The 72,089-nt window shown below is 35.4% G+C and overlaps 4 protein-coding genes across 4 annotated transcripts in view; 1 reads left to right on the forward strand and 3 right to left on the reverse strand.

Moving 5' to 3' along the window:
• Nucleotides 1-291: 291 nt before the first annotated feature.
• Nucleotides 292-22,247, reverse strand: LOC100373203 (prostaglandin E synthase 3-like). Its single transcript, XM_002732625.4, has 6 exons — nucleotides 22,150-22,247; nucleotides 20,604-20,793; nucleotides 14,389-14,487; nucleotides 7,677-7,760; nucleotides 4,361-4,463; nucleotides 292-3,642 (listed from the first exon to the last, which is right to left on the reverse strand). The coding sequence occupies exons 1-6, from the start codon at nucleotides 22,161-22,163 to the stop codon at nucleotides 3,623-3,625; spliced, it is 510 nt and encodes a 169-aa protein (XP_002732671.1). The 5' UTR covers nucleotides 22,164-22,247; the 3' UTR covers nucleotides 292-3,622.
• Nucleotides 22,248-24,050: 1,803 nt separating this feature from the next.
• Nucleotides 24,051-48,775, forward strand: LOC102808703 (nostrin-like). Its single transcript, XM_006813898.2, has 14 exons — nucleotides 24,051-24,210; nucleotides 32,953-33,038; nucleotides 34,485-34,565; nucleotides 37,513-37,575; nucleotides 37,915-37,996; nucleotides 39,243-39,305; nucleotides 41,359-41,472; nucleotides 41,569-41,793; nucleotides 42,769-42,997; nucleotides 43,506-43,594; nucleotides 44,355-44,483; nucleotides 45,078-45,210; nucleotides 45,385-45,468; nucleotides 45,990-48,775. Exons 1-14 carry the CDS (start codon nucleotides 24,184-24,186, stop codon nucleotides 46,091-46,093), a joined length of 1,509 nt encoding a protein of 502 aa, XP_006813961.1. The 5' UTR covers nucleotides 24,051-24,183; the 3' UTR covers nucleotides 46,094-48,775.
• Nucleotides 48,776-54,987: 6,212 nt separating this feature from the next.
• LOC100375313 (catenin delta-2-like) lies at nucleotides 54,988-62,940 on the reverse strand. Its single transcript, XM_002732639.3, has 7 exons — nucleotides 62,817-62,940; nucleotides 62,106-62,232; nucleotides 60,623-60,783; nucleotides 59,954-60,131; nucleotides 58,867-59,017; nucleotides 57,814-58,043; nucleotides 54,988-57,382 (listed from the first exon to the last, which is right to left on the reverse strand). The coding sequence occupies exons 1-7, from the start codon at nucleotides 62,936-62,938 to the stop codon at nucleotides 56,792-56,794; spliced, it is 1,560 nt and encodes a 519-aa protein (XP_002732685.3). The 5' UTR covers nucleotides 62,939-62,940; the 3' UTR covers nucleotides 54,988-56,791.
• A 4,309-nt stretch (nucleotides 62,941-67,249) lies between these two features.
• LOC146740570 (catenin delta-2-like) overlaps nucleotides 67,250-72,089 on the reverse strand; it is a 9,875-nt gene continuing 5,035 nt past the window's right edge. The window contains exon 3 of the mRNA XM_085501839.1: nucleotides 67,250-67,514. Coding sequence (XP_085357965.1) covers nucleotides 67,250-67,514 — 265 coding nt within the window. The remainder of the gene's footprint in view (nucleotides 67,515-72,089) is intronic.

Here is a 72,089-nt window from a genome sequence, read left to right on the forward strand (position 1 = left end):
CAGTATGGATAAAAGGAATTTTATATTCAACAAAATTAAACACTTAATTTGCCTTGGACTGATTGGAAAAACTGAACTTGAAGACTGACCACTCGACTTTGAGCCCAGATAGTGTATACATGTATTACGAGAAACTGATGTTAATCGAGCATGCAAGATGGGTCCCAATCATCAGCCCACATTTCGACAAGCATGCAAGCTCAACCATCAATACACTAGCCATTGAATCCAACACCATAAGATCTTTCGAACCACGAGTAGAATATTGAGTTGAGTATATCAGTCAATGAATTACAGTTGTCGTTATTGATTTTATTCCGACTCAACAATTACATATACGTCAATATTTCAAAATCAGTCGAGACATGTTAAAGGAGGAAGTCGAGCTACAATAGTGCCCAGATCCAACCATCACTGTAGAATACTTTATTTCCGCTTGGAATTTATTTTCGCTGAAAGGATGCTTCAGTGAAAATAAAATCCAGCGAATATACTTTTTTTTTTCTACGTCTCGCATTCAACTAATCAAAAATCAGCGAAAATAATTTGCATACAAAACACCCAAAAAGCTTTTTCAGCGAAAATTAATTCCAGCTAAAACAAAGTATTTCACAGTAGTTCTATACTAAACAGTGTTGGTCGTCGCACCATGCATTTGTGAGATTAGTGTTAAGATTTACCTACAACATGCCAGTAGCAAGCATGAACGAGTTTTGATCTGACAGTAACGTGCACTAAAAATGCCGACTTTGATTTCATGTCGTCCACTCATCCCAGGATTAACCAAGTTATGGCACCCATATCTTATGCATGCGCAGCACGACGACCAACGATCTTCAACATATTGCAGCACTGACTTTTGAGTTGATAAATGTACACGTACAGATCTAAAAAAAATGATCTGAAGTACGTAGGTCACATGGTAAAGATATTTTCATAGTTATGGCAACATTGTTTTATTTGTGAGTGAACTTAAAGGAAAAAAAATGTCAAGATCTCGACACATTTTAGTTTGAACAAAGTGTCATTCGTGCATATCTAAATCGCAGTTTAACTAAAGGTGAATATCCATGATCGACAACACTTGTTTCGAGATATGGTAGACATCATTTGTGGCAGTTTTCAAAACCAGAGCTTGAAGTATAGTGCACAATACAACAGTATGTCAGCAGAAACCATGGCTTTGTGTTAACTCAAGAACTATTGAAATGCACTTAATTACAGGAATTCCAAACTGAGTGCCCTCTGAGCCCATCACTGCCACACAAATGGCGAAACCAGTTGCACTTTAGCTCATGTAGTGATCTTTAATAACTTCTTATAGTTTTGGAATTTGTAATATAATAAAGGGTGAAAATCAAGGAATTGACATGTATCAGGTTCTTCCTACAACAATTATCTTTTCTTGAATAGCTCTCCCTAGTAGGCATCAAGATAACTTGATTTTTGAAATCCCATTACTATTCAAGATCCCTACATTAGAGAGCACACAATGATGCAAAAAGATAAATGTAACTACCAAACACTTTGATAATTACCATGTACAAACCTTGCCAGGGAATAAATTTGCCTCTGCCTACCTCCGACTGAAGATAATCGCTATTTATTGCATATTCGTTATTTTCTCCAATATCATGCTTTGTTTTTTTGTGATGTGAAAAACATTTCTAATTGAAATGAAATGAATCCCTCTTGAGAGCATGTACAGCTGCATACAGTCCTTAACAGACAAGAATGATCTAATATGTTGAATTGTCATTTTGCTGCAGTGCACACAGTGAAGAGCATTGTGTGCCTGGTTAAACATTGGGGCATGCATGTGTGTGTGTGTGTGTGTGTCAGTCAGGCTGCGTGTATGTGTGGTACAGGCTGGATAATATGCACTAGTCAGTCAGGTTGAATGTAATACAGGTAAGGAATCGGTCAGCCAGGCTGAATCTATACAGGTACGCCACCGGTCAGCCAGGCTGAATGTATACAGGTACAGCACCGGCCAGCCAGGCTGAATGTAATACAGGTAAGGAATCGGTCAGCCAGACTGAATCTATACAGGTACGCCACCGGTCAGCCAGGCTGAATGTATACAGGTACGGCGCCAGCCATCCAGAATGTATACAGGTACGGCACCGGCCATCCAGGCTGAATGTATACAGATACAGCACCGGCCAGCCAGGCTGAATGTAATACAGGTACAGCATCGGTCAGCCAGGCTGCAGGTGAAGGACTAGTCAGCTCGGATGTTTCTAGGTATGGCATTGCTCAGCTCAGCTGTAATATGTATGCATGCATGTACGGCACAGGTCAGCTGGAGGAGTGTATAAATGATTGGTGTAAGTCATCCAGGTTGAATATTGAAAGGCCGATACCAAGGCTAACGTGCATAATATGAGCAGAGAAGAGCCACCAATAATGCTATATACAGGTGGGGTGGGGTTGGGTTGGGTTGGGTGCGGTGGGTTGGGGATCACTTGATTATTAAGTTGTAGAAGGGTATTGTAAATGCCAAATTTGAAAAAAAAAATGAATCCTTCCTCAAAAATGTTCAGAGTGGGGCATGTAAACTAATAGCTTCAAAATTAAAAACTGCAGGTAAATTGTCGCATCAAATTATTATACACCTTTCAATATTCATGGTTGAAATCAACATAGCTTTGGGTTTATTAGTCATTGTTGCCAGGACAACAATGCCAGGTCTGCTAAGTATAGTCTAATTAGATTCCAACAAAAATCCCGACCATATTTTTTTGCTTTTTTTGGAAAACCTAAGCTGACTGGCTATTACTAACAGCAACAACATCAATGAGTCTCGACATAGCTCAAAAAAGGTTTTGTTGTATATACACTATATCATTTACAACAGTTAATTTTGTAAAGGTCACATAAAAATCATTGCCCAGGAACTTTATACACTGGGAAAAGTGTATACACATTTCATCTGATTATAGAGTTAATAACTACAGTAATCTAAAAGAAACTTTCAAGAAACATTTTTCAAAATAACAAAAAATTACATTTTTAATATTTTCCCCCCCTATACTACTACATGTACTTACAAAATAAAACATTCTAGCATGAAAGCGCCTTGTTGTGAAACGTGCATAAAACTAATGATTATGAGGATTGAAAAAGGCAAGGGAGCTGTCTTTTAAAGATTTCCCAAGATAGCAACAATTATTAGAAACAATGTATTTATTTATTTTAACCATGTTCAGGAGACATGATTATTAATTAACCCACTCAATGCCATATACATGTATTGTAATTACTTCCACACTTCCGGGGGGAAAAAAATGCAAGTAAAAGTTTTTGAGCAAATACATTTGCCAATGGCTAAAGATCTCAATTGAAATATACGGTACAGGACAATAACAAGAGTGGCAGTGAGAGGGTTAAAACACAAATTACAAAACAACCTACTGAAAATAATAACTGAAAATACACATGGTCAAAGTCTGGTAGTCTTTCAACTGTACATCTTTAATTTAGGAAAAAAAAATTTAAAAAAAGACAAACAAAAAGAGGCTTTCATACTAAAACCCAAATGATTGCAGAAACACCAGAGATAGGGATGGGCCAGTGAAAACTGCACATGTATCAAATTATTGTATATACATTAGAAGGGCTACTCCAAATCTGGTAATTCTGGAAATAAACAAAAAGACAGAAAATTAATAAATATAGGATGCATGTTAGGCCATTTGAATTTTGTTCATTTTAGCTTCCAAGAAAAGACAAATTGGAACCTGAAGTGTTCTCCAGAACTGTGTAACAGTCCCACCACCATGTACACACAGAAAATTGATTTTTTTTATATTAAAATACTGTAAAATACACAGTATTTTCACTTGGAATAAATTATCGCTATTTTCACTGAAGGAATGATGAAACAGTGAAAATAAAATCCAGCGAATATACCTTTTTTCCTATATTTTACATTCAACTCATCAAAAATCAGTGAAAATAAATTCCATACAAAACAGCCAAAATGTATTTTGAGTGAAAATTAATTCCAGCTAAAATAAAGTATTTTACAGTATTCATTTTGTGCTTAGATATATAAACTATGATAATATTCACATTTTTGACAGGGATCTAAACAAGCATTTCATAGACACTATCTACCAGGATAAACACATCAGTGTGCCATGTAACAACTTAAACCAGGCATAGTTTTTTTGGATTAATTTTGCCCACCGTGTAGTGTAACCCATAGAATTCATTCATTTTCTCAGCAATCTTATATAAATGTTATATGTTATATAAAGACGCGATATAATCGTAAGAGTGGCTGTCTACAATAAGCCTCCATTTGTGGCCAAACTGCCATGAAGACTAACTTGCAATAAACAAGGTATCCTACCTTCGTCGTCACTATCCGGCCCTGTTTCTTTACCGTTCTCATCCCCGATATCATCCATATCTGGCATATCGCCATCAAAACCGCCTCCCATCTGAGCCATCATCTGAAAAACAAAAACAAACATTGTAAAACATACGAAAATTTCTGCTTACAACTGGCCATTCAAATTCCGTATAGGTAACTCTAACGCATGCTTTTTGGTTCATTTAGCCATGTGTACAGTTGTTCTCCCCGGCACTTAATTTGTGTGCGATGCCGGCACGCTGCTTTCCCAGCACGCCACTGTGGTCTCGAACTGCCACGCTGATTTTCCCAGAGTGTGCCAACATAAGTCTCACACTGGGGAGTGTGAAACACCTCTCCCCTGTCTCTGGTGTGAGATTAAATGTTAATGTAAGTCCTGATTGGTTGCAGCACAGTAGATCGTTGAAAAGTTGTTGCTTGACGTACATTAGTTGAGGCCACGGCAGAACAATGACCTTACAATGAAAGGAGAAGCTCAACAATAAATGAAAAATAAATAAAAGGAGTTTTTCCAAACATCACCAGTATCTTAGAAAATTTCTTGAAAAGCAACACGTCTCATCAGCATAGCGCTAACCTCATGTCATCAATCTCCAGCAGAAGCGAAAGGCCGTACGTAGACTTAGAACAGCCACCAACGAACGAACGAAAGAGAAGGAAGACAGGTTATGACAAGGCTTGGAAAAAAAAATACCCTTGGTATTTTATAAGAATGATATGCAAGTTATGTAATAAATTCAACTTGACAACCACCACCAGTGGATGTGGAACACAGTTCCGTGTACAACAATTAGAAAAGATGTCATCGTTAGACATTCCAAGACAAATGTACACAAGACAACAATGGGAATGGAAAGCCACCCCACTCCTTAGGGTGAAAATGCCCACTACACTTCAGAAAGATCAGTTCAAGAATTATTAATATCCATGTCTTCTGTTATAAGCAATGAAATACAATCTGCCATTACATGCAGCCCAGTCTTCAGTATAATGATGGATCAGACAACAGATGTGTCTATATTAAAACAACTGATTACATATGCAAGATATATTAAAACAACTGATTACATATGCAAGATATATATTCAAATTACTGGAAACTTGTGCGAGGCAAATATAAAAATAATACTGACTGTGTTTTAGAATAGTTTAATTTTTTTCTTGATTCTGAAATGTGGAGTGGTTTATACATGTAATTTTTAGGTACAGATTTTATTAAATTTATTTCTAAACTTTATTTTATTTGTTCTGCTTTCAGGTCAAGACGTCATTTGTAAATATTAATACATTATTGGATGGTACAGCAGATTCAATTATTAAGAGTAGAGATAAAACGTTTAAATGTTTTGTGAGTGATTGTGAAGAGTGTAGTAATTCATTACTGCAATCCTGGGAAAACAGAACATTACGCAAATTAATATGCAAATGATATGCAAATTTTAAGCAAATTACCCCGCCTGGGAGAACACTGCATGTAATAACGTTAATAATCCCTCAATTTTTCACATGTTCCTGAAGGCACTGGCTGTACCCTCTCTGGACACCAACAGAATATTAGTTAAGTAGTACTTAACAAAGGAGCTTATCATTACACACAAAGCAAAGTTTATTGGCTTAAAGTAGGATTTAGATCTTGTTACAATCTAATTCCACCTTGGAAGAATTGTCATACGAGGAATAAATTAAACAGTTTCCCCTCCAAGCAGGTGAATGAATGTCTGAACTGTAAACATTTCAAATAAGGCAATAAGTACAGTCACAAATGTATGTACAGCAACAAAGCCACACAAACACATATTTAATACTGCCACCAAGTGTTGAACATTTACACAAATTGTTACAGCGCCATCTGTGTTCATTAATCTATTGAAGTGCTTTGAACCTTGGCAGAAAAAACTTAACAGGAATCAACGAGTTCAAATATATTGACAAAGAAAATGGATTATATTCTGATAATTATGTTTAGATTTTATTGCAGCATTTGATACAGAAACTATCCCCCTATGCAGCTCTGATGGTTGGCTATTTAGTATCCGTGATGAGATTCACTGTAAATGAAACTTTGCGGTTGGTAGAGCTCGCTGTACAAAGGCAGTGGCAGTTACTAGGTGGATAGGGAAAGTGGAATTTATGACAGTTTAGTAATTGCGGCAATGATCACTGGAAGGGCATGTCCCGCAAGAGGAAACATATTTGTGTATGTAATGCATGGATATGTATAATTGATGATGTGGGTGTACAGAAAATTAAAGCTGGAACAAGAAGTTGTTGTCACTATTACCAGAATATAATTTTGCATTATTTGGTTACTGTACATGTACACTGAATAGAAAATGACTAAGTTAGACAAAATGGCAAAGTGACATGTGATGACCTTGAACTAGAACTTTCCTTGTAAAATCTTGACGAAGGAGTGACCTCCTGACCCCCAATACACAATCAACATGGGGCCTTGAGACGAACCTGACCTGAGACCTTGAAGTTTTTAGGTAGGTGTTTTAGTTCCTCCCCACCTCGCAGTTCTGTAACACTCATAAAAGCAGCAAACGTGTAAACCTTGAAATGACCTTGACCCGAACTTGAGCATTTCTGGAAAACATCCAGTTCAATGTGTACTGAGAAAGCCTAACTTCCAACTGATACAGTTGTCTACCGAAGTCCATGTATTATACATAGCCCATATATAACAGAAAAGTCGAAAATGCCCAAAAATGAGCAAAAAAGATAAAAATCATTTTTATCCATAAATGATAAAAATAATCCCAAAAAATGTTCATGATGTCTTGAAATGAACAAATCTGACAGAGTACCATTCCAGGTAGGTGTGGTATGAATAGAAAGGCAATCCAGCTAATGGTTTTTAGAGAAGAATTTGTGTGCATTGACAATTGTCGCAAACATTAATATTGTTATTAATTTTGGAGTTATTATTGTTATATTCGATGTTACGGTGATACTGCCGATACGGTGATAGTGAAACTCATAAATTATGTTAATTAGGGTCAATCTACATCCACAGATGGTCAGCATTGACCAATCAGGGTTTGTTTAACTTCTGTTCGTGTTCAATTTCTGTTTTCTACCGCATTCCAGTTGGACATTTTCTTACCACTGTATTTTTACTTGAGTTGTTTTGGAATAAATGGTATACAGGCTTTAATTGTATCAGTATCGGAAAACTTAACCGAGTCTGTATTTCTGTGACGCTATTCACAACAATTTTTGGGGCCCTTTTTTGATGTCACTGGACACTAAGTCGGTGTGATAAATGCTGCAATCTACGAGTACCTACATCTTCTAGACTTTTATCATCTGTTTCAACATCTGAATCATCCTCATCCTTCCACCGATGAAAATCTGTTTTTAACCAATGGTACTAGAAAAAGAAAATAGAGAAACATCCATTAGAGATGAAATAACATGTGGCGGGAGGTTAACCCAGCCATCCTCTCAGGGTGCTACAGGATAACCGATCCATCCTATCAGGGTGCTACAGGTTAACCCAGCCATCCTCTCAGGGTGCTACAGGATAACCGATCCATCCTATCAGGGTGCTACAGGTTAACCCAGCCATCCTCTCAGGGTGCTACAGGTTAACCCAGCCATCCTCTCAGGGTGCTACAGGTTAACCCAGCCATCCTCTCAGGGTGCTACAGGTTAACCCAGCCATCGTCTCAGGGTGCTACAGGTTGACCCAGCCATCCTCTCAGGATGCTACAGGTTAACCCAGCCATCGTCTCAGGGTGCTACAGGTTAACCAAGCCATCCTCTCAGGGTGCTACAGGTTAACCCAGCCATCCTCTCAGGGTGCTACAGGTTAACCCAGCCATCGTCTCAGGATGCTACAGGTTAACCCAGCCATCGTCTCAGGGTGCTACAGGTTAACCAAGCCATCGTCTCAGGGTGCTACAGGTTAACCAAGCCATCCTCTCAGGGTGCTACAGGTTAACCCAGCCATCCTCTCAGGGTGCTACAGGTTAACCCAGCCATCGTCTCAGGGTGCTACAGGTTGACCCAGCCATCGTCTCAGGGTGCTACAGGTTGACCCAGCCATCGTCTCAGGGTGCTACAGGTTAACCCAGTCATCGTCTAACCCAGCCATATTCTCAAGGTGCTACAGGTTAACCTAGCCATCGTCCCAGGGTGCTACAGGATAACCGATCCATCCTATCAGGGTGCTACAGGATAACCGATCCATCCTATCAGGGTGCTACAGGATAACCCAGCCATCCTCTCAGGGTGCTACAGGTTAACCCAGCCATCCTATCAGGATGCTACAGGTTAACCCAGCCATCCTATCAGGATGCTACAGGTTAACCCAGCCATCCTCTCAAGGTGCTACAGGTTAACCCAGCCATCCTATCAGGATGCTACAGGTTAACCCAGCCATCCTATCAGGATGCTACAGGTTAACCCAGCCATCCTCTCAGGGTGTTACAGGTTAACCCAGCCATCCTCTCAGGGTGTTTCAGGATAACCGATCCATCCTATCAGGGTGCTACAGGATAACCGATCCATCCTATCAGGGTGCTACAGGTTAACCCAGCCATCCTCTCAGGGTGTTACAGGTTAACCCAGCCATCCTCTCAGGGTGCTACAGGTTAACCCAGCCATCGTCTCAGGGTGCTACAGGTTAACCCAGCCATCGTCTCAGGGTGCTACAGATTAACCCAGTCATTCTCTCAGGGTGCTACAGATTAACCCAGCCATTCTCTCAGGATGCTACAAGTTAACCCAGCCATATTCTCAAGGTGCTACAGGTTAACCAAGCCATCGTCTCAGGGTGCTACAGATTAACCCAGCCATTCTCTCAGGGTGCTACAGATTAACCCAGCCATTCTCTCAGGGTGCTACAGATTAACCCAGCCATTCTCTCAGGATGCTACAAGTTAACCCAGCCATATTCTCAAGGTGCTACAGGTTAACCAAGCCATCGTCTCAGGATGCTACAAGTTAACCCAGCCATCGTCTCAGGATGCTACAGGTTAACCCAGCCATCGTCTCAGGGTGCTACAGGTTAACCAAGCCATCCTCTCAGGGTGCTACAGGTTAACCCAGCCATCCTCTCAGGGTGCTACAGGTTAACCCAGCCATCGTCTCAGGATGCTACAGGTTAACCCAGCCATCGTCTCAGGGTGCTACAGGTTAACCAAGCCATCGTCTCAGGGTGCTACAGGTTAACCAAGCCATCCTCTCAGGGTGCTACAGGTTAACCCAGCCATCCTCTCAGGGTGCTACAGGTTAACCCAGCCATCGTCTCAGGGTGCTACAGGTTGACCCAGCCATCGTCTCAGGGTGCTACAGGTTGACCCAGCCATCGTATCAGGGTGCTACAGGTTAACCCAGTCATCGTCTAACCCAGCCATATTCTCAAGGTGCTACAGGTTAACCTAGCCATCGTCCCAGGGTGCTACAGGATAACCGATCCATCCTATCAGGGTGCTACAGGATAACCGATCCATCCTATCAGGGTGCTACAGGATAACCCAGCCATCCTCTCAGGGTGCTACAGGTTAACCCAGCCATCCTATCAGGATGCTACAGGTTAACCCAGCCATCCTATCAGGATGCTACAGGTTAACCCAGCCATCCTCTCAAGGTGCTACAGGTTAACCCAGCCATCCTATCAGGATGCTACAGGTTAACCCAGCCATCCTATCAGGATGCTACAGGTTAACCCAGCCATCCTCTCAGGGTGTTACAGGTTAACCCAGCCATCCTCTCAGGGTGTTTCAGGATAACCGATCCATCCTATCAGGGTGCTACAGGATAACCGATCCATCCTATCAGGGTGCTACAGGTTAACCCAGCCATCCTCTCAGGGTGTTACAGGTTAACCCAGCCATCCTCTCAGGGTGCTACAGGTTAACCCAGCCATCGTCTCAGGGTGCTACAGGTTAACCCAGCCATCGTCTCAGGGTGCTACAGATTAACCCAGTCATTCTCTCAGGGTGCTACAGATTAACCCAGCCATTCTCTCAGGATGCTACAAGTTAACCCAGCCATATTCTCAAGGTGCTACAGGTTAACCAAGCCATCGTCTCAGGGTGCTACAGATTAACCCAGCCATTCTCTCAGGGTGCTACAGATTAACCCAGCCATTCTCTCAGGGTGCTACAGATTAACCCAGCCATTCTCTCAGGATGCTACAAGTTAACCCAGCCATATTCTCAAGGTGCTACAGGTTAACCAAGCCATCGTCTCAGGATGCTACAAGTTAACCCAGCCATCGTCTCAGGATGCTACAGGTTGACCCAGCCATCGTCTCAGGGTGCTACAGGTTAACCCAGCCATCGTCTCAGGGTGCTACAGGTTGACCCAGCCATCCTCTCAGGATGCTACAGGTTAACCCAGCCATCGTCTCAGGGTGCTACAGGTTAACCAAGCCATCCTCTCAGGGTGCTACAGGTTAACCCAGCCATCCTCTCAGGGTGCTACAGGTTAACCCAGCCATCGTCTCAGGATGCTACAGGTTAACCCAGCCATCGTCTCAGGGTGCTACAGGTTAACCAAGCCATCGTCTCAGGGTGCTACAGGTTAACCAAGCCATCCTCTCAGGGTGCTACAGGTTAACCCAGCCATCCTCTCAGGGTGCTACAGGTTAACCCAGCCATCGTCTCAGGGTGCTACAGGTTGACCCAGCCATCGTCTCAGGGTGCTACAGGTTGACCCAGCCATCGTCTCAGGGTGCTACAGGTTAACCCAGTCATCGTCTAACCCAGCCATATTCTCAAGGTGCTACAGGTTAACCTAGCCATCGTCCCAGGGTGCTACAGGATAACCGATCCATCCTATCAGGGTGCTACAGGATAACCGATCCATCCTATCAGGGTGCTACAGGATAACCCAGCCATCCTCTCAGGGTGCTACAGGTTAACCCAGCCATCCTATCAGGATGCTACAGGTTAACCCAGCCATCCTATCAGGATGCTACAGGTTAACCCAGCCATCCTCTCAAGGTGCTACAGGTTAACCCAGCCATCCTATCAGGATGCTACAGGTTAACCCAGCCATCCTATCAGGATGCTACAGGTTAACCCAGCCATCCTCTCAGGGTGTTACAGGTTAACCCAGCCATCCTCTCAGGGTGTTTCAGGATAACCGATCCATCCTATCAGGGTGCTACAGGATAACCGATCCATCCTATCAGGGTGCTACAGGTTAACCCAGCCATCCTCTCAGGGTGTTACAGGTTAACCCAGCCATCCTCTCAGGGTGCTACAGGTTAACCCAGCCATCGTCTCAGGGTGCTACAGGTTAACCCAGCCATCGTCTCAGGGTGCTACAGATTAACCCAGTCATTCTCTCAGGGTGCTACAGATTAACCCAGCCATTCTCTCAGGATGCTACAAGTTAACCCAGCCATATTCTCAAGGTGCTACAGGTTAACCAAGCCATCGTCTCAGGGTGCTACAGATTAACCCAGCCATTCTCTCAGGGTGCTACAGATTAACCCAGCCATTCTCTCAGGGTGCTACAGATTAACCCAGCCATTCTCTCAGGATGCTACAAGTTAACCCAGCCATATTCTCAAGGTGCTACAGGTTAACCAAGCCATCGTCTCAGGATGCTACAAGTTAACCCAGCCATCGTCTCAGGATGCTACAGGTTAACCCAGCCATCGTCTCAGGGTGCTACAGGTTAACCAAGCCATCCTCTCAGGGTGCTACAGGTTAACCCAGCCATCCTCTCAGGGTGCTACAGGTTAACCCAGCCATCGTCTCAGGATGCTACAGGTTAACCCAGCCATCGTCTCAGGGTGCTACAGGTTAACCAAGCCATCCTCTCAGGGTGCTACAGGTTAACCCAGCCATCCTCTCAGGGTGCTACAGGTTAACCCAGCCATCGTCTCAGGGTGCTACAGGTTGACCCAGCCATCGTCTCAGGGTGCTACAGGTTGACCCAGCCATCGTCTCAGGGTGCTACAGGTTAACCCAGTCATCGTCTAACCCAGCCATATTCTCAAGGTGCTACAGGTTAACCTAGCCATCGTCCCAGGGTGCTACAGGATAACCGATCCATCCTATCAGGGTGCTACAGGATAACCGATCCATCCTATCAGGGTGCTACAGGATAACCCAGCCATCCTCTCAGGGTGCTACAGGTTAACCCAGCCATCCTATCAGGATGCTACAGGTTAACCCAGCCATCCTATCAGGATGCTACAGGTTAACCCAGCCATCCTATCAGGATGCTACAGGTTAACCCAGCCATCCTCTCAAGGTGCTACAGGTTAACCCAGCCATCCTATCAGGATGCTACAGGTTAACCCAGCCATCCTATCAGGATGCTACAGGTTAACCCAGCCATCCTCTCAGGGTGTTACAGGTTAACCCAGCCATCCTCTCAGGGTGTTTCAGGATAACCGATCCATCCTATCAGGGTGCTACAGGATAACCGATCCATCCTATCAGGGTGCTACAGGTTAACCCAGCCATCCTCTCAGGGTGTTACAGGTTAACCCAGCCATCCTCTCAGGGTGCTACAGGTTAACCCAGCCATCGTCTCAGGGTGCTACAGGTTAACCCAGCCATCGTCTCAGGGTGCTACAGATTAACCCAGTCATTCTCTCAGGGTGCTACAGATTAACCCAGCCATTCTCTCAGGATGCTACAAGTTAACCCAGCCATATTCTCAAGGTGCTACAGGTTAACCAAGCCATCGTCTCAGGGTGCTACAGATTAACCCAGCCATTCTCTCAGGGTGCTACAGATTAACCCAGCCATTCTCTCAGGGTGCTACAGATTAACCCAGCCATTCTCTCAGGATGCTACAAGTTAACCCAGCCATATTCTCAAGGTGCTACAGGTTAACCAAGCCATCGTCTCAGGATGCTACAAGTTAACCCAGCCATCGTCTCAGGATGCTACAGGTTGACCCAGCCATCGTCTCAGGGTGCTACAGGTTAACCCAGCCACCCTTTCAGGTGCTACAGGTCAACCCCGGGAGTCTAAGGGTTACGGCTACTTAGCATGCTAGTTTACATACTAATTAACATAATGCAGCCATAATTTGATTTATATATATTTACCCAGTAGGTAATTAAAATGTGATAAGTAACCAAAAATATATTATTTTATATTATTAATTTATTACAGTTATATACAATTTATACTTGCTATGAAATCAATAAGCAATGTATAATTAGCGTGAATATGACCCCATCAACATCCAACAATTTCTGCCTTACAGCTACCTCAACAGCTTCATGCATGTGCCTGTAATTTTCACATCAAATAAAAAACTCTGTTGACATTCATGAACTATCCACCTTATAGGGACAGGTCAGTTTGTGATTAATTTTCCTACTCTAAGTGCAGGTTAATTGTGCAGCTAAACATTCCTACCGTATTTCTGTCCTGATCAGTAATTAAATAAACAGCTGATTATGAAAAGTATCTCCTGAGTTTTGATTTACTGGTAAACTTTGTTGTGTTGTGAAAATGTGTCTCAGTCGTCAACGAATAACTGGTGTCAGCCATGGATGCAATTACCTGACCTTTCTCACACTATTTCTCTGGTACCACATTTACTTTAAAACTAATTTAAAAGTGGTGATAGATTTATTGATACTGATCACATCTTAATTTCATCATTGCCTTCAAGCAGTTTCAGTTGGTTGATTTTGACTTTTAGTGATTTTTGCCAGTAATTTTAGCATTCTAGGTTGTCAAGTTTGGTATCTTGCCTTCAACTTCTGAAGGCAATACACAGCAAGCTCTAAACTTTTCAAACAGCTGTCAAGTGTCAGTTTTTTGTTCGTTTAATAATTTTTAATTAGGTCTTATATGGTCTAGTCAATGAAGAAGTACACAGAGCTGGCAAGAAACACAGGAAACCATAAATAATAACAGGTTGTCAATAAAAGATTAGATCATTCAAAGTGGAATGTCTGAGAGAATTGTGGTTAATAAGTGTACTAACATGAATGACTGCCGACACTACAACAAGTAACCCCCCCCCCCCATCTATCCACTCAGGTACAGCAGGTAACATGTTCTTACCTTATTTTTCAATTTTAATAACCTGTCCCAATATGGTGCACTTTCTTTCTTCTTTATGATAAATTCTATATTTCTATCCCTCACAGCATATCTTGAATCCTGAAAAATCAACAAGGGAGACATTTTATATAATATCCCACCATAAGAGTCAGTCAGGTAATTTGAATATTCTGATTTTGATAAGGCTACGTACAATGATTTGCATAACAAAAGACAATGTTAGAGACATTTTTTTTCAATAACTTAGGCCTATTATCTCTAATAGTGGATATTCCGGGTATATATGGGATCCGAGCATTACGTTCTAATTTCCATGCTGGTGATCAGTTTGTTTTATCCTTTTTTTTCCGTTTATATGATGGATGATGTCAACAAATTCAGTGTTTCAACATCGAATTGTACACCCCTTGCAGCGGCTGGTATCGGTGTCAATGTCTGACTATTGCCTCGGTAATTGACCATTACCATTGTCTAATTATAAAACTTGGTCTTTGATCTTTGCTTAATGAATATACTGGTAATCGGTTTTATATGATACAGCGTGGATATCGACCACCGTGAATACGTTGTGAATGTGTAGACCATGGTAACTGTGCGTAAACTACACTTTGACAGTACTTGTTAATAAAATTGAAATGCGATGACGTTGTTACAGGTCAAACTGTGCAAGAATACATCATGGCGGAATGTGCTCGTCATAGAGAGTTTCACAATAGTGAATTTTAAATGTCATTAGCAGTCTTTTCTGAGGGGGTGCTCGGGTATGCGCCCACCCCTAAAAAAATCATGATTTTCTGAGTGAAGATTTTGGGCCCTAACGTGGTCGAGTACTGTCTTGTGTGATCCAGAGTCTTTCAAAGTCATCAGCACCGATCCACAGAACACATTTCCAAGGTTGAGTTTTTGGTTTCAGGAAACGTGTAAAAACAAGTTTTGTGTAATCCTTTAGATGAAATCGAGAATCACTCTTGCATTCACCGTAAGAGCACTGTTGAACTCCCATTTTTGTATAGTTGATACTGCTGTGTTAACCCTTTTCCGGTCAGGGGAGTTTCAGGCTATCAGGTTAAGTTGGTGAAAAACGGTTATGATTCAATGCACTCCAGTAGCCAGCATCTGTGCATGCTATCCTGCCAGACATTTTTGCAAAAATAGGCCATAGTTAACAGACTGTATCGACCTCAGTTTTCACATTTTTTGCAATCTGTTCGCATACACACTTCATTACCACCATGGAGAACAATTTCTTGTATAAAAAAAATCAATGTTTTATTTCAATACACATTTTTTACTGTCGTTAAGTAACGATGTTTTGCCCTTTGTACAGTCTCAATAAACACGTGTTAAACATTGAAATAAATATTGCTTAATTGAAAACACATTACAAGCAAGTAAAAGGTCACTACATGAATGCAAGTTCGAAGTAAGAAAAACGTGCGAGTATGGGGATTATTGGGACATGTACAGGGGGAAACTTGTTTGACGTACTCGACCTGACAGCGTACATTTCAAATTGCAACGTATATTCAACGACTTGAACTACATGTGTAACATATTACAACGTGCTTTCCAGTGACTTGACTGATGTTATATTCAAGCTCTAACGTATATTAACCGACTTGACTGTACAAGTGAGCCCACACTTACAACGTATATTTAACGACTCAAACTGAAACTAAAACGAACGAGAACTTAACTGCAGCGACTTGATCGGGGTTATCTTCACACGGCAACGTATATTCACCGACATGACCCGATTAACTAACTAAATATTTCAATGTATATTTAACGACTTGAAATAAAACGAACTAGCGAGAACGTAACTGCAGGGACTTGGCGTGTATATATACTCGCGCAGAAACGTATTTCTACCAACTAGACCCGATGAACTATCCTGACATTAAAACGTATAAATACCAAGTGAGCAAGAAACTAAATTAACGATAACGTATTTTCACCACTTCAAACTATTGTAAAGTCCATGACGCTGTAATAAGTCCCAAATTTATTTGTTGTGCGCTTTTCTTAGTCGTCCACCCCGGCGGGCTGCTCCCATGTTGTTATGAATAGCAGCGATAGATTTACTCGCATGAAGGTGAACTTTACAAATTGGGCATCCTTTCGATGTTTCTGATAGTATCGCCGAAAATTTTTTCGAGTACGGGTTTCAGCCACGGGTTGATTTTATACAACGAGTCGGCCTCTGATAGTTGACGACGACGTTCAATGTCAGGAACCCGCCGTGGGTCATTTACTGGATCAGCTAAATGAAAATATCGCATAGGCATTTGAAATCTGGCCCGAGTCATTACTGATGCAATTCCCATATTCTGCAGAAAGGGGTCATTCGACCAATAATCATCGATTGCTGATTTGTGATCAACACCCATACATATCATCACACCAAAGAATGCTTGCATTTCACTGAAATTTGTATTACGCCAGCGGGCATTTAATTTTTTTGCAATGTATTTTTGATGATATTTGGCGTATTTATTAGTCTCGATGGAAGCCAGTTCTATCAGTTCTGGTGGGATCAATTTGTAGAAATATTCCACCTCATGAGCATATGAAGGCAGTTCGAAAGTTGGTCCAGGTTTGGGTTCAAAAACTGGAATAGTAAATATATCGCAGTCTTCCTCCGTCGGCATTCTCCATTCACCAGTGCCGGAGGCAACATAATCGAATGTAGCACCAATTTCTGTGTCTGATTCAATTTCAATGTCGCTATCGAGTACAGGTGGGTAACGTTGCTCTAAAAAATCGTCATTCTCAGCATGATCTTCATCGATTTCTGAATCTGTATCGTCGTCATTTACAACTATGAAGTCATCTGGTATTTTGTGTCGTAGCTCACCCGTTTTTTCGTCCAATACAAGTTCATCATCACGCGTGTCCATTGGCGATGCGTGTGCATACACAACACGTTTTTTAATAGTTTGTTGCGGGGAAACTCTTAAGTGTTGATTGTTCTGTATCGCATACATTTTCTTGTACCATTTCTTTGGTGACATCGACGTTTTGTTACGTACTCGCTGGGTCAATATGTTCAGGCCCCTGCTTTTCTGTGTTACGACTGTTACAAATCGCAAACATTGTCTTGCAAAAATTGTATCACATCTTTGACGGCACATTATATTTCAGCGTGACCAACTCCCGTTTCTTCGACATTTGCTTCGTTGGCAGCTGGCGATTCAACCACTTTACGGTTCGTCTTTGATTTACGTTTGCCTCCTGGTTTGCCCCTGCAGTCCTTCGAACAGCTTTCTTCTGTAATCGCATGTTCATTGACAGAGGAGACAGTCTCCGACTTGCGTTTGTTCTTTTTCTTTTTACGCCTTTTCTTGAGTGAACTATTATCACTGGCGTCCGTGGTACGTGCGGCTTATAACTCACCGACGTCAAATGTTTCCTTTGCTTTGGATTTCTTTCTTTTCCCACGCTTTGCTGGTGAAAAATCTGTCGTGTCAATGTCAAACTTATCACTCCCCGTGCCACTGCACGATTGACGCGTTTTCTTCAGTTTCCTTCTTGCCTTCATAAAACACTTCCTATCTGTATAGGACGGCATATTAACGTACGTGCAGGAAAGGAGGTCTGGGCTTTATCTCACTTTCTTCGGTCATATTTATACTGAATGACCAGATGTCCACAAAGTCTTGTCTGCATCTCCCCACAATTTAAATATTTATTGTTATGTAAATAAATATGTTATTTTTTCGAACACTGATTGGTTACAATTTGCATACACATAGAATTGCATATGCTAGCTCAGACGGTGAAATCACGTGGACTTGAATATTTCCCACCAGCTGTCCCGGTCATTTTACGTTGGTGATTGCCGACATTCCAAGCTCAGCCGTTGGAATCCGTCATGCTATTCATTCTAAGTGCCAGGACTATTTGCCAAGCTGGTCAAAATATGTTACTACTGTTATAATTGTGAATCGTGTCGTTCAAATACGATTGTAATGCTGCAGTTTGCAATGTGGTCAAGGCGTTTCTTTTTTATGTAGTCGCAAACGTTGCGTTGTGACGGTAAAATAGTGAAATGAGCAGACAAGTGTATAGAATTACATTCTTTATTACTTGGTTAATTTATTTGCCTTGGCAGAATCAAAAACAAATTCTCTCCCTCCATAATTTCGCAAGTGTAAAATATCAGGTTCCGTACAACGTATTATAAACGGGTTAAACGGCCAAGGTCTCGCTGATAATAACGTGTCATTTCAATTAATAGTGTGATGTGCGTCATAATTTTCAACAACCCTACCACAGGACCTATTTCAACAAAATGGTGACTTCTCTCAACTCTTAGATTTCACATCGTAGTGAAGTGCAGGATCACTTTGCCCATGCAGTTGTATTTCAGTAAGATTTGGTCATCTTTATGTCGTTATATTTAAACAAAAAATTTTCAAAATCACATCTATTCTGCTTATAAGACCGACTATAAACATTTTTAAACATACTCTATTGTAAGTAGTCATGTTAAATAAAAAATTGCCAAAATTGTCAAACTGTGATTGCAGGAAAGTGCTGCAATATTTCTGCCAGAGTCAAAGGAAAGTGTGTTGACTGTTTCGATGAGTCATTTTTCTGTGACTAAGCATTTTTTCCCTTCAAAACTCAGACACCATTTCTTTTGTTATGCAAGTCAACTAAAATCAGCTTTTGATGCTTGTGTTAGGTGAACAGGAATAATTTTCAGTTATCTCATAAGAATTTTAATTACACTGGTGACATTTCTTTCCACAATATGGTGGGCATAACAAGTACATCTGTCAAGACAATATTCAACCACATATGTACATCTAAGCCACCCTAAAGACAAAAAAACAAACAGCAGTCTGTTTGGTTTAATTTGATGTCCATTTCAGTAACATATTTGCATCATTTGAATGGTTCAGACTAGCTGCAATAATGCATATAGATTTGGAGAAATCTTTTTATACGTTTTAAATGAAAATAAACAGATTTTTTTTATTCCCAAAATTTTAAAAACATTTTTTCTATAACAACGCCTGGAGCCATTGGAAAATGTTTAAGGTAACACTGTTGAGTTGCATTTGATGCAACATATACCATACACAACGTAATATTTCTGTCACATAATGGCTAGAAAAAGCACATTGAATGCCAGATATATACAACCATATATATATAATTGATTTAAACAAGCCTCTTTGTATCTGACATACAACATAGATATGTCAACAAAATTGACATTTTGGCAAACCATCATACATGATTTGATTATAACAGATCAATTCATATATTCCAAAGATAATTTACATGAGGCATAATACAATTAAGTGTGCAGCCACCAATCTATGGAACTCCCAACCCCAAAAATACTGATCAAAAAAAATCCTTCAAAGTTCAGCTGAAAAAAAATCAGGAATTGCGCATGTAAAATCTGATCGAATAGTTTTTCTAATATCTCATTGACATTTAGCTTAATCGTGGATTTCCCGATCACTGTGGGATCTCGCACACAATGTGCTAAATTGTGCTGATCAAATCATCTGCTGCTAAAATCAAATAATTTCGTAATTTCTGAGAATAATATGGCATTTACTATGATGTGTATAGCACATAATTGTTTGTCCTGTTTATACATTCAATTTTATGCATAATGTGGGATCTCACAGTGAATAGATAATTGCCAATTGCTTAACGTCTCTCATAAGATCCTGGCCACAGACTCGTTTATTCAAATTATTTCTGTAGCTCTATCAGCTACATGCAAGTTAAAACTAAGGGTTGAGTTATTGCCTTTTTTGTTGAACTTGGTCATGTGGTGGGAACAGTAAGGAATTACGACGCATGACACACAACATTATAGGACACATAAAATCATCAGTGAGACCCTGGCAAAGAGAGGCTTAATCTCTGAAGATGGCAACATATTGGACATTTCGCTCAGGGTAAGTTGCCATTTTGTGCTACAATAATCCCAAGGTTAGCGTGACAATATTTGATTTCAATAGATGGCGCCCTCTGGTAACCTGGTTGCAACCATGCTGCCATCTTTTTTCATCTAAATTTAATGTACAACGTCGTTATATAGTGTATACACTATGCTTTCAGTGTCCACATTTCAAATTTAAACTGATGGATGATATAAGAAATGTTTTATTAAAAACAAAAATCTGAGAAAAAAACAGATAGCTACAGCTATTGTCACTTTTAAACAATTTACAGTAACCTACCTTTGGGTTTATGTCACCAAAGAATTCTAAATCTGCAAGATACATTTTGTCATCATGACCACACTTTCCTTTCAGGAACAATCTCTTGTCATCTAATTTGATTTCTGGTTTTTGCAAATCGGAAACATCAACTGTAAGAAACACTACATCAGCCCTCTGAGCCCAAAGGATTGGTGGATGCATTGTAACCCTGTAACAAATCAAAAACCAAATTTGAACACCTTGTATACTTCAGTCGACCAATCACGACAGAATAAACATACGTGTAATATCTACTGTCACAAAAGTTGACTGCCCTCTTGCAAAGTGAGAATTTTTTGGAAAGAGTTCCTTAAGGCCCTCTCATCTCCTAACCTGAACCCTAACCCCAATACTCAAGCCCCCCCCCCAATGGAATTCAATATACCCCTCCAAATAAATATAAGTGACCCAAAGAGGGATATATACAATTGAATTGGAAGAGGTACTGGAGGGGCAGGGTTAAATTATTTATGGGTGAAGGGTCTTAATGAACTCTTACTACATTTTTCTTTTCTTCACTGACCTCACAAAAGATCACAAATTTTACATGATGAAACTTCAGGAAGGATTATGACAAACAATCAACGGGAGGGGGGGGGGGGTTGTTTCTTATTATATCAAAATGTATGCTTACAAGTGTTATCTGTAATTGTCAGAATTATACGCCATATATAAAAAAAAAAACATCACATGAGATCTGTCTTTAGTGTTGTTTATGGGTATGCCAGCACAAAATAAAAACATCATTAAGTAAACACATAAAATAAACCTAAAAATGCAACATTTCTACCGCCGCCAAAAATATTGAAATTTAAAATGAGTTTTTTTTAAATACATAAATCAATTATTAAATAGAAAATAATCTGTTATACAGTATTGCAGTATTTGGCTCGCCCTACAAGTCATCGTTGTGTAATCGTGATGAGGGCGGAGATATAGAATTTAGAAATACATGAGCAATTAGCTCATAAAAAAAAATAGTGCAATACAGTGTTCAGGGTACAGAACGTCCCAGTGCCATGCTTAATGAAGTAGTCGAGATACGATCATCCGACTATTCCTAAAACCGCGAACGTAGCGAAACTCCTTTTAGCTCAACCATGAAACATGACCTATGTTTCTAGTAAGTTCCACACGTGGGAACCGCTACACTGGAAACCGGAAACGCAATTGTAGCATCTCCAAGGAAAACAGAAGCTCTGTTCGTACAAAACTGTTTCAGCGCCAATTTACATAGTACAAGGATTTTCACACATAAATGGAATATTGTCTCTGCATATTATGATTGTTTGAAGAATGAACTCTTATTACACGATAGATAACAATGATAGAAAACGGTAAATCCGGTTTATGTCGTTACGAGTGCTACGATTTTAGCCATCACGGGGAATTAGAAAACGGATTCACACACAAATACAATAATGGTTAAGATATAACACTAACAAAATACCAAGAAAAAGTCCAGTTATACAGACAGGTTCACTTTATAAATAAAATGTGACCAAATTAAATGTTGCAAACTCACCCATCAGATGCCATGTTTCTGACCTCAAACACACGTTTGGAAGGTTAGCCGCGCAATCACGAACAACGCGAGAATTCAAGTTGGACGAGAGTTTGGTACGAAATTCTGTTTTTAATATTTTCAGTGAAAGTTCACACTTTTATCATACAGTTCAAGAAATACTGTAGACGTTTGTATTAAATATGATCATTCTAAAATACAAGTATATTAACATTACGTCACAGAATCATTCGATATCGTGAGCTGAAAAATTATATTCTTGAACGAGGACATTAAAGGTTCCAGTATATTAATATAGTTAAGTCAATATTAATATTGAAATAATAAAGAAAGAGAAAATAATATAATGTTAAGTATGAAAGTAAAATGATGTAATGTGTTTAAAATATTAGTTAAAGATTAATAATAATAAAATTCAAAACTATCATCTATCTATTCTTTTTTGAAAGGCTTTGTAAATAAACTGTGAAACAGTTTTTATAATTTCACATTCATCTGCACTGAGCAATCGAATGAATGTATTGTGTGCACCATGTGATAGAAAATTAAATTCAGACAAAAGTTGCTGGTGTAAGCTTCCATATTTTGGACAAATCATGAGAAAGTGGAATTCATTCTCAATCACATTCATGTTGCACTGTTTGCATTTTCTTTTATTTAGTGGTGTTTTGGGGTGTATGTACCTGCCCTTTTCAATTTCAAGCTTGTGTGTGCTTGTTCTTAATTTTAGCAATGCACTTCTGTGATTAATGTTTTGTAATGTCAAATATGTCTCAAAAGAGTATTTAAATTTGATGTTTGCAAATGTTCTAAGTTTAGTATTATCTTTTGAGATGTGTGATTTCCACTGGTTTATTTTTGTTTTATATTTGCTTAAATGTTATTTATAATCTTATGAATGTTTCTTTTGGGAATACCTGTTGTAAAATTTATTAATGATGTGTAATAATTATCTTTTAATATTTTATTTACTGATGATAACCATGTATGTTGCTGTGATTTTCGTTGTTCATAGTATGCTTGTTTTGTAAGGTTATCCTCTGGCATATCTTTTAGTCTTAACCAGTATTTTATTAGCATTAATTTAATTTCTATTAATAGTGGTAGTTTTCCTATATCGCTCCTGCATGCTGCGTTGCTTGTACATATGTATATCGATTTAAACAAAGTGTTCTCTTACAAAATTGTGTTTTTTCATTTCTCCCATTGCCAAAAATAGATAAAACATCTTTTAAAAAATTTTGCAGTGAATCATGTGTAGTGGTTGTGTATGATATAAAAAATCTGTTTGTTTTTTTTAGTAATTCTGGAAGCTTTACAAATTATTGTTGGCTTATTTTTAGTACTAGCAAACTAAAACAGTGAACTTTATTTCAGGAAACAAATATTTAGGCTTATGTGAGAGTTTATACAAATTCTGTACAAAATAACAGATAGTTCAACCGAAGTTAAAACAAATCTGCCGTAGTAGTGTGAAAAAAGTATTTGGTTTCAAATGGGTCACAGTTAACTGTTCTACTCAAAATACTGTTAATTGTGGATTCACTTAGATTATATGATACATAGAGCAAGAGTAGCCATTTATAACTGCATTATATCAAAAAAGTTTGTTATGATTATATTTTCCTAAGGGTATGCACCAATGTAAGAAATATACCTCTTCAGAATTAGGCAGTTTCTTTCTTTATATAAATATTTTATTTTAACATTCAATAACACATCAGGCTCAATATAAAGCAACCTCGCCAAACATTCTCTCCTTTTTAGTCGTATATTGCTGCGTTTTGAATCATAGATCTGCTTTTTCTGACAAGTGTTATAGTTTTTTGTGAAAAACAAATAAACATTAAATTATTAACCCTATTAATCGCATTGGGTTTAAAATACTTTAGCCAATGAGGGCGCTCATTGAGTAGTTTCTGGGTGGACAGAACTTCCTCGGCAGTACAAGACAACAAGTAGTGTTGTAGTGTGTATAGTCTTGCTGACTGCGACCTATGAGTAGTTTTGTGAATATTTCCTGGAGCAGTGACCATGACGGAGTTTCGAGATTCGTTCTTTGTAAGTACTAGTACTTTCGACAATGTTTCAATCATTGAATTCCTATTTCTGACTACTCCGATCAGAGAGAGACATGTCATAGTAATATTTTAACACACGCTTCATGATTACCCTATGTACATGTAATATATATTCTGTTCAGATACATGCACACCATTCATTTAGTTAAATATTAACGCGATTATTGATCATCTACGGGTAAATGTATTGTTTTTCACTATACCTTGTACAGTATATGGATGACCACGCCCGTTATACAACCCTTGCTGAACAGAGTCAGAGATACCATGATGTTCGCCTCTTCCGCGACTAATATACACATCGGCGTTCTAGATTTATTCAGCTACGGTTACTAACAGTAGTTTCTCCGGCTGCAAAGTACATATTATTGCGGGTTGGGCATGATTTACCATATTTCAATTTATAAATATGCATCTTTTGCTAAACTTTTTAAAAAAATACAACAGATTCATAATTAATAAATAATAAAAAAACATTGCAGTAATCTTGTGAATATATTCATTCAATTTACATTAATTATTATATGTAAAGAGCTTTCCGTTCTACAAACCTGAGGGATTCATATTTCTGATTTAATTTCTAAAAATAGTTAAACCATGAACAACAACAATAATTCACAAGATTTTTTTGTTCATTGGCGATGCATTTCCTGCTAGTGTATTTTCATTTTTTTGTGGATGAAATCTGCACACATTGGAATTTATTATCATAATTGTGGCATACAATCACTGCTGTAATATTCATAGTCTTATTTATTTAATTAGGACTATATAATTAGAACTATAATTAAATGAAAATGGTTTGACTGGATCCTGATGGGAGCTGCATGTTGACAACAGCAAGACCAGGAATTCATTCTTTCTAAATTAAATGTCACACTAAGAAATATCATAATAAAGACAAATTACTAAGACCATAATTTTTTTTATGTAAAAAAAAATGTCTCTTGTACAGTAGTACCGTACAATTATGTTTTATTAATTGGACATGTTTTTATTTATCGTGATCACAAATAAAAAGTTAGTGTGTTTCCGATAACTAAATCTTGTCTAGATTTGCATTCCTACCCTGCATGCCAACCTAAATGTTTTATTCACATTCCAAATTCATATTTGTTCCAACGTATTAGTATTAGGTCCCAACATTTGTCCCACATTTTCATTTTAATAAACTTTTGTTCCGATGTAATTTCTTCCCATCATCTTATCGTGTTAAGAGTACAAATCACTGCCTTACCATCCTGTTCAGGGTATTGTCAATTTCAACGTACATGTTCAGGGTGTTGTCAATTTCAATGTACATGTTCAGGGTGTTGTCAATTTCAGTGTATGTGTGCTTGGTGTTGTCAATTTCAACATACATGTTCAGTGTGTTGTCAATTTCAATGTACATGTTCAGTGTGTTGTCAATTTCAACGTACATGTTCAGGGTATTGTCAATTTCAGTGTATGTGTGCTTGGTGTTGTCAATTTCAACATACATGTTGAGTGTGTTGTCAATTTCAATGTACATGTTCAGGGTGTTGTCAATTTCAATGTACATGTTCAGTGTGTTGTCAATTTCAGTGTATGTGTGCTTGGTATTGTCAATTTCAACATACATGTTCAGTGTGTTGTCAATTTCAATGTACATGTTCAGGGTGTTGTCAATTTCAGTGTATGTGTGCTTGGTGTTGTCAATTTCAACATACATGTTCAGTGTGTTTTTCAATTTCAATGTACATGTTCAGGGTGTTGTCAATTTCAATGTACATGTTCAGGGTATTGTCAATTTCAGTGTATGTGTGCTTGGTGTTGTCAATTTCAACATACATGTTCAGTGTGTTGTCAATTTCAGTGTATGTGTGCTTGGTGTTGTCAATTTCAACATACATGTTCAGTGTGTTGTCAATTTCAATGTACATGTTCAGGGTGTTGTCAATTTCAATGTACATGTTCAGGGTGTTGTCAGTTTCAGTGTATGTGTGCTTGGTGTTGTCAATTTCAACATGTTCAGTGTGTTGTCAATTTCAACGTACATGTTCAGGGTGTTGTCAATTTCAACGTACATGTTCAGTGTGTTGTCAATTTCAACATGTTCAGTGTGTTGTCAATTTCAATGTACATGTTCAGGGTGTTGTCAATTTCAACATACATGTTCAGTGTGTTGTCAATTTCAGTGTATGTGTGCTTGGTGTTGTCAATTTCAACATGTTCAGTGTGTTGTCAATTTCAACATACATGTTCAGGGTGTTGTCAATTTTAACGTACATGTTCAGGGTGTTGTCAGTTTCAGTGTATGTGTGCTTGGTGTTGTCAATTTCAACATACATGTTCAGTGTGTTGTCAATTTCAACGTACATGTTCAGGGTATTGTCAATTTCAGTGTATGTGTGCTTGGTGTTGTCAATTTCAACATACATGTTCAGTGTGTTGTCAATTTCAACGTACATGTTCAGTGTGTTGTCAATTTCAACGTACATGTTCAGGGTATTGTCAATTTCAGTGTATGTGTGCTTGGTGTTGTCAATTTCAACATACATGTTGAGTGTGTTGTCAATTTCAATGTACATGTTCAGGGTGTTGTCAATTTCAATGTACATGTTCAGTGTGTTGTCAATTTCAGTGTATGTGTGCTTGGTATTGTCAATTTCAACATACATGTTCAGTGTGTTGTCAATTTCAATGTACATGTTCAGGGTGTTGTCAATTTCAGTGTATGTGTGCTTGGTGTTGTCAATTTCAACATACATGTTCAGTGTGTTTTTCAATTTCAATGTACATGTTCAGGGTGTTGTCAATTTCAATGTACATGTTCAGGGTATTGTCAATTTCAGTGTATGTGTGCTTGGTGTTGTCAATTTCAACATACATGTTCAGTGTGTTGTCAATTTCAGTGTATGTGTGCTTGGTGTTGTCAATTTCAACATACATGTTCAGTGTGTTGTCAATTTCAATGTACATGTTCAGGGTGTTGTCAATTTCAATGTACATGTTCAGGGTGTTGTCAGTTTCAGTGTATGTGTGCTTGGTGTTGTCAATTTCAACATGTTCAGTGTGTTGTCAATTTCAACGTACATGTTCAGGGTGTTGTCAATTTCAACGTACATGTTCAGTGTGTTGTCAATTTCAACATGTTCAGTGTGTTGTCAATTTCAATGTACATGTTCAGGGTGTTGTCAATTTCAACATACATGTTCAGTGTGTTGTCAATTTCAGTGTATGTGTGCTTGGTGTTGTCAATTTCAACATGTTCAGTGTGTTGTCAATTTCAACATACATGTTCAGGGTGTTGTCAATTTTAACGTACATGTTCAGGGTGTTGTCAGTTTCAGTGTATGTGTGCTTGGTGTTGTCAATTTCAACATACATGTTCAGTGTGTTGTCAATTTCAACGTACATGTTCAGGGTATTGTCAATTTCAGTGTATGTGTGCTTGGTGTTGTCAATTTCAACATACATGTTCAGTGTGTTGTCAATTTCAACGTACATGTTCAGGGTTTGTCAGTTTCAGTGTATGTGTGCTTGGTATTGTCAATTTCAACATACATGTTCAGTGTGTTGTCAATTTCAACGTACATGTTCAGGGTGTTGTCAATTTCAACGTACATGTTCAGGGTATTGTCAATTTCAGTGTATGTGTGCTTGGTGTTGTCAATTTCAACATACAAGTTCAGTGTGTTGTCAATTTCAGTGTATGTGTGCTTGGTGTTGTCAATTTCAACATACATGTTCAGTGTGTTGTCAATTTCAATGTACATGTTCAGTGTGTTGTCAATTTCAATGTACATGTTCAGTGTGTTGTCAATTTCAGTGTATGTGTGCTTGGTGTTGTCAATTTCAACATACATGTTCAGTGTGTTGTCAGTTTCAGCGTACATGTTCAGGGTGTTGTCAATTTCAACGTACATGTTCAGGGTATTGTCAGTTTCAACGTACATGTTCAGGGTGTTGTCAGTTTCAGTGTATGTGTGCTTGGTGTTGTCAATTTCAACATACATGTTCAGTGTGTTGTCAATTTCAACGTACATGTTCAGGGTGTTGTCAATTTCAACGTACATGTTCAGGGTATTGTCAATTTCAGTGTATGTGTGCTTGGTGTTGTCAATTTCAACATACATGTTCAGTGTGTTGTCACTTTCAACGTACATGTTCAGGGTGTTGTCAATTTCAATGTACATGTTCAGGGTGTTGTCAATTTCAGTGTATGTGTGCTTGGTGTTAATTTCAACATACATGTTCAGTGTGTTGTCAATTTCAATGTACATGTTCAGGGTGTTGTCAATTTCAATGTACATGTTCAGGGTGTTGTCAGTTTCAGTGTATGTGTGCTTGGTGTTGTCAATTTCAACATGTTCAGTGTGTTGTCAATTTCAACGTACATGTTCAGGGTGTTGTCAATTTCAACGTACGTGTTCAGTGTGTTGTCAATTTCAACATGTTCAGTGTGTTGTCAATTTCAACGTACATGTTCAGGGTGTTGTCAATTTCAACATACATGTTCAGTGTGTTGTCAATTTCAGTGTATGTGTGCTTGGTGTTGTCAATTTCAACATGTTCAGTGTGTTGTCAATTTCAACATACATGTTCAGGGTGTTGTCAATTTCAACGTACATGTTCAGGGTGTTGTCAGTTTCAGTGTATGTGTGCTTGGTGTTGTCAATTTCAACATACATGTTCAGTGTGTTGTCAATTTCAACGTACATGTTCAGGGTATTGTCAATTTCAGTGTATGTGTGCTTGGTGTTGTCAATTTCAACATACATGTTCAGTGTGTTGTCAATTTCAACGTACATGTTCAGGGTATTGTCAATTTCAGTGTATGTGTGCTTGGTGTTGTCAATTTCAACATACATGTTCAGTGTGTTGTCAATTTCAACGTACATGTTCAGGGTATTGTCAATTTCAGTGTATGTGTGCTTGGTGTTGTCAATTTCAACGTACATGTTCAGTGTGTTGTCAATTTCAACGTACATGTTCAGGGTATTGTCAATTTCAGTGTATGTGTGCTTGGTGTTGTCAATTTCAACGTACATGTTCAGTGTGTTGTCAATTTCAACGTACATGTTCAGGGTATTGTCAATTTCAGTGTATGTGTGCTTGGTGTTGTCAATTTCAACGTACATGTTCAGGGTGTTGTCAATTTCAACGTACATGTTCAGGGTATTGTCAATTTCAGTGTATGTGTGCTTGGTGTTGTCAATTTCAACATACATGTTCAGGGTGTTGTCAATTTCAACATACATGTTCAGGGTGTTGTCAATTTCAACGTACATGTTCAGGGTGTTGTCAATTTCAACGTACATGTTCAGTGTGTTGTCAATTTCAACGTACATGTTCAGTGTGTTGTCAATTTCAACGTACATGTTCAGGGTGTTGTCAATTTCAACGTACATGTTCAGTGTGTTGTCAATTTCAACGTACATGTTCAGGGTATTGTCAATTTCAGTGTATGTGTGCTTGGTGTTGTCAATTTCAACATACATGTTCAGGGTGTTGTCAATTTCAACATACATGTTCAGTGTGTTGTCAATTTCAACGTACATGTTCAGGGTGTTGTCAATTTCAACGTACATGTTCAGGGTGTTGTCAATTTCAACGTACATGTTCAGGGTATTGTCAATTTCAACGTACATGTTCAGTGTGTTGTCAATTTCAACGTACATGTTCAGGGTGTTGTCAATTTCAACGTACATGTTCAGGGTGTTGTCAATTTCAACGTACATGTTCAGTGTATTGTCAATTTCAACGTACATGTTCAGTGTGTTGTCAATTTCAACGTACATGTTCAGTGTGTTGTCAATTTCAACGTACATGTTCAGGGTATTGTCAATTTCAACGTACATGTTCAGGGTGTTGTCAATTTCAACGTACATGTTCAGGGTGTTGTCAATTTCAACGTACATGTTCAGGGTGTTGTCAATTTCAACGTACATGTTCAGGGTGTTGTCAATTTCAACGTACATGTTCAGGGTGTTGTCAATTTCAACGTACATGTTCAGGGTGTTGTCAATTTCAACGTACATGTTCAGGGTATTGTCAATTTCAACGTACATGTTCAGTGTGTTGTCAATTTCAACGTACATGTTCAGGGTGTTGTCAATTTCAACGTACATGTTCAGGGTGTTGTCAATTTCAACGTACATGTTCAGTGTATTGTCAATTTCAACGTACATGTTCAGTGTGTTGTCAATTTCAACGTACATGTTCAGTGTGTTGTCAATTTCAACGTACATGTTCAGGGTATTGTCAATTTCAACGTACATGTTCAGGGTGTTGTCAATTTCAACGTACATGTTCAGGGTGTTGTCAATTTCAACGTACATGTTCAGGGTGTTGTCAATTTCAACGTACATGTTCAGGGTGTTGTCAATTTCAACGTACATGTTCAGGGTGTTGTCAATTTCAACGTACATGTTCAGGGTGTTGTCAATTTCAACGTACATGTTCAGGGTGTTGTCAATTTCAACGTACATGTTCAGTGTATTGTCAATTTCAACGTACATGTTCAGTGTGTTGTCAATTTCAACGTACATGTTCAGTGTGTTGTCAATTTCAACGTACATGTTCAGGGTATTGTCAATTTCAACGTACATGTTCAGGGTGTTGTCAATTTCAACGTACATGTTCAGGGTGTTGTCAATTTCAACGTACATGTTCAGGGTGTTGTCAATTTCAACGTACATGTTCAGGGTGTTGTCAATTTCAACGTACATGTTCAGGGTGTTGTCAATTTCAACGTACATGTTCAGGGTGTTGTCAATTTCAACGTACATGTTCAGGGTGTTGTCAATTTCAACGTACATGTTCAGGGTGTTGTCAATTTCAACGTACATGTTCAGGGTGTTGTCAATTTCAACGTACATGTTCAGGGTGTTGTCAATTTCAACGTACATGTTCAGTGTATTGTCAATTTCAACGTACATGTTCAGTGTGTTGTCAATTTCAACGTACATGTTCAGTGTGTTGTCAATTTCAACGTACATGTTCAGGGTATTGTCAATTTCAACGTACATGTTCAGGGTGTTGTCAATTTCAACGTACATGTTCAGGGTGTTGTCAATTTCAACGTACATGTTCAGGGTGTTGTCAATTTCAACGTACATGTTCAGGGTGTTGTCAATTTCAACGTACATGTTCAGGGTGTTGTCAATTTCAACGTACATGTTCAGGGTGTTGTCAATTTCAACGTACATGTTCAGGGTGTTGTCAATTTCAACGTACATGTTCAGGGTGTTGTCAATTTCAACGTACATGTTCAGGGTGTTGTCAATTTCAACGTACATGTTCAGGGTGTTGTCAATTTCAACGTACATGTTCAGGGTGTTGTCAATTTCAACGTACATGTTCAGGGTATTGTCAATTTCAACGTACATGTTCAGGGTGTTGTCAATTTCAACGTACATGTTCAGGGTGTTGTCAATTTCAACCTACATGTTCAGTGTGTTGTCAATTTCAACGTACATGTTCAGGGTGTTGTCAATTTCAACCTACATGTTCAGGGTGTTGTCAATTTCAACGTACATGTTCAGGGTGTTGTCAATTTCAACGTACATGTTCAGGGTGTTGTCAATTTCAACGTACATGTTCAGGGTGTTGTCAATTTCAACGTACATGTTCAGGGTATTGTCAATTTCAACGTACATGTTCAGGGTGTTGTCAATTTCAACGTACATGTTCAGGGTGTTGTCAATTTCAACGTACATGTTCAGGGTGTTGTCAATTTCAACCTACATGTTCAGGGTATTGTCAATTTCAACGTATGTGTGCAGGGGGTTTGAAACCTACCAATATTTTGTTTTCATTGTTGCCGAAAACATGCAATTTATTTTATTTGTCACATGTAAAAGTAGTGTTAGTAGATGTGAAAGTTGTATAATGCGGGATATCATTTATGAATTACTGCATTTGACTTGATCATTCGTAGACTATTGAACATGTTCCAAGCGGATACTTTGATGCCACTGTCCTGATTAACCTTTTCACCTTTTGTACATAAAGCATTCATACTAGCAACTATAGTATTTCAATAATTCAACATATTAAGCTCTCTGTAAACATATTGTCCACTTCTATGTGACAAATTGTGACCAGGCAGGCCTTGAAATGCAATAAATATTTTATTATTATAAATGTAAAACACTTGCCATAACTGCCTGCCTACATGTACCATTTCATTTAAGGTAGAAGCCTACTCATAAATGCAAATACCCAGTATTATTGACAAAAAAAAATTGGGAGGTCACCATCATAATTTTCGAGAAAATTATGGTTTTGTTTTAGTGAATAGTGCCTTTTGGCAGCCTAATAATGCATAACCATCGGTTCCTATAGCAGAGATATTATGCCATATCTCAAGTTATAGTCTGTTGACATTTATGAGTTAAAAAAATTATATATTGTGAATGATGAGGTACTTTTTGTTAAATTTGTTATTTATTAAATTATTTTAAAAATCTGGGTTTGAAAATGTGTAAACATTGTCCTCTATGAAATTTTTTTAAAAACTGTGATTTTAAAAAATATTAGAACAAGTTTCTCAAAATATGTCACTGTAACACACAAAAGAATGCTATTTCATGGTGTCATGGGACATTAGCTTCATGATTTAACATGATAAACCAGTAGACTTCTACCTTAAAAGATCTTGGCTCGGAATCAGTACATTTTTGGGCTAACATCTTAATGTTTTTAACTAACTTAAAGTATTAAAATCACATGACTGCATTTTGGGCAATTTCAGAGCGTTCACGGATTTGAAGAACTGAGACGGTACATGAAAACAGGGACAGATTTTTGTAAAGAAGTTGCCTCAATATTCCAAGAACGGTAAGTTCATCAATCTGAGAGACAGTTAATAGGATCATTGTCTTTGTTGCTATAAAAATCTTGTTAAAGCGAGACAAACATTATTAGCAAATTAACAAAATTATCATATCACGAGGTTGCCATGTATACAAGTTTCAAACTTACTAAAAAGCAAAATCATTAGCTACATTCACATTATGAGATCTCAGCACGTATCAAATGTTTTTAATCCTTCATGTCTGCATAGGGATTATAGCAGTTGAATTCATGTTAATCTGGACCATGGTTACTAGAAGAACGGTTAGGAAACTCTTTCGGTTCTTTTGTTAGGATGCGCGTGTCTTGGTAAAAAATTTAAGGGAATTATAATATGGCCGATATTGCAACGATTGTAATTTGAATAAAATTACATATTCGTTTAAAGACAATTCCATCAATTGAGAGGTTTTCTGTAATGTTCTTTTTCGTAACAAATTTACCTGATTTATACAGCATTGTCAGAATTTGGTATGAATGTAAAGACTGAAATAAAAAAATATATTCAGATTAAAACTGCATGAAACTATACAACTTCCTGTATCACTTTACACTACCACTGGCAGTGGTCAGGGAAAAAACAAGACAACCGATATTGCTATTTGGGAGAAAAATGTCTGCAAACTTCTAAGAACATGAACTCAATGTTGTTTAAACTATCATAGTTCTCTCATAAAAGACACTCAGATTCTAATTCAATGTACAAAATAAACTTGTGAAATGTCCTGAGATGCATTTTTGGGTACAAAATTTTGTTGTTGGACATCAGCAGACACAGATGCTAACTTATGATCGCCCTACTGAAACGAAGACAATTTTTTACAACAACTTAGTATCTGTATTTAACTTACAGAAATTATAACAATGTAAACTATAATTCAAATTTTTCAGCAATTTTCCCAAACTGTTATGACAAATCAGATGTGTGCTTGACTTGGCTTCAATTTTGGAACATTTAAATGGAACGTCAATGATGAAAACGATGATGAAATTTTAGGGGGTTGATTGTTAAAAATTAGGAGAAGCGGAGGATTTCTACAATGAAAACTACAGAAACCCCCCCTCCCCAGTACATTAAAAAAATCTTGACCAAAACAAAGCATAGACTGCTCTTCTTGTCCAGTGTTTCCCATAGTCAACCTCTAAGGAAAAATATATAGCTACATTGTAACATGTATATTGGTACTTCATCACAGAAGCGATATAACTGCTTGGTATTTTAATGAGATCATCATCAGTTATCAGCTTATTTTCAAGCTCTTTCATAATCTAATCTTACTTGCACTTTCTTATTACATCATCCACATACTTGCCAAGTGTAGTCTCATCTTACTTTGCACTGTAAATCAACACTATAACAGACCCCATCACATTTTCTCGTATATAAAACCAATAAGACCAACATAAAATTATGTTTATATTTTAATATAGAGCTGACATAGAATCTACTTATGGTAAAAAGTTATTACTATTAGCAAATAGAGGAAAAAAACAGACAAACAACTGTATTGGGTAAGTATATACTTCTTTAGATTGTGTAGTGGACAAGCACATGTTGAAAATAGGGACATTTACTTTTATTTGATTTCAATACTCATTACCTTAAGGACTAGTTGTGGAACTTCACTGTTTTACAGTTTCCAACAAACAGATAGCGCCATGAAATGAAGTGAAACAGGATCTATGCACATGAAACAAACACTGAGAAACTACAGAAAATTTGTTTTTAAGTGAGATATTCTAATAATACCCAAATATATATCTAAGATGTGAATTGCATAGTGAAATCACCTAATAGTTTGAAATATATAATTCTGTGTAACACAAACTTTCAAATGTTTTGCAAATTATTTCTCACAGTAAATGCCTACAACGAGTAGGGTTTTTTAAATCTGTCCACCAATCACACTAACCATGTCAGGTTTTTAAATTTGTCCATCAATCATACCAACCATGTCAGGTTTTTAAATTTGTCCATCAATCATACCAACCATATAGGGTTTTTAAATCAGTCCACCAATCACATTAACCATGCCTGGGTTTTTAATCTGTCCACCAATAATACCAACTATGTAGGGTTATTAAATCAGTGCACCAATCACACCAACCATGTAGGGTTTTTAAATCAGTCCACCAATCACATAAACCATATAGGGTTTTTAAATCAGTTCATGAATCACATAATCCATGTAAGGTTTTTAATTCAGTCCACCAATCATACCAACTATGTAGGGTTTTTAAATCAGTCCACCAATCACATAAACCATGTAAGGTTTTTAAATCAGTTCACCAATCACATAAACCATGTAGGGTTTTTGATTCAGTTCGCCAATCACATCAACCATGTAGGGTTTTTAATTCAGTCCACCAATCACACCAACCATGTAGGGTTTTTAAATCTGTCCAACAATCACATCAACCATGTAGGGTTTTTAAATCTGTCCAACAATCACATCAACCATGTAGGGTTTTTAAATCAGTTCACCAATAATAGCAACCATGTAAGGTTTTTAATTCAGTCCACCAATCATACCAACCATGTGGGATTTTAAATCAGTCCACCAATCACATCAACCATGTAGGGTTTTTAAATCAGTCCACCAATCACATTAACCATGTAGGGTTTTTAATTCAGTCCACCAATCACACCAACCATGTAGGGTTTTTAAATCAGTCCACCAATCACATAAACCATGTAAGGTTTTTAAATCAGTTCACCAATCACATAAACCATGTAGGGTTTTTGATTCAGTTCACCAATCACATCAACCATGTAGGGTTTTTAAATCAGTTCACCAATAATAGCAACTATGTAGGGTTATTAAATCAGTTCACCAATCACATAAACCATGTAAGGTTTTTAAATCAGTTCACCAATCACACCAACCATGTAGGGTTTTTAAATCTGTCCACCAATCACACGAACCATGTAGGGTTTTTAAATCTGTCCAACAATCACACCAACCATGTAGGGTTTTTAAATCTGTCCACCAATCACACCAACCATGTTGGGTTTTTAAATCTGTCCAACAACCGCACCAACCATGTAGGATTTTTAAATAGGGCCACCAGACAGCAACATTTATAATATCATATGTTATATTTTGCCTTGGCTTTTGAAATTAATCTTATTTGTACATACTTGAGAGTCAATCTCATATCATAACTAGTTCCTGGTTGAGAACTGATAACAGTTGATTGTCATTCAAGGAAGTAAAATGTGATTTTATTCAGAAACAGTTTTATGTTGGTATGTACAAAAATGGTTGCATGGCAACCATTAAAACAAAGGATAGGATTTTTTTGATTTTAACACTATAGTTTTATTTTAAGTTGTTGTTCACAAAATTCAGATAAAAATGGGGCCTAACTACTTTTCACAAAAACCACAGATCAGACATCCATGAAAAGGATTATTTTTGATTTACCATTGGTTTCTAAGTTAAAAAGTTTTCATCATATGTCAAAATCTTTTTAAAAAAAACATTTGTAGGAGTAAAAGAGACACTCATTCTGATGATTACTATTAATTTTGTAAAATAAAGTAATGCTTTAATATTGCATCTTATGGAAATTATTTCAAAAATGTCCCTTTTAGCATCATTTCAGGCAGTTTTCCTCTGAAGAAATATTTTGTATTGTGAGATGACTGGTGTCGAAATCATTTTCATATAAATTTGTGATAAATCCCTCAAATTATTACTGGTAAGTTGAATTGCTAAGACTTACCATAATGTAGAATTCTACTCAACAATAAATTATTTGGCTTTATTGGACATGTATGATACTATAATAATGGAGAAAATTGAATTAAAATATGGAGGTTCACTGTACTAAGTGAGAGAGATTTCACATTAAATATTGTCTCTGCTAATCGCACTAAATATACACACATGTCAAAAACACCTTAAATCATAAATCTGGGGTTTAAATTCAGAAATATCCTCCTGTCGAAGCCAGGTACAATTCACTGTGGGCAGTTTATTGCTGAAATTCCATAAGAATACAGTTTCCACTCACTTGCAAAAATATTCAAAAAAAAAAAAAAATACCATGCAATTTTAACCATAATTTTCCTGCCAAAATTTTGTTCATATTTAGGTATTTTTCTATTATCTATAATGTACCATTAGTTACATTTCTTAAAGTACTACGGTCGATGCGCAGCACATGTTTGAATTTTACGTAAACAAATAATGTATTTTTTGCGTGTTGTATATGTCGCTAAGAAACTCATATTGAACACGACAATTTAATTAAAACTCTTTCAAATGTATGAATTTCTCAAATTAACTTTTAATGATACAATGATTGATGGCAAAATTTAATAAATATTAATAATAATATTAAATAATATTAAACACCTGGAATTTGTAAATAAATATGTAAACAAATGTATTCAAGAATAAAAGGGACAAGTCAGGTTCATTGAGTTAATTGAACTTTTTCTTGTGTACAGATCTTTAGCTGTAGCCTGGTCTGCCACCAGTTCTCACTTAGAGACAGAAGCTCAATTGCACAGGTAATGTATATAAGGCTATATTCACATTGGACATTGATTCTATGGTAACCATTGTCATTGTGTGTGTGTATAGCTAAGAGTAAATCAGTGGCAACCTGATGAAGCAGTCAAGGATGAAAATGTTCCAGTAAAACTATCAATGTTTTCAACACTATAATATCACCACAATTACCAAACTTTCAGGCTTCACTACATGAACTTTGACCTTTCACACACACACACACACACACACACACACACACACACACATTGGTACGTCTTAAATTGAATTAAAAATTTGAGAAAATAAATCCAAAATTATTTAGCTAAAATGTCTTGTATTTGTTTTATCTGATTCAGCAACTTAGGCCAGTCACTGAAAGATGAAGTTTTTAAACAGATGAAAATATTCAATGATGAACAAAGCAAAGCCAAGAAAGATGTAAGTGTCACTAAATATTTTGTTAAGAAATATTTTTGTTATTTTTATTTTTGCTGATTAACAGAATTTAAACAATGTAAAATATATGGTGTGAATTACCAATTCCTAGGAATGGATGTGATGGGCATGTAATTGTGATCCTGTCACGTGCACAACCTCTATCACATCACTTGTACATTTTATAGTTCATGGTCATAACTGGTACCTTATCATAAAAAGAAGCCTTGAACTTATCAAGCAGGACACCTAATTTTAATACATTTATAAATTTCTTGTAATTACTAGCTTGGTCTGTAAATACGCTTCATCCCATCTTTCTGACACTTTGTACACATTTTTGTTTATCTCTCCACAGAAAATCTTTATTTTTCGAACACGTTCATAGAACTAAAAAAAAATTATCTTGTTGACACTTTTTAAATAATTTCGGAAAACAAAAAGTCATTCACAATATATTTTTTTTTTCAGTCGACAATTTGAGATATGGCATAATATTTTGTAATAGTAAAAGGGTTATAATAATGACAAAATGGCCACTATCCACTAAAATACAACCATCTTTTCTCAATAATTAGGCTGGTAACCCCAACATTTATTGATATTGCTACAGAGTGCATTATATTGCAAAATGAATAAATTATGGGTGTTTATATGCTTCTACCTTAATATTTCCATCAGCTGATTTCAATCAGACTTTGATATTACATAATGAATTTGTGCATAGTAATTAGGTAATTTGCATAATAATTATAATGTTTGAACATTATTGCTATTTATCTGATCACTATTTTTTCAAAATGAATTGAAACTGCAGTTAAATGTCTATAAATATAATTGTGCATTATTTTGAATACCTAATTACCGGTAACAATTTTTCAGCATTTTTTGCTCAAATAAACTGGAACATGGTGCATGCCAAGCGCTTCGGAACAGTTAAATGTCTACATGATAAATCTGTATATTAATTAGCTCATTAGCATATTTAATTGAATAGGCAACATTTTTGTCATTCAATTGAATATAATTGTAGATACTATCACTGGAAATGAAGACAAACAAATCCTACCCGTATGCATATAATTTGATTTTAAATCAACCGTGTTATGACAGAGTAGTTGGATATACCATAAAATATTCAACCAAGTAGCGATAGACATTATGAATCTTTTCAGGACAAATAATTAATCTGTGTCTTGAAAATAGTCATGATTTGTACCATCCAACATATTTGTCTTTATTTTTATAGGTTGAACATGGCGTGGAGAAATCCAGCAAATTTCTACATGAGAAAAAACAGGAACTCACTAAGGTGAGTGGTAAAATATTCATAAAGCTCAGAATATATATCATTCTTGTCTCGGTAATGTTGTTTTACTTTTTGTTATGAATGCAATAAATGAACATTTTTCAGATTCTATTTTTTACTATTATTATAATTCTTTGGGTTCCATAATTTTTCTGTCAATATTTTGTTGATAGTTTTAGAGCAAATATACATAATTTCCTATTGGCAACAATTTTTGATCAACATTTTGAAAAGCTGACATGTTTTGACATTTTTTGTTCACTGCTAGATTTTGTTCACCGCTATGCATGAAATCAAATGTAAATACAGGACAAACAAAGGTCATAGAATCACAGTGACCTCAAAACATCACCTGAGATTCAAAAATATTTTGGGGGTATTTGAGGATCTTCATTTTGACATTTAGTTATGCATAAAGAAATTTTTATTTGCAGTAGACATTTGTTTCGCACTTTTTACATAAGACGCAAAATCTCGTAGTGAATAGAAAATCACCAGTTCGACAAATATATAAATAATTTTATTAAGTTGGGTGAATTTTTAATAGGAAATTATATTTTTGAATGGTGGGTTTTACTCAGTCATAAAATGATTTCAAACAAAAAATGTAAAAAAAATAGAAAAACACAAAAAAAAGTTTAATATTTCAGGGTTACCATTCAATGCCAGGTGGTTGAATTGCTGGAGGTAAAATAAAATAATATTTTTTTAGCAAAAATCTAAATGTCAAACTAATAGAGGGTTCCAACTATAGCATTTGTCATGGTTAGGAGTATTACTAAAAATAGAACTGATGTTGTTGTTGTTGAACATGGTACAGCGAGTAAAACATATCAGATGTAAACAGTACCCACAGACAGTAGCAACAAGTTCAAACCCAGCTGTGTTACTTTAGTTTATTCATTGAATCACAATGAAATTTATTTCCTTAAATACCAAAGCCCTGCCAAAACCATGGGGAAAATACTTCATATGCTACAACAGTTATTAAAATACATCTGCCACTGATTTATTTTTTGTTTACTTGTTTGTGTATCAAATGCTTGGAGGTGCCATTTGAAACAAATACATGTACTACCGAGGTAGTACCGAGGTACTGTAATACATTAAACAAGTAATTTTATTGTTTCTCAAAGACCTCTTGTGTATGCTATTTATATATTTATTGCTGAACGAATATTGTGTTTGTATCAGAGCAAAGAAGATGATTTCCCAGATTTTTGTGAAGCGCACATACTTATTTGTGGTTGTGCTGTAATAATCCTGTTTGGTAGATTGGCAGCCATTTTGTGCCTAAAACATTAAATACTTGAATGTCTGTTCCTAGAACATGCCTGAGTGATCTCAATCTAACATGGCAGAAAGATCACCCATGGTGGGTTAGCGATGCATGTCATTTTGTTTTGCTGTAGCATTCAAAAAGAGTGGTTGACCATTCAAACCAATGACATAAACATTCAGGAGGCCACTTAACTTTTCTGTATCGAAGAATGAAGTTTATTATTGGTTTAATTGGCAGATTCTATGCAGTAAGAAATGCATGCTTGCATCTTGACTTTGCTCAGCTAAAAATAGCGATTGTCTCAAAAGGCAATAACAATAAATCAAAACAGATAAATCACAATATATAACTAGTACTATTGTAATATAAAATACAAGTCTGTTTTCAATGCTTATCCATCCCAATGCATTCAGTTGAGAATCCTCTACATGGCCCTAATTGGTAATAAGTGCAAGTCTGTTTTAACCTTTTCACATATTCACAAAATAGTCCTGATTATAATCTGCACTTTCCTTCAGAAGATTGGATATTTTTTCAGTAAAAACTGAAAATTGACTCAAATTTTCAAAATTGACTCCAAAATTAGGTTTCATTACCAAAAATATTGAAGAATATATAAGAAAAAAGTGCAGACAAATTTGTTCGAGAAAGTCTGGTGGTGAAAAGGTTAATGTAATACTTGTCACCTACCACACACAGTATTGCAGTATTTAAATATACCAGGCTACAGATGAGTGTCTTTATTTATATCAATGCAAATGTCACTGATTACAGATTAAAAAAATTGCTCACACGAAAGCAAAGGAAACAGAGACGTTGAATGACCAAATGGAAAAATCACAATCAGGATCAAGCAAGAAAAGCATGTCTGATAAAGATCTTGGTAAAGTGAGTATTGTAATGTCACCAATTTCACTGTATTTTGTCATCTTAATTTGAGTCTGGTGTAATTACATGTTCTATATTCATTTCTATATTCATCAGTTGCAAAACAAAATAAAAAAATCAGAAGAGTCATCACTAAAAGCCGACATGGATTACATTGGACTTACAAAACAAGTGGAGGAAGCCAGACATGATTTGGAGAAACACATGAGGAGATACGCAATGCAAATGCAGTCACAAGAAGACCAACGATTACGACACTTACATGAAATGTTAACAAAATATAATAGTCTTATGTCACATGTTGGACCCAAACTCACAGAGGTACGTAAATCTTGCGTGTAATTACTGGGTAATGTAAATTAAGCTGAATTCAAATTGAAATCCACTAAGGATACAATGATGCATTATGGGGGTAGATATTTTTAGACCTAATACACAGCTGTTGTGTATAGTGTTATTCAAATGTTTCACTCTCTATACGTACATCACATGGGAAAAAAAAGTGACAACTGCACATGAGTATGGCACTTTTTCAATAATCAGTCACAGAAATGCCCTTATTTGGCAGCCAAGGTTTGTTTATTCAGCCATCCCCACACCACTATACTTAGAAAGATTCTTTGAGCGAACATGTATTAGGGTGTCCCCTCTTCGGCAATTTGACATCTGTTTTGTCGATAAACATTGCAATATTCTGGGACAATTCTGATTAGCCACTTGTTTTAGCGGCACTTCATTGTATTTTAACTGAAATCAAATATGCAACCTCTCAATAGAATCATGCACAGTTTTTGTGGAGAGTATGTTTTCATCAAGTTCAAATGCAAAAGTACCAAAAATTGAACTGTAAAAAAAAAAATAAACAAAAATTTCTCGTATGGAATAAGATGTTATTATGCAAATGAACCACCATGCACTACACAGTAACCTTTAACCTCACAGTTCCATGTGAAGCTCCTGACAACACATTAATTGCACTTTAGTCTCTTTAAAATAGCAATTACTGTAGAATACTTTATTTTCGCTTGGAATTTATTTTCGCTATTTTCGCTGAAGGGATGATTCCGTGAAAATTAAATCAACCGAATATACTTTTTTCCCTATATTTCGCATTAAACTCATCAAAAATCAGTAAAAATAAATTCCATACAAAACGCCCAAAAAGCCTTTTCAGCGAAAATTAATTCCAGCGAAAATAAAGTATTCCACAGTATTCAAAATAATTTCTGTTTATCAATACAGAGGTATATATATGTAACTTATTTAGTAATTGTTCTCTTTGCATACGTACCGTAGTCTTGTGCTGGGATTGCAAGGGGTGTGTCTCAGATGAATGTGCAATCTGACATCCTTGTTATTGTGGCCGAAAAAGGAACTGGAGCCGTTACGTCTGGACAGTTTTTATATGACTGTTTTGAAGCTGACCTTAGTAATAAAATGAAGCCAGAAAGAAGACAAATGGGTTTGGAGAAAAAGATTCAACTGCTTGCAGTGGAAATTGAAAAACAGAAGAAAGGGAAAGAAGGTAGTTTAATTAATTTTGTATTGTAATTTCTGGGGGTACCGATGCAATATCAATTAAGATTTTCCAATTTATTTTTCTTAAATTGCAAGCAATTGAAGTTCAATACTGTTAATAAGAATTACATATACTGTAAAATACTTTATTTTAGCTGGAATTAATTTTCGCTGAAAAGACTTTTTGGGTGTTTTGTGTGGATTTTATTTTCACTGATTTTTGATGAGTTGAATGTAAAATATAGGAAAAAAAGTATATTCACTGGATTTTATTTTCACTGAATCATTCCTTCAGCGAAAATAGCGAAAATAAAATATTTTACAGTAATAATTGTTGCCAAAAATACTCCAAAAATAGCAGGAGGTGTGACTATTGGGGGTCATGCATAAAGCCTTTTACAAGATATTTTTATTTAATTTCAACATCATTCACATGTACATGTCACTCAGAAACAATTTACAAAGCCACACATGTAATATTATATTCAAGTTTTGATATTTTATTCTGTTTATAGGTATTGAAAGTTTAGGTGATACTTACAAAGCTAATCCAGCATACACTAATGCCGCTGGTGCCGAGGACACAGAGTTACAAATACAGCAGGTATGTTACAGTCTTGTCATGTGACTTACAACTTACCTAAAGGTAGAAGCCAACTCATGAATGAAAATACTAAGAATGTATTCATTTTGCAATAAAATGTGCTCTAAGTATAATGACTTGTTGTAGACTTGCTAATTGTTATGATACTGAGGTCACCAGCCTAATTTTTTTCAAAAAAAAAGATGTTTGTATTTTTGTGAATAGTTGCCATTTTGGAAGTATTATAATGCTTTTACCATACATCATACATGATAATATACATGCACATAATAATGCACATCAGTTTGTTTCACGATCCGATTTAAGATGGCTGAATGGCAGCCATTTTTGTACTGAAAAATCATCAGCATTTCTCGACTGTTTACAGATGGGTTTTGTTCAAACTTAGTACATATATTAGACATTATAGCTCCCTGATGTAAATCATTTTGTTTTTTCGGGGACTATGCCATGCATAGCTTATTTTTATGGATTTTCATTCAATAAATTCAAGCACTATAAATTGTTATATAGGTAATAGCATCAACAAATGTGTGCCTGATGTCACAGCAGCCATATTTTTTAATGAATATGACTTCTGTGGCAAAATAGCACTAGCACTAGCACTTGCAATTTGCACATACAGAAAAAAAGTCAGGAGAGACAAAAGTGACACTAAATGTCCAGAACTGTCGCCTGCCAAATGCCAAATGAGATAACATTTTCAAATACCATATTTAGCATTGTATACACCTAACAATATCGTGTGTTTATTTTGTAGGCATCGGCAATGATTGACACATTGACTGCATGTCAGTACCAATTACAGTGTTCCTTGGCATTGATGGATAAAAGAGCAAAACCAGAAAGCAGACTCAGTTCCTATATCACAAGTTATAAAGACAAATCTGTAAGTGTATGACATATACATATGTTGAATGGACAAATTTTAAAATGATGTTCTATGTAACGTCTCTTGGTGTGTCGTGCATTATTACGTAGACATCTAGGTGCGTGTGAATTCACAACCAGCATATCGCACTTTTCAAGTAGATTATGTCACCCACTTTAAAAGACATGCTGTAGTTTAGGTACTACATTTCATATACATTCCCAACCTACTGGTTTTATGTGCATAGCAAAGACATGTTTTTGTTTTCTCTATTTCATTTTATGATATGTTCACCACTGTTACCTGTCCCTGTATTCTCTAGTGTCTTCACTCTACTGCTAATTGCATTTATTTCGTATTAGACAAATTTTCATGTATTTTGTGAGGCAGTGAATTTTTATTAGGGGTCCTACAACACAGAATGCAATAGAATCCTTCAGCAGCAAAAAACTAAACTTTTTGTACACATTATGTGAATTTTATTAATTCTATAATTCTGTACCCATCAGTCTGTATATTCAAACATTATTGATTTTTGTTTTCATTCAAATTTAGAATAGTGCATTTAATCCAAAAATCTAGATTTCTCTTTAATATTTTATTTAATCGCAGGGGCTTCAACAGAGTGTGTTGAATATCCCCATTACTGGGGGTGCCTGTGGTGGTAGCGGTGATATGGCAGCATATAGACCTGAAGCTGAAGGGGCAAATAATGCTTCAAGTCATTATACTCCTTATGAAAAAGGTAAACCATATTTGTCTACTGCCAAATATTAGAAAAAGCTTGAAAAAAGGAATTAATAATGTGTGTTACTGCGTTTCGAACAATAAATTGGGAAAATTTTTATTAAAATTACCGGTATTATTGATGTTTTTTGTGTAATTTAACAAAATTGAAAATATTATTTATATTTCTCAGATGAATTTGATGAGACCATTTGTCGATGTCAGGCTCTATATGATTACACTCCTAATGATAGTGATGAGATTGCTATAATGGAAGGTAGGTTTATAATAACTGATTACTGATTGGTTAATACATAGGCGCTTGAGATTAGACAGAAATTATTATATCTCTACCATTGTCAACTATTTCCATTATGATGGCAATTACATTACCCTGTATAAAACATGTACTATTGCCCTGAAATCCCATTACAGTACCCCAAACATATATAAACAATGTTCTCTTGCCCTCAAGGCCTATTACAGTACCCCCAAACAAATGAAAACAATGTGCTATTGCCCCCAAAGCCCATTAAAGTACCCCAAACATATGCTGTTTCCCTCAGGGCCCATTTCAGTTTCCCTGAGATATGTAAAGATCATTACAGTACTCTAGGTCTTGTAAACATATACTATTGCCCCAGCGTTCATTACAGTGCCAAAGGTCTCATAAACTTGATGCGTTTGCTCCCAGAGCCCATTACAGTTTTATTAAGTCATGTAAACGTATGCTATTGCCCTTTGGGCCATAACAGTACCCAAAACATATCTTGTAAACATATGGGTCTTGTTTTGTAGGTGATATAATCAACGTTTATGAAAAACAAACTGGTGGATGGTGGCGTGGTGAACTCAATGGTGCTGTCGGGATATTCCCCGAAACCTATGTTAAAGAGATCTGAAACTTCCATGATCAGATCGTGCAACTATTCAGCCTATGCAGTCAGATAACTCACCTGGTGTGGTGTATACCATAATATTTTGCACAGTAGCATGAGTATTCAGACAGGTATCATAGTTTGTATACATTAATCTACCGGCAATCATAATGTAATTACCGGGTAAACTGTTTTTCCAAAACAGAAATATGTGATTTCTAAATTATTACCAGTAAGGTAGACATCCTGAAGCCAAATTGTTCTGACTATTTCTGCAATATGTTTGCATCAGAAAAATTGCCTTTATTAAACTTTTTCACCACCAATTCCCTCTTTTCATCACAAATTCACAAAGTGGTTTTGTTTATGCTCTGCACTTTCTTTCAGAAGATTGGAACAAAAAGAGCCAAATTTTTTGTGTGTAAAAAACTGAAAATTGACACAAATTTTCACTGCTGGCTTCAAAATTAGCGTTAATTTCTAGAAATATTGAAGAATATAAGAAAAAAGTGCAGGAAAATTTGGGCCAAAAAGTTTGGTGGTGAAAAGATTAATGATTTGGCATCTATATTTAAACACAAAGCGACTGTTTTGACATCTCACATGTGACACAAATAGAATCTATAGTAACTGCCTGTACTTATCAATGTTTTCAACAAAAAAAACACTTTGAAAATGTCTGATTTTTAGTTTTAAGTAATATGGGCACTTAGCTGTTTTAATTTGATCTAGCTACAGTGAAAGTATAAATAATATTTACTATTATAATGAAATTTGGGCAAATTAAATTACATATCATGTAATACACAGACATAGATCTGTATGATAAGTGGGTTAACACTAAAGTTAATACAATAGTACCCTAGCTACATATACAAGTATTAGAGGAAAAAGTCATTGTATGTAACAATGTTAAGTTCGGTTTTAATTTGTATATGTAACTTTCCAGTACTATTTGTTCATTTTTATGGAAACAACTTTCTTTAAATTGATGCAAGCTCAGTTGAGGCTTATATACATAGTGTTATTATATATTGTGGATAGTTAGGTTAATTATTAACCAGTTACTGTAAGTTTTTAATTATATACACATTGAATCATGATTTACCGGTATAGCTACATGAGTACTGCAGCACAAAAATTCTCCTTAAATTTTCCAAATATAGTTGTAAAACTGGGTGCTTTTAATTGTCTTGAAATTGAATTTTAATAATAATTATTGTAAATTTCTAATTTTTCATAATGACATTTTTAATCTATAAATAATAAAATTAACAAACTTTGTTACTATTTGATTTCAAATTATCAAGAGCTTTCTGATTTTGTAATAGTTATTTTTTTATTCTTTCATATTTGTAATTATATAAGTGTTTTTATTGTGAGTAATTTTGCATTGTGTTCCTGTCACTTTATTTGTGTGGAGTCTGTAATTCGTAGAATACTTTATTTTTGCTTGGAATTAATTTTCGCTATTTTCTCTGAAGGAATTATTCAGTGAAATTAAAATCCAGTGAATATATCTTTTTTCCTATATTTTACATTCAACAACAAATTGCATGCAAAGAACCAAAAATGTCTTTTCAGCGAAAATTAATTCCAGATAAATAAAGTATTTTACAGTAGACTAGAATCATTGCGTTTTGTTCCAGTCTAACATCTAGGAGTTTGATTCTTAATTCTTGATTCTGTATGGGACAACACCAATAAGTTTGTTGGGACGTCCCTCAGGGAAATCCTGTCCACATTTCAGATTATGATTTAGCTGATTATTTTCAGTTTACTGGTTAATAATCAACATATCAAGGTAATTTTGTCAAATCATGAACTTGGGATTAATTTTAATTATGTGAACTTTTTGTAAAAGACAAATCGAACAGTAATATCACAGTATTAAGTTTGTTAAATGTAAAACTTTGTTAGTTTTCTACGCTCAAAATATCAGTATCAATATGATTTTTAGTATTTTAGTATCACACATGATTTATACAACTGCCAGGCTCTCTTTTCTCTGGTCTCATGGTGTTTATACTTTAAAATTTGCAATTTAAAATTTTGGCCAGTATAATTTTAATGGTGTGATTTAATACATTCTCTTTTTTTAATCACTTTCAACACTGTCAAAATGGAGAATCTGTACCTCAGATGTCATTGAAGTGCATATACATTATTAACCTTCTGTGAAGAGGCAATACATTAGTCTTCAATAGAGAGCATATACTTTAATAGAAAGTCTACACCTTAGTCTTTAATAAAGAGCATGTACCTTAGCCTTTAATAGAAAGTCTATAATTAGCCTTCAATAAAAAGCCAATATCTTAGCCCTCAGTGAAGAATATGAAGTGAATGTGAAGCTACTTGTAAAATTATACCTGATTGGCTACCCAGCCCTAACACCTAAGAGTCGGACCAATCAGAGAGCAGCCTGTTCGTTGACAGTTTTTTGTTGTTGTATCAAATTCTGTCTTGTATATATGCTTTGACTCAAGTGAACAACTGATACTTTAGCCACATTAAGGGAGTTAATTTAATTTAAGTTTTATTTTTTAGTTTTACATTTAGGATCATAATATTAATGGTTACAATTTGTACATTTTTTTTCAGGGATATAGCTATATCAATGAATTGTAAAAAGTTGGTTAATAATATTTTTGTAATTAATATTTTGTTAATAAATTAAATAATAAATTGTTCTATATGTTTATTTTATTGGTTATATATTGTAATGTATATCACATTTTGTGGTCCAATCAGTAAGAGAAAGATGTAAATGATGTCAGATGTGTATGTTTTACCTGTATGTCATATTAATGAAAGTAAAAATGGAATAGTTCTGGATTGGTCTACCTCAGAAATGTGACATTGAGCTTAATAAAATAGTTCTGGGCTGGTTTACGTCAGAAATGTTACATTGAGCGTAATGAAATAGGTCTGGATTGGTCTACATCAAAAATGTGACATTGAGCATAAAAAAATAGTTCTGAATTGGTTTAAATCAGAAATATGACATTAAGCGTAATAAAATAGTTCATGCATTTGCACATGTTTATGGACAAGCGAGTGAATTACTAGTATTAAAATGACATGTTGTGAACCGGTATGGACAATGAATGATGGTCCAACTGAAATCCTTTTTGGTCTGGCGTCAGACTTCTTGAAAAGGAACAGAATCAAGTTGTATGGGATTCTGAAGTGGTGCTGGAATATGTGACGCTGAAGTGGAAAGTTTGTGGGAATGTAAATGTGTGTTGAAGATGAAAATGTCCCTCTCACAAAATGCAGGAAATAGTGTTTCAGATGGTCTATATTTAAAAATTGTTAAGGGGAGCATGTCCTGGACCTGGCGCAGGGTTGGTGCACATATCCCCCACCCGATGCAAAATTTCATGCTGCCGCATCTCGGGGGGGGGGGGGTGTGTTTAGACAGTTTCCTTAGATGATGGAGAAGTTGACTGTGGAGAAAAAATTCCCTTGGCATAGCCCGGATGTTGACTGGAATGGCAAGAATAATTCTCAGATAAGTTGTATGGAAAGGAATAAAGTTGTGTGTGAGACGATAAAATTGTACGGAAGAGGGTAAAGTTGGATGGAAGAGGATAAAGTTGTATGGAAAGAGATAAAGTTGTATGAATGGAAGAGGATAAAGTTGTACAGAAGAGGATACAGTTGTATGAAAAGGGATAAAGTTGTGTGGAAGGTGATAAAATTGTATGAAAAGAGATAAGGTTGTATGAGAGGGGATAAAGTTGTATGAAAAGGGATAAAGTTGTACAGAAGAGGATACAGTTGTATGGAAAGGGATAAAGTTGTGTGGAAGGTGATAAAATTGTATGAAAAGGGATAAGGTTGTATGAGTGGGGATAAAGTTGTATGAAAATGGATAGAGTTGTACAGAAGAGGATACAGTTGTATGGAAAAGGATAAAGTTGTGTGGAAGGTGATAAAATTGTATGAAAAGGGATAAGGTTGTATGAGAGGGAATAAAGTTGTACGAAAAGGGATAGAGTTGTACAGAAGAGGATACAGTTGTATGGAAAGGGATAAAGTTGTGTGGAAGGTGATAAAATTGTATGAAAAGGGATAAGGTTGTATGAGTGGGGATAAAGTTGTATGAAAAGGGATAGAGTTGTACAGAAGAGGATACAGTTGTATGGAAAGGGATAAAGTTGTGTGGAAGGTGATAAAATTGTATGAAAAGGGATAAGGTTGTATGAGTGGGGATAAAGTTGTATGAAAAGGGATAGAGTTGTACAGAAGAGGATACAGTTGTATGAAAAGGATAAGGTTGTGTGGAAGGTGATAAAATTTTATGAAAAGGGATAAGGTTGTATGAGTGGGGATAAAGTTGTATGAAAAGGGATAGAGTTGTACAGAAGAGGATACAGTTGTACAGAAGAGGATACAATTGTATGGAAAAGGATAAAGTTGTGTGGAAGGTGATAAAATTGTATGAAAAGGGATAAGGTTGTATCAGAGAGGATAAAGTTGTATGAAAAGGGATAAAGTTGTACAGAAGAGGATACAGTTGTATGGAAAAAGATAAGGTTGTGTGGAAGGTGATACAATTGTATGAAAAGGATAAGGTTGTGTGGAAGGTGATACAATTGTATGAAAAGGATAAGGTTGTATGGAAGGTGATAAAATTGTATGAAAAGGGATAGAGTTGTGTGGAAGGTGATAAAATTGTATGAAAAGGATAAGGTTGTATGGAAGGTGATAAAATTGTATGAAAAGGGATAGAGTTGTGTGGAAGGTGATAAAATTGTATAAAAAGGATAAGGTTGTGTGGAAGGTGATACAATTGTATGAAAAGGATAAGGTTGTATGGAAGGTGATACAATTGTATGAAAAGGGATAGAGTTATGTGGGAGGTGATAAAATTGTATGAAAAGGATAAGGTTGTATGGAAGGTGATAAAATTGTATGAAAAGGATAAGGTTGTATGAGAGGGGATAAAGTTGTACGAAAAAAGATACAGTTGTACAGAAGAGGATACAGTTGTATGGAAAGGGATAAAGTTGTGTGGAAGGTGATAACATTTTATGAAAAGGGATAAGGTTGTATGAGAGGGGATAAAGTTGTACAGAAGAGGATACAGTTGTATGGAAAGGGATAAGGTTGTGTGGAAGGTGATAAAATTGTATGAAAAGGGATAAGGTTGTATGAGAGGGAATAAAGTTGTACGAAAAGGGATAGAGTTGTACAGAAGAGGATACAGTTGTACAGAAGAGGATACAGTTGTATAGAAAGGGATAAAGTTGTGTGGAAGGTGATAACATTGTATGAAAAGGGATAAGGTTGTAGCAGAGGGGATAAAGTTGTATGAAAGGGATAAAGTTGTATGGAAGAGGATAAAGTTGTACAGAAGAGGATACAGTTGTATGGAAAGAGATAAAGTTGTGTGGAAGGTGATAAAATTGTAAGAAAAGGGATAAGGTTGTAGCAGAGGGGATAAAGTTGTATGAAAGGGATAAAGTTGTATGGAAGAGGATAAAGTTGTACAGAAGAGGATACAGTTGTATGGAAAGGGATAAAGTTGTGTGGAAGGTGATAAAATTGTATGAAAAGGGATAAGGTTGTAGCAGAGGGGATAAAGTTGTATGAAATGGGATAAGGTTGTATGAGTGGGGATAAAGTTGTATGAACAGGGATAGAGTTGTACAGAAGAGGATAGAGTTGTACAGAAGAGGATAGAGTTGTATGGAAAAGGATAAAGTTGTGTGGAAGGTGATAAAATTGTATGAAAAGGGATAAGGTTGTATCAGAGAGGATAAAGTTGTATGAAAAGGGATAAGGTTTTATGAGTGGGGATAAAGTTGTATGAACAGGGATAGAGTTGTACAGAAGAGGATACAGTTGTATGGAAGAGGATAAAGTTGTATGGAAGATGATAACATTGTATGAAAAGGGATAAGGTTGTAGCAGAGGGGATAAAGTTGTATGAAAGGGATAAAGTTGTATGGAAGAGGATAAAGTTGTACAGAAGAGGATACAGTTGTATGGAAAGCGATAAAGTTGTGTGGAAGGTGATAAAATTGTATGAAAAGGGATAAGGTTGTATGAGAGGGAATAAAGTTGTACGAAAGGGGATAGAGTTGTTCAGAAGAGGATACAGTTGTACAGAAGAGGATACAGTTGTATGGAAAGGGATAAAGTTGTGTGGAAGGTGATAAAATTGTATGAAAAGGGATAAGGTTGTATCAGAGGGGATACAGTTGTACAGAAGAGGATACAGTTGTATGGAAAGGGATAAAGTTGTGTGGAAGGTGATAAAATTGTATGAAAAGGGATAAGGTTGTATGAGAGGGAATAAAGTTGTACGAAAGGGGATAGAGTTGTTCAGAAGAGGATACAGTTGTACAGAAGAGGATACAGTTGTATGGAAAGGGATAAAGTTGTGTGGAAGGTGATAAAATTGTATGAAAAGGGATAAGGTTGTATGAGAGGGAATAAAGTTGTACGAAAAGGGATAGAGTTGTACAGAAGAGGATACAGTTGTATGGAAAGGGATAAAGTTGTGTGGAAGGTGATAACATTGTATGAAAAGGGATAAGGTTGTATGAGAGGGAATAAAGTTGTACGAAAAGGGATAGAGTTGTACAGAAGAGGATACAGTTGTACAGAAGAGGATACAGTTGTATGGAAAGGGATAAAGTTGTGTGGAAGGTGATAAAATTGTATGAAAAGGGATAAGGTTGTATGAGAGGGAATAAAGTTGTACGAAAAGGGATAGAGTTGTACAGAAGAGGATACAGTTGTACAGAAGAGGATACAGTTGTACAGAAGAGGATACAGTTGTATGGAAAAAGATAATGCTTTGTGGAAAGGGATAAAGTTGTATGGAAAGGGATAAAGTTGTATGGAAGAGGATACAGTTGTGTGGAAAAAGATAATGCTTTGTGCAAAGGGATAAAGTTGTATGGAAAGGGATAAAGTTGTGTGGAAGGTGATAAAATTGTATGAAAAGGAATAAAGTTGTGTCAGAGAGGATAAAGTTGTGTGGAAAAAGATAAGGCTATGTGGAAAGGAATAAAGTGTTATCAAAAGGGATAAGGTTGTATGGAAGTAGATATAAAAGTTGTATGGAAAGAAAAAAGTCGTGTGGGAAATTCTGTGAATGGAATTATTTTCATGTGGGGTAAAAGTTGTATGGCTGGGGAGTGTGTATGGGAAGAGGAAGTTGTGGGTAAGGGATAAAGTTTTATGAAAGGGGGGAATTATAAGGATGAGGGAAAAGTTGACTGGAAATTTAGGTTTAACCGTGAGCCCAATGAATTTCAATTATTAAGGTTGGATGTCATGAACGTTTCCTGTTAGGCTGAAACATTCCACAAAAGGAGACAAACTGTCTGCTTAGGCAAGAATGTTGTTTGAAAGGGCAGTGGATATTTAAAGCAGGCAAATTGCTTGAGATGGCAGAAAAGTTGTCAGAGAAGAATGGAAAGTTGGAAAAACAAATTGTGGGACAGAAGACTGAGAAGGTAAGACGAAGGAAGGGAAAGCATTTTGTGAATTCCCTAAAGCTACCAGGGAATGCAAATAATGTTGCCTTGGAAAAGGTTTTCAGGAAGCCTCGACAGTTTTAAGGAAGGCAAGGAAAGTCATCCTAAAATGTGGAGAAAACATTCTGTCATGAGAAACTTACGAAATAAGGACAGTTGTCAGGAGATATTGTAATAGAGCTACTAAAAAAATTGAATTGTTGTTTGAGTATTCGGCATAATGATTAGAAATACAGTGTGATGGTAAGGCAGACATTTACTAGAAAAATATTGGGAACACAAGGAAGTTGTCTAGAAAAAGTGTATAAATGTTTGTCAGGGCTGAAAAGTTCTCTGGAAATGCCCAAAAAGTGTTGTGGAAGGCTTGAAGAGGTGTCCCTTGGAAGGATAGAAATTTATCTGAAAATGTTGGATTTGTCTGTGTAGTAACAAATGTTTCCGTGATAGAAAGTAATGCAGCATATTGACTATGCATAGTATCGAAAGCTTTTATGGAAATGCTCAAAATGTTGAGAATTTTGCTGAAATGTCTATCATCTGTTTGGGAGCAAAACACGTTATTTTGATAATGAGGTTGATTTCCACTAACATAGTGCATTAAACAATGTTTTCCCAGTATTTAATAACCCCAATCAAGTAACCATAACTTGTGAAATGGGACAATAAATTGTTCAATAAACACCCTCTGCAGTGCATAAACATAGATACTTTCGTTTTTATCTCGTCTTGTTTTATACACATTCAGAATTTACATAACACAATACAAAGCTAATATTTTTTCAATATTATTTATTTTATTAAATATGTTTTTATAAAATAATAATTTGGAAATGAGTTATTTATAAATCCATGAAGATTGTTTATACCACCTTTGTAAATGTGTTTAAAACAATTATCGCCAAGTATGATGAAACTTGAATAAAACCACCAAGTTGTAATATGTTATTATTATGACAACAACCCAATGTTATTCCAGTCTCCTCTCCCCTTATGGCACACTCTAGTCCACCACCCCCACCCCCAACATTATTTTAAAAAAGACGTATTTCAGACCAAAATATAATTGTGCCATTGTTGTTGGACACTCAAAAAGGGGTACACATTAAGATTTTGAGTGCCATTGTCAACTTTCAGCACCTTTAACAAAATGATTTTGTATAGTCTGCACCTTTTCACATGAAATGTTGATTAAAATTTACAAATCTTTTGATCAAAAACTGAAAAAAAATATCTAAACTGTGAGTACCGGTATGTTGCAAAAGGAAGATGAAATTTAGTGACAATTTTACAAAATGTGAAAATCTTTGCACACAATTTTTGCAGAGAAAAAATATCTAGCACTTGAAGGGTTTAAGCTGATATCTTTCTTTTAAATTTCATTGGTACATTGTACTATTCCAAGGAACAATTTCAGCAGTGTTAGTTATAAACAGTTAGTTTAATAGATAAAAACAATATCAATGATGCAAAAGACTGTTTCAAGGAAGAAGAAACGTATAATGGCGTTGAACATACACATCAAACGTTTGATTTAATTTTACAGTATAACACATGGGTTATTTGTTTACATTGAAAAACTGAAATACTTACCCTGAGCTTCACATACCAAGTGTTTGGATTGGAAACTATGAGGTGTAAGAAGGTAATTCTGAAGACACCACAGTGAAAGTTTAGATTACAATAGTATACAGTCACATCAACCAGCCCTATACCTTCATTGATACTCTCACTGTACTGTCTTGGAGTATACCGTATTATGCAGTTACTGCAAAATAACTTCTTATATAATTTCATTTTTACCGTCATACCCCTCATGAAAAGTGGTTGTGTCATGAAGTGTCCCATTTTTGTTTAATGCATCAAAGTCATACCAATCACCACAGGCAATATGTTACAAGGCATAGCAAATCTTATCTGTGTATCATATTCTGAAGTACAATTGTTTTGGCTGAGGATGATTTGCCCTCCCAAATTGTTGCTGTATGCTGGGGAAATATGAGTAATCCAGGAGCAATAAATAATAATGGTGGCAAGACCCCAATCTGAATAAAATTTAATGTTTATAGTTTTGTTTTTATTTATGATTTTTTGGGGGTTCTACTTTTTTATAAATCACCAGTAAGCAAAACCAGAAAATAGTCATGAATAAACAAAAATAACATTAAAAAAATACCTAATGGTACATCAGATTTTAATAAGATTGGCAATAGCTAAGGTCAATGAGACATTGGTAGTGCAAAGTGGTTGTTGTAAATCAGATAACCCGGAAAATTTAAAATAACACATTTACTGGTTAAATAATGTAGCTTCATCCAGTTGAGATATTAATATCAATGATCATGTGACCATATATTGACCAATCAAAGCAACAGTGTTATTTTAAATGGAATATTAATCTTAGCAGTGCCATGATGTAGTACTACCGGTATTAGGTACTTTATCAGTAAAAATAAATCCAGTGAAAATACCTTTTTTCTATATTTTACATTCAATTCATCAAAAATCAGTGAAAATGAACTTCATACAAAACAGTACAGATGTATTAGTTACAGCTAAAATAAATTATTTTACAGTAAAAACCCACTATGGTAAATGTTGAAAACTTTTTCTGAGTCATAAATGTTGGTATGTGGCACCACACTGTCTCAATTTATAATAGTGGACATTTAATATTTTTGATATTTTTTAATTAACCACGAAGCCATGTTGACATTGTTGTTGCGGATGTGATGTGTTGATATGATGTATTTTGTGTTTTATAGCTACATAGTAGCTAGGAATTATATCTGTTCAATCACTTCATCATTTGTCCATCAGTAATGTTGTGAACAATTATACAATGATGATAATTACAGCGAATACAAATGAGATTTCATACAAGCCACTTGCAGCTTCCCTGGGAAGTCCTTCTCAATATTCCAATAACCCCTTCATCTTCCCCTAGATGGTTGAAATGACTGCAAATAAGATTTGTTCTGAATATTTCATTTGTATGGACAAAACAATGTTGCATTATAAAAACAGACAACTTCGCCATAGTACATACCTATACAAAAATTAATTAGTCCAAAATCAAGTTGCATTAGGGAAAGTGATATTGTCACAAAAAGTAGCAAATCATTTTTATAAAATTAGGGACTTTCCTAGGGAGTTTGCTAACTCCTCGAATGAATCATGTTTGTGCCCACTGTAAAACAGAAAACTTGTCTCAAAACGAAAAGAATCAAGTGTTTAGAACAGGTGGAACATTAGGAGGCATCTTATGTCTGTGAGCAAAGTGATTATTCATTGATGCTGCCTGGAATTGCTCAACCTTTTTCATTTTGTCTTCCAGTTTTGAAATGTGTTGCATAAGTTCTACATTGTGAAATGAAACTCTGTCTAGTTCTTTGCGTAAGTGTCTCATCTGCCATCGATAGTCTTCATTCTCTTGCCTCAGCAACCTCAACTGTTCCATGTATACAGATGCACTTCCGTTTTCCGTGGTTACAGACTCTGTCATATATTCTGTTTCCCGCATTATTCCGTTCTCCGTCGTGGTGGTATCTGTCATGACAGTGGCATTATCGTCACTGTCCAAAATACGCTGCACCATGCTAGTTCGTTTAAACTGGGGGAGTTCGCTGACTTGATCCTGTTCGATATTTTCTCTCTCTGAGGAGCATGTATTGCACTTGATGCACTCGTCCTCAGAGTTTATTACAGTTCTTGCCTGTGCCTGGGAGTGTTGGTGTGGATGGAAATATTGGCTATTCCAGCCATCTTTCTTGAACACTGGTCTAAGTTTCTTGAAAGTCCAAAGACTTATCAAAACCTGAAACAACATTAGATTAGATGAAGAATTCATAAATTATGTATATATCACAGTTTAGCTGCAGTACATAATAATAATTTTGCGGTATTTTAAGGGCTATTTCACCATATTAGAAAATGCAAATCCCGTATATAGAATGATTACGCACATAAGCATCCTCTAATAATAAAAACAAACATGACTGCCACCAGGGTTTGACTGGACTCCACACAAGGAAGTTTGCTGATTCTGTTCTAAACATTTTCTAAACACTCAGACAGTACACCGTCGCACTGACCTTCGCTGCGCGTCAGTCGATAATTCCGCTGTACTATCTTTGTGCATACTTTGAAGTATCCTCGATAAAAATTAATGCTTAATGCAATTTGTTGTACACAATAAATAAACTTTTGCCATTTCACATTTAAGATAAGACCACAAAAAAAAGTTACCTGCGATGCGGCTGCGATTTCAGCCACACTGTACTTCCCCCAGGAGGCTGATATATTAATTAGTTTGTCCACTCCATTAAGATTCCTGAGTGCCCTTGCATTGTCTATATGGTGTACAACTAAGCGATGTAGACAATGTATAATGGCAACAACTACCTCTGATTTGTGCTGTATTGGCTTACCAACACCACCGGGCAAACATAGAACTAATTCACCCATCCCATATTTACCTAGAGAATGAAAAAGAGAATTTATTGTTATGAATTGTATTAAGAATACTTTATTTTCACTTGGAATTAATTTTCGTTATTTTCGCTGAAGGAATATTTCAGTGAAAACAAAAATCCAGCGAATATACCTTTTTTCCTATATTTCACATTCAACTTGTCAAAAATCAGTGAAAATAAATTCCATACAAAACACACAAAAAGTATTTTCAGCGAAAATTAATTCCAGCTAAAATAAAGTATTTTACAGTACACTGAAGTCAGAAAAAAGGTGGGTATGTTAAAAACTATTTATAACCATACATTTTTGTAAACTCAAATGTCAGTTACATAATGTTTAATGCCTGTGCAGTGACGTTGGTAGCCCGACAAGTTGGCGTAGATGGCGCTCTGGACTGCTACAAACCCCACCCACACCTGACAGAATAGGAGTTCACAGCAGTCCAGAGCGCCACCTACGCTAACTTGTCAGGCTGTGACGTTGGCTGTTCTAACACATTAATATTTATGCACAAGTAATTCACAGAGAGGCACCTGTCAAACCAATCAAATACCTTCATAAGTATTTGAATGAGACTGGTTTCAAAACAGATTTTTATAAATATACATGCCTTACCTGACTTTGGTGTATTGAAATGAAATGGCATAATGGGCTGATTTGCTGGACTGAAACATGTGATGTACTAAATTAGGGTGTAATTGTTTACAAGTAACACATGAACATATTGAACACAACACTGCATGATGGCTATGCTAATTCAACATTTCACATAAAGTAAGCGATCCCTGAACTTTGAATAAAAACAGACATGCACCAGTTACTCACCAATAAGCTCCTTATTGCGAGGATCCTGACAAAGGTTATGCATCGCCTTAGCAACAGAATTTACGACTGTATCCACATCTATTTTCAACAATTCTACAAACATCGGTAATCCCTTTGATTTCCTGACATCAGAGCAAATATCAACTGACCACTGATGTGACAAAGCGAAAACAACATTAAATTATTGGAACTTTATCACAAAATGTTTATAATTTAAAAGTGTCGTGATGAAAATATTCTGTCAAAATGACCCTTGATGAGGTTGGTGAAATGTTCACGACTACAAAATGTTGACATTTTTACTGATCACAAAAAATCATATCAATACTTTGATTTTCCATTCACCTATAGATCTTGTGTAATGCATGAACGAGGCTATTTGAATGTTTGCCTCCAAAATTGAATGATTTGAACTTGAACTAGAATTTCTCTTTTTTTCTCGTTCAATGTCAAAATACCTATCTTTCAGAGAAACCATCATCAAATGTTTATAGCACATTATTAAGCATGTAATTAATCAAATAATAGTTTTTGTGTTTGTTGAATCCCATGTGATGTTAGATTTATATGAGGTTTCATAATCAAGTGAAAATGTCGGCATTACACTATTCATTCAAATTGAGAATAACATAATTTGTGATTTTCAAGTACTGTAGAATACTTTATTTTCGCTTGGAATTTATTTTCGCTATTTTCGCTGAAGGGATGATTCCGTGAAAATAAAATCCAGCGAATATACTTTTTTTCCTATATTTTACATTAAGCTCATCAAAAATCAGTGAAAATAAATTCCATACAAAATGCCCAAAAAGCCTTTTCAGCGAAAATTAATTCCAGCGAAAATAAAGTATTTCACAGTACTCAGTCTTTAGGTGATAAACCACACCAATGTACGCTGTCTTCATTTTGCCTTAATTTACACTAAACTAAAGACATAAGGTATTCAATAGTAGGTTATTGAAAAAAAAATCTAAAATTATATTTTTATGCCTGAAAAAGAACAGGGTAGTGAAAATCCTAACATGGAAAGTATAACAGCGCCTTCTATAGTCTGGTTGTAGGATGCTCCAATATTTAATTTTCTCACCCTTGAATCCGAGGCTGTCAAGTTCTGGACGGTTCCAGCAGCCGCTTCCAGAGTATCAGGATTGGAACATTCTGATAATAATGATAAGTAGGGTCTGCACACTTCTGGTTGCCATAGTAAATCTTTCCCTCGTGGCGGTTCCTTCCTATTTCTGGTTTCCATGGGGATAATCTCATCCCTATCAATAGAAATATGTGATACATGTCACATGTGCAGTTGTCAGCTTTATTTATTATATTTACATGTTCGATCATAATAATGTTACAGCACATAAGGTGTGAAAGTGACCAAATAGTGTAACACTGGCGTCAAAATAAATTCTGAATTCTGTCTCAGTTAACTTAATGCATAAATGAAAGATTGAAACATTTTTTGTAAATGTGAACGGAGATGGTCATTGTCAGTTGAAATCATACTTTACGCATGTTGTATAGGTTGCATGGGACTCGCATTGAATACTATGTTGTGTTTTGACCACCATCCCTTATGATAAGCACTGTAACAAGTCATTAAACCAGGCCAGATATTTTAATATACTCACTTTCAAGACAATACACGTTAAATATTCAATAACATTGACAGTATCATGTGACTGCATTTTAACCAATAAATTCACAAGTTGATTTTTACAAGATTCACAGTATTTACCAGAGAGTATTTGCTACTTACCGTGGGCTAGAACTTTTCTTTCCAAATGAGAAACAACCAATTTTGAAATCTTGATTATCCTTTATATTAGCAGTATGTGAATTCGTCGTCTCCTGTTGGAATATTTCGCTACCGATATGATAAGATAAATTCTGTATCGTACACATACAGTGTTCAATTGCCTGACAATACAACAAAAATTGTTAATTTGTCTCAGAAATATGATTTTATTATTAGAAACATTATGTACATGTATTTATGGTTGCCTAGCAAAAAATAGATATATATATATAAGTATCACATGATCTGATCCACATGTGACATTGCGGTTTCTAGTGTTGATAGGTATCAGATTTGGATTTAACAAATCAGAATCACTATGGTTAGATAAAGATGTTTGGATGTGTTGTCTGTAATTTATCCATGCATATTTAACAGAAATGACTGTGTCTGTTTTATTGAAAATTGATGATAGGTGTTGACTAATGCTCCTTTTTTGTATCCATTAAATCTAAGGCTGTAGTCAGTGGCAATTAATGATTTTGATCAAATGATAATGATTATGATAATGATTGATCAAAATTGTACAAATGGCCTAAAACAGTTACATCAAGCTATTATATCAGTGACTTCATGATACTGTATTTGCTCTATTAGTAGCGCATGCTTCTTACATACTGTAAAATACTTTATTTTCGCTAGAATCAAATTTTTTCTGAAAAGACTTTGAATGTTTTGTATCACTGATTTTTGACGAGTTGAATGAAAAATATGGGGAAAAAAGGTATATTTGCTGGATTTTATTTTCACTGAATCATCCGTTTAGTGAAATTAATTCTAAGCGAAAATAAAGTATTTTACAGTAGCCAGTAAATGCAATTTTTGGCTTTGATTTCTATTGGGTATGTGGTTCTAACATAGCAAATATGGTACTATAATTAAAAATAACAAAAGTACTCAATTCTGGATTAGGACTACTTATATAGATTATGGACAATCTAGTTACTTAAATTCAACAATGCAGTGCAGATGCGATGAACAAATGAGAAATGTTATTTTCAGTGGAGAATTTTAAACTTTGAGAGGAATGTTAGTGTCGTAGGTGGAAAATGCATCTGAAGCACAGAGACACTTAGGTCCACTTGGAATGACAAGTTGTAATCCAATACTTAGAGTGCATTAACAATTGCCATTTGACCTTTGAGTCCATTCACAGCCTGTGACAATAGTATTAAAGTTTGAGGACGAAACAACATAACATAATGGATAACATACCAGTAACTAATAATAGTTTAATTTTACTGATAAAATTATTCCACTTGAGCCATTTCAAATTCTCAAATACAATACTATTGCCCTCTAATGGCATATTTAATAGTGCTTTTGTTGGTGGTTATAGATAGATGTACCAAGCAAAGATAAAAACAAAAGAAATGTTGATATATGCTGCATGAGGGCGTATCATGTATAAATAATTAAATTTTTAACAAACTAGACAACATACTTTGCAATCTAGTAGCTCATGTAGTTGACTTCCACTAACTGATCTTAATGCATACATGCAAGAATCAACAAGGCCTTCACACTCTCTCATTTTTTTACGTGATTCTAATCCAGCAGAGCTAATATTCCTAAAACAGATGAAATATTAAAATATTAATGATCACAGAGAGCATACAATTGTAACTAGATACCATTTGTGTCCTGGATTAATGACCACTTAAGTATAGCACAATAATAAAACACATGAATCAGTGTTATAAATATAAATATTAATACAATTTATTTGCTCAACACACATACACAAAATAAAAATAATTTAATTCAACCAGGATTCCACTCATGAGATAGGAGATTAAGTTTCAGAATATCCAAGCTTGTTACAATATGCTTTTTATACAAATGCTTGTTTTTTTAATGTATTTTTTTACAATGATGCTCTTTTGTTTATGTACTATATCCATATTGAGGCTCTAACCCTGACAGATCATCTGTTTAGTATTCTAGAATATTTGAACGGTATTAGTAAAATTTCAGGGATTAACCATGCATAATCTAAGCTGTATTGCATCTGTTATCTCAGAATATCTGAACATCCAAACAAACAATAGTGAATTACATTTGCAACAAATTCTATTACTTTTGCCACCAATATTTAATTTCGAACCCAATGCAACCCACTCCAACATTATGAAATAGCTCATCTCTAACGTACCTGAGGCAACCTGCTGCATTTGTAAATGAAACTGAGAATGGTGTTGTCCTTAATCTAATGTCATGGTCATTGTCCTGATTCTTCGGCCAACCAGATTCCGGTATTATCACCGTCTTAACCATCACTGTTAAGCCATCATCTAAGATGGCAGTTTTTAATTTCTGTCAAGAAATAGTCAATAGAATAATGAGCAAGATTATCACTGCCTTCAAAACACAATTTTGACATAATCCATGATTATTATACACTGCATCGTATATTACGCACTGTATTGTCTATTACACATTTTATCGTATATTACGCACTGTATTGTCTATTACACATTTTATCGTATATTACAGACTGTATTGTCTATTAAACATTTTATCGTAAATTACGCACTGTATTGTCTTTTACACGTTTTATCGTAAATTACGCACTGTATTGTCTATTAAACATTTTATCGTAAATTACGCACTGTATTGTCTATTACACATTTTATCGTAAATTACGCACTGTATTGTCTTTTACAAATTTTATCGTATATTACGCACTGTATTGTCTATTAAACATTTTATCGTAAATTACGCACTGTATTGTCTTTTAAACATTTTATCATATATTACGCACTGTATTGTCTATTAAACATTTTATCGTAAATTACGCACTGTATTGTCTTTTACACATTTTATCATATATTACGCACTGTATTGTCTATTACACATTTTATCGTATATTACGCACTGTATTGTCTATTACACATTTTATTGTCTATTACGCACTGTATTGTCTATTACACATTTTATCGTATATTACGCACTGTACTGTCTATTACACATTTTATCGTATATTACGCACTGTATTGTCTATTACACACCACATCATATATTACGCACTGTAGTGTCTATTAAACATTTTATCGTATATTACGCACTGTATTGTCTATTAAACATTTTATCGTAAATTACGCACTGTATTGTCTTTTACACACTGCATCATATATTACGCACTGTATTGTCTATTAAACATTTTATCGTATATTACGCACTGTATTGTCTATTAAACATTTTATCGTATATTACGCACTATATTGTCTATTACACATTTTATCGTAAATTACGCACTGTATTGTCTATTAAACATTTTATCGTATATTACGCACTGTATTGTCTATTAAACATTTTATCGTAAATTACGCACTGTATTGTCTTTTACACATTTTATCGTATATTACGCACTGTATTGTCTATTACACATTTTATCGTATATTACGCACTGTATTGTCTATTACACATTTTATCGTATATTACACACTGTATTGTCTATTACACATTTTATTGTATATTACGCACTGTATTGTCTATTACACATTTTATTGTCTATTACGCACTGTATTGTCTATTACACATTTTATCGTATATTACGCACTGTACTGTCTATTACACATTTTATCGTATATTACGCACTGTATTGTCTATTACACACACACTGTATTGTCCATTGTACACTGCATCATCTATTACACACTGTATTATCTATTACAAACTGTATTGTCTATTACAAACTGTATTGTCTATTACAAAATGAATCGTCTATTACAAACTGAACCGTCTATTACAAACTGTATCATCTATTACATACTGTATTGTCTATTACAAACTATATTGTCTATTACAAACTGAATTGTCTATAACAAACTGAATCATCTATTACACACTGTATTGTCTATTACACACTGTATTGTCTATTACAGACTGTATCGTCTATTACAGACTGTATCGTCTATTACACACTGTATTGTCTATTATACACTGTATCGTCTATTACACACTGTATCGTCTATTACACACTGTATCGTCTATTACAAACTGTATTGTTTATTGCACACTATTTACATTAATCTTATACAGCTGTGTTCCGTCAGGATAAATATATTATTGATTTTCGGCAAAATGAAAATATTTTCCCATCAGCTACTCAATTGAAAACAAAACAAAACAAAACAAAACAACAAATAGTTCTGGTTGATTTTGTGAAAGGTGACAAAGCTCTTTGGCATTCACAGAATTAAAATGGCAACTTCCTAACAATTTTTGTTATGACTGTTTAATTACTGTTGAATTACAGGGATATCTTTCGAATTACCGCTATATAATTCCACTGGTTTACATGGTGGTTTATGCACTGTAGTGTGAAAATTGATTTTGTTGGAATAAAAATACACACAGTTCATTGCACATTGCTGTGTGTGGCGCCACATAACACTACATATACTAGACTGAGATGGTGATCCCAATGACAATACACATATTACTGTAAAAGGATTAATTATTCACTGGGTTTTAATTTTGCTTTTTTCACTGACTGGAAAATGCGCTAAATTAAAACCCAGTGAATATATATAATTTAACATAGAACACATTATTTAAATGATAAAACCATGAATTTAAAACTCACTGAATATGCCTGAAATGGTAAATCAGCGAAATTTAATCCCAGTGAAAATTTTACAGTAGCTTTGAATTTAAACTGCTGACAGTAAAAACAAGGACAAAACTATTTCTGGATAAAATTTTATTATTATTTTATCTGAACACTTGGTGGTGCTTCATTGTTAAGTCCAATATTTTATTGACTTTTGTTGATTATGGAGCAAATAGTTTGTAATAAAATTAAAGTTATTCTGCTGTTGAAAAACTGGTGTCATTAGAACATATTTACCAGCAGTTAGGGCTTTGTTACAGGATAGAAATACTTTACAAATACTGTGTGAAATTCATAATATTGAAAACGTGAACTTATAGCTGCATATGAATGTCTAATAAGGCTAATATGTAAGTTATGAATTAAATTATAGTATATGGATATTTAATACAAGGTCACTTAATAATATAAACTAGAACTAAACCAGTCGATATATACAAATACTGTGGAATACTTTATTTTCGCTTGGAATTAATTTTTCGTTATTTTAGCTGAAGGAATGATTCAGTGAAAATAAAAACCAGTGAATACACCTTTTTTCCTAAATTTTACATTCAACTCGTAAATAATCAGGGAAAATAAATTCCATAGAAAACACCCAAAAAATCGATTCAGCGAAAATTAATTCCAGTGAAAATAAAGTACTGTAGAATACTTTATTTTCGCTTGGAATTTATTTTCGCTATTTTCGCTGAAAGGATGATTCCGTGAAAATAAAATCCAGTGAATATACTTTTTTTCCTATATTTCACATTAAACTCATGAAAAATCAGTGAAAATAAATTTCAAGCAAAGCGTCCAAAAAGCCTTTTCAGCGAAAATTAATTCCAGCGAAAATAAAGTATTCCACAGTACTTTACAGTATACCTTTAGTATAATATTGGTATGTCACCCTCAGCCAATGTGTATTATGATTGTCACCATATGAATACATATTTACTTTACTATTTAACCTTCCAAAGCAGCATAATTTTTCCCTCCCAAATTGTGTGCAACATTTTGCATATTTATACATCGTTTTCTCAAATTTCTTTGGTAATTTTGAACTAAATAGACATAATTTTCTATTTAGCTCTTGATCAAAATTTAAAAAAAAAATTGACATAAATTATATGGGTTTAATTTTGTGAGCTATGATGAAAGTTGTCTTTGGTACTCGAAGGGTTAAGCGGTTTATGTAGATATTAATACTATAATGTAGTATTAGGGTCAGAATGGTTGAACTTGGCAACTCAATCAAATTAGGTCAGAGTGTAATTATTTTGTTTCCTAGTTCTGATGATCACTCAATTACTGCGAGCTGGTTTTAAGTTGCAGAGTTATAACAGGTGTGACTGGATAATGCATGCATCAGCAGCAGAAACCAAACAAATATACAACGAGACTGTATTGGTATTACTACCGTATATATGTACAATTTATGTTAATAAATCCTTATTCTGTATATTTACTTTTAATTTGGTAAATATAAAAATTTTCTTTTTCAAAAAACTCAGGTTTCACATTTACAGTTTTGGTATTTATGTTGCACATTTTGTGAAATATGTGTTCATGTTGCACATTTTGTGAAATATGTGTTCATGTTGCACATTTTGTGAAATATGTGTTCATGTTGCACATTTTGTGAAATATGTGTTCATGTTGCACATTTTGTGAAATATGTGTTCATGTTGCACATTTTGTGAAATATGTGTTCATGTTGCACATTTTGTGAAATATGTGTTCATGTTGCACATTTAGTGAAATATGTGTTCATGTTGCACATGTTGTGAAATATGTGTTCATGTTGCAAACTTATGGAGACAATCTTAGCACCACATTTTAGTTTCACAATAAATCACAATTATCAATATTTCTATAAAATGGGTGGTGTACATAAGTGGAAACAAATTAATCAATTAATAATAGTCTCTGTCTAGACAATAGAAGTAGACATGCTAACAGGGAAATTTAAATACGATAATATTCATTTAAAAGGTAATTATCATATTTTTTACCTCATCAGAAGAAAGATTCCAGAGCGTTCCAGTGACAATTTCTTTGACATCATCGTCTGAGGTAGATCGAAGTAGTCTTATTAATGCTGGAATACCACCGGCATTTTTGATTGCCAAGTTTCCATCATCGTTGGGCTGTCTGTAAGCCATATTCCACAAGATATTAACAGCACTATGGTGAATGTCTGGTATTGGGTGACCTAAGAGGTCTATAACTGCAGGAACACCACCTAACTCCCTGAAAAATAAACACATTTATCATCATCTATTAAAATATGTACATTGATAATGGTTAAAATATTCCATACATAACTATATTACTGTATTTGCTCCATTAGAAGCTCTGTTAGAAATGAAGTGCACATAAACCAATAACTGCATTTGCTATATTATCAATCAATAAAATACAACTTACAAGTATTTTGAACATTTGTAAGCATATGTGCTACTAATAGAGCAAATGTGGTATTAATAGTCCAATCTTTTTGGGATGTATCGGTATTTTAGTTGTCTGGTTATTATATATAACATACAGTGTCACAACTACCGTAGGAATATGTTGGTGTAAAAACTTGATGTATTGAAAAAATATTTTTAGTTTATTTTTGTCGCGAACATTAATATTATTATTAAATTCAGAGGTATTATTGTTATATTTGATGTTATAGTGATAACGCCGATATCTAAGTGTTAATACATAAATTATGTTAATTAGGGTCAATCTGCGTCCACACATGGTCGGCATTTGACCAATCAGGGTTTGTTTTACTTTTGTTCGAGTTCAGTTAAATTTTTTTACCCCGCTTCTGTACGAGTTGAACACTTTTTTACCACTTTATTTAGTGGAGCTATTTTTGGAAATAAATGCTGCACAGGTTACGTAATGTATCGTTATCAGAAGACCTAATCGTATCTGTATTTCTGTGACGCTATTCAAAATTTTTAATATAATGAAATTTTAACCATTTTGTGCTGTGTTGAAGAGGTAAAGCAGTTAAACGGGTGGGATGGCGGATATGAATTCGATTGCAAAAAATGTTTTAAAAAATCACCCCCCCTCTTTCACCCTAGAAATGATTCAAATTCCTAAATGCATACATGTAAAGCAGGAAATTCAATTACTGCTTTGTATGGAAAGGTTATTATAGTAAAGTAATACTCATATAGATACCATATGCCATATCTATCAGTATTCAACGTAAGCCAAACCTCACAAATGTTTCCTGTCACAATGGAATTGATTACAACAACTTTCCTTTTTTTTCAACTAAAAATTTGTAATGTTGGGATTATAAAACAAAAATATTGATTTTTCTGGTCGATGTATGCATCAGTTAGAAACATACACTTCACAGATTTAGAAACCCCCCCCCCCTCCCCGCCGCCGCAAAAAAAAAAATTAAGCCATGTGCATCAATTTTAGAAAACGAAATGACCAGAAATATTTTTTTTATCTTGTGGCCTTGTGCATTGAATTATTAATTTGAACAGGACATTGGATGGAGGTAATATGGGTAATAATGCAAAACGCTTTATTCTGGAGACATTTTTGTGATCTTCAGGAATCAGGAAAAAACCACACAAAATGTTGTTCCAGTGGACATTTCAGTTTACCTACAGTCACTTTATATTATATAGAGGTGTGGACCCTTGCAGACATCGAATCACAGTGATTTTCATGAAATTAATTCTCCAAAAATGACTTCAAATTATAATACTATATATATAGTGAAAATTTATAGCAATGAAAATTAAACTCTTTCCAAAATAAGTGATTTTCGAAAACATTTTATTCAGTGACAGAATGATTTTGAAACTATTTTTCATAGTGTTGGATCATGGTTGGTTCTTGCTTCATTATAATGGCTGATGATAACAGGTAGGGGGTCAAAGGTCATGGACAACTAGTTTAAAATCCATTATGAATGACACAAGAGACCATTGTCGCTACTAAGAGAAAGCCACCCTCCCCTGTAAGGACTTATGAGTGAAGTTATATATTTTAAGGAATCATATTACCTACAGTTATGATATTATTAATAAAAAAAACACCAGAAATATGATTGCTTGTGCAGAAGAAACAGGAAATTAGGCACGGAAATGTCAATTAAATGATCACTATCAAATTTCTATTTCATAACGAACTGGTCTTGGTAACTGTATTTCAAATTCCATAGATGTGATATTAGATGTGATATCAAGTTATTTTTATCTCTGTTAGGTTGAATGAATCACTCAATCACTCAGTTCACTGTCACACCATACCATGAACCTATAGACAAGAACAGTGCCTTGCAACAAACAAACAAAAGACTATCTGCAGGAATGCAAAAGGTTATGCACTGAATTGGACCGATCTTTACGACAATGTAAAAACTTGAAAAGATTTGAAGTGTCTTTTACGCGTAATATGAATAAAGGTGAAAATATTTCCTTCTGTTATCAAATACATGTACAGTAAGTAAACAGCATTGTAATATGTACCGGTATAGACTCGAAAATGAAGCAGAGGATTTAAGCACACTCGTACTGGCAACATTAGAAAAGTGACCCAGCTATTTAATAGCCCTTCACAAAATAAAACCACCAGTAAATAAACAATTTATTTCACAAATGTTGCATATATAGTATGTGTAAACGGTTCTATTTACTGTTCTCTCTGCCCAAAACCTAATACAATTACTTTCATGAAGCAATCCTATCAAATGTCACAACTTGTTTGTAAAGGACATACCGTATTAGCTCTAATAGTAGCACTTTTGTAAACAATATAGGTGTATTTATAGTCAAAAAAGGTCATATTTTAGTACCAGTAATCCAGTTTATAATGAAGGCCATATTTGGTTTATGTGTAGTTTTGTTTGATATGCGTTTGTAATAGGACAAATACAGTTCCCTAAAAAGATTTATAATTCTTCAGAACACATTAAACTAAGCATAAATTGTCATGAATGTACAAGCTCTGACAACTAAAAAAGAATTCCAGTATTTAACCATGATTCAAGCAATACCAGCGGACATGATAAGGCAATGATGATAGCAGCGAAGAATTTGTTTTCACAAAAATTGCAGGACATCATGTTAGTTATTTTATTAATTTCCAAATAACTGGAGAACTTGATACAGTACCAGTCGTGGAATGAATTGATTTTTACAAGTTTGTGGTTTAATAATTCAGAACATCACAAAATGAAACCAACCAAGCCCAAATTTTTCATCTTTCAGAAAATAATCCTGTATCATTTTTTTTGGTATTTTTCAACAATTTTGAATAAGATCTGTAGTTGATTGGAAATTATGTCTAACCGGTTCAAAATTCACAAAATTTCTTTAGAAAAATGCAGGAAAATGTGCAAAAAATGTTGCCTCACAATATTGGTGAGAAAAAAATATGGCATTCAAAAAGTTAATGATTGAATGTTTCTAGATATTCAACATTTTAATTATTTTGATGTATGCAGTGATCTGTCAAATATGAAATTAGAAAATCTACTACCATATTTTAGCTATTGTGCTTATTCACTGAGAATTAATTTTGCTATTTTCACTGATAACTGGAATCTGCTGCATTAAAACCATACCAGCATGTCAAATTACGACAGAACTCACTGCTACAAAGCTGAAATCAAATTTTGTACTTCTACCGAGCAAATGTGCAATGCATTGTGGGAGATCAATTCCCACTGAATGTAATGACAAATATTATCGTCCTGGAAACAGGCTAAAATAAATAACAACATTTTGAATGTTTTAATAAATTGTCCAGTTACAGCATGAAGCGATAGTAATAAAAGTATCAAGAAAATGACGTATAATATTAATTTGGTTTTCTGAAAAGACAAACAGGTAAAATAACAATTTTGTTCTTAATAGATAACCTCCATTTGGAATACAGTAGAGTGAATTCAGTAGTGAACAGATTTAAAGCCATAATTGTACTAACATTCTCAACTAGTTGTGAATATTTGGAAGTGCATTAAGTTGTAAACATAACAAGTCATTGAAAATGACACAGTCCCTGTTAAGTTCTCTTTGTGCTCGTCATATTAAAGCGGAGGGGTTGTCGCGAGTGTGTCCTTGAAACTTGAGTTCCAAGCGGCATATACAACAGATTGTTTATTTACATCAAAACACGTGTTTCATGTCATAGTAATATGGCCAAAATAAAAACAGCCATTATTGAGCCATCTTTGATCTGATTATGAAACACACTGATATGTATGATGTATGTGCCAAATACGAATGAAAATGGTACATAAATTGTGGAAATATAGTAGTAAGGCCAAAAAGTCAGATGGCTGTCAATCGGCCATCCTTGACCAGATTTTGAAACAAATTGTCATGGACATGCATCCTAACATGTATAAAGTACATGTATATGCCAAATTTGAATGAAAACTGACAGAGCACGTCCAAGATACCGCATAAAAAAACAAAAACAAGATGCCTGTCAGTCGACCATCTTTGATCCAATTGCGAAATAAATCGTCATGGACATGTATCCTAACATGTATGATCTATGTACCAAGTTTGAATGACAACTGACAAAGCATGTCCAAAATACAACATTTTCAAAAAACAAGATGGCTGCCAGTCGGCCATTTTGAATTGAATCGCTAAACCACTACATGTGCATATGTCCCACATAAAGTACTAGGCACATGCAAAGAATGAACGGAATCGGCCCAAGGGATTCTGAGATATGACTCCGGACGGACGGACGGACGCACGGACACACGGACGCACAGAGACCGAATTATAAGTCCCCGTTTTCGGACTTCGTCCGAACAGGGACTAATAACATTACAAGACA

Source organism: Saccoglossus kowalevskii, chromosome 7 (genome assembly GCF_978046115.1).
Source record: "Saccoglossus kowalevskii chromosome 7, keSacKowa6.1, whole genome shotgun sequence".
Lineage (NCBI taxonomy): Eukaryota > Metazoa > Hemichordata > Enteropneusta > Harrimaniidae > Saccoglossus > Saccoglossus kowalevskii.

Coding starts and splice junctions, on each gene's coding strand:
- LOC102808703 (XM_006813898.2), top strand. CDS start 24,184: ATGACGGAGTTTCGAGATTCGTTCTTT. Junction 24,211..32,952: donor AGTTTCGAGATTCGTTCTTT/GTAAGTACTAGT, acceptor GGGCAATTTCAG/AGCGTTCACGGATTTGAAGA. Junction 41,794..42,768: donor TTGGACCCAAACTCACAGAG/GTACGTAAATCT, acceptor TACGTACCGTAG/TCTTGTGCTGGGATTGCAAG.
- LOC100373203 (XM_002732625.4), bottom strand. Junction 7,761..14,388: donor TATTAAAATTGAAAAATAAG/GTAAGAACATGT, acceptor TTCTTTTTCTAG/TACCATTGGTTAAAAACAGA. Junction 3,643..4,360: donor GCCGGATAGTGACGACGAAG/GTAGGATACCTT, acceptor GTTTATTTCCAG/AATTACCAGATTTGGAGTAG.
- LOC100375313 (XM_002732639.3), bottom strand. CDS start 62,938: ATGGTTAAGACGGTGATAATACCGGAATCTGGTTGGCCGAAGAATCAG. Junction 60,784..62,105: donor ATGAGCTACTAGATTGCAAA/GTATGTTGTCTA, acceptor TTGTATTGTCAG/GCAATTGAACACTGTATGTG. Junction 59,018..59,953: donor TGACAGCCTCGGATTCAAGG/GTGAGAAAATTA, acceptor TTGTCACATCAG/TGGTCAGTTGATATTTGCTC.